Raw genomic sequence first — 72,089 nt, forward strand, 5'->3', positions numbered from 1 at the left:
ACCACAGCTTTCAGCCAATCAGAAAAATCTGAATTCAGGGCTTGAATGATTCGGTTTATAATTCTAGTTCTAGTATACCAGGGAAGTAATTACGTTATCAGAGTGCATGAAGTCAATGGCACACTTTATCCATTTTCATCCAAGGTGTGGAAAGTGAATGATACTCCGGTTACTTTCAGAAGTAATATGTGACGTAATTTCTGCTGGCAATTGTTACCATAGTACTTAAAAATTTGTTGGGCCATGGTGATTTCTGTTTTGTGAAATCTTTATCTAAAACCAAACGCTGGATGTCGCAAGTTCCGGGCCATATCAAACTGGTATTCATCCTTTCTTCACTGGCGCATTTGTTGAAGGGGAGAATGTGTGTACTCAATTCATGACAAGGAATGAGGCAGAAATGCAAAAATAATATACTTAATTTAAACCATGGTAGAAAGAATACAAAGGGTAAAAGGGCAAGGTGCTTAAAAATAGGAGCATATGTTTCGGCTTCTAAGCCTTCATCAGTGCTGTATCAGTGCTGTTAATAGAGTTTGGAAATTATTGTGTATGCAGCAGTGTCTACTTTTTCAGACCCACTTATTGAAATTGTGGAATTGGTCACATACAGTATCTCTATCTACTATTATCTAATCATGCATATGAGCAAGTGCTAAATACAGTTAATCTGGGAGGTATTCAGACCCCTTCCCTTTTTCAACATTTTGTTATGTTACAGCCTTATTCTAAAATGGATTAAATACAATTTATTTCTCAGGAATCTACACACAATACACCATAATGACGAAGTGAAAACAGGTTTTTAGAATATTTGGCAAATGTATTAAAAATAAAAAAACAGAAACATTTTATTTAAATAAGTATTCAGACCCTTTGCTATGAGACTCGAAATTGAGCTCAGGTGCATCCTGTTTCCACTGATCATCCTTGAGATGTTTCTACAACTTGATTGGAGTCCACCTAGTAAATTCAATTGATTGGACACTATTTGAAAGGCACACACCTGTCTATATAAGGTCCCACAGTTGACCGTGCATGTCAGAACAAAAACCAAGCCAGGTGGTCGAAGGAATTGTCCGTACAGCTCCGAGACAGGATTGTGTCGAGGCACAGATCTGGGGAAGGGTACCAAAACATTTCTGCAGCATTGAAGGTCCCCAAGAACACAGTGGCCTCCATCATTCTTAAATTGAAGAAGTTTGGAACCACCAAGACTTCGTAGAGCTGGCTACCCAGCCAAACTGAGCAATCGGGGGAGAAGGGCCTTGTTCAGGGAGGTGACCAAGAATCCAATGGTCACTCTGACAGAGCTCCAGAGTTCCTCTGGAGCTGGAGATGGGAGAACCTTCCAGAAGGGCAACCATCTCTGCAGCACTCCACCAATCAGGCCTTTATGGTAAACTGGCCAGACGGAAGCCACTCCTCAGTAAAGGCACATGACAGCCCGCTTGGAGTTTGTCAAAAGGCACCTAAAGGACTCTCAGACCATGAGAAACAAGATTCTCTGGTCTGAATGCCAAGCATCACGTCTGGAGGAAACCTGGCACCATCCCTACAGTGAAGCATGGAGACTAGTCAGGATTGAGGCAAAGATGAACGGAGCAAAGTACAGAGAGCTCCTTGATGAAAACCTGCTCCAGAGCATTCAGGACCTCAGACTGGGGTAAAGCTTCACCTTCTAACAGACAACGACCCTAAGCACACAGCCAAGATAATGCAGGAGTGGCTTTGGGACAAGTCTTTGAATGTCCTCGAGTGGCCCAGCCAGAGCCCGGACTTGAACCTGATCGAACATCTCTGGAGAAACCTGAAAATAGCTGTACAGCAATGCTCCCCATCCAACCAGACAGAGCTTGAAAGGATCTGCAGAGAGGAATGGGAAACACTCGCCAAATACTGGTGTGACAAGCTTGTAGCATCACATCCAAGAAGATTTGAGACTGTAATCACTGCCAAAGGTGCTTCAACAAAGAACTGAGTAAAGGGTCTGAATACTTATGTAAATGTGATATTCGTAAGTCGCTCTGGATAAGAGCGTCTGCTAAATGACTTAAATGTAAATGTAAATGATATTTCTGTTTTTTAATTTGTATAAATTAGCATTTTTTTGTTGTTGCTGTTTTTACTTTGTCATTATGGGTTATTATTGTGTGTAGATTGATTAGGGGGAAAAAACAATTTAATCAATTTTAGAATAAGGCTGTAACAAAGCAAAATGTGGAAAAAGTCAAGGGGTCTGAATATATTCCGAATGCACTGTATATTTTACATGTGTAGATCATACTGTACATGCTTGTACACGTATGTCTCTATTTTACTGTCATGACAGTTATTCAGCAAAGCTTAATGCAGGCCCTGCCTCCTCTCCAATCTGAGCTGCTATTCCTCGCGCACCTGGAACCAAATGCTTTAATTGAACTTTTAGCATGTATTACCTTTTATGTGGCATAAACACAACCCCTCACAATGTTTTAATCTGACTAGACTACTTCAAAAGTCTCCTGTAGGCATGTGCATGTTCATCCAGAATATAATTCCAGCATCTCTAAAAATGTCTTGACATTATTAATTAACTACAATACAAAATACGTGAGACAAAATGTGATCTTTTTGTGTCTGGAAAATGAATGTGAGAAATGGAGGTGAAAACACTTTTATGTGCAAATATTGACCTAATAACCGTCATATCAAAGTAAACTTGAATCACGAGATGATATGGTGTGTGGTCCTCCCACTACGACTCGGGAGAGCACACAGTTTATTAGGCTACAGATTAAATAAGTTATGATGAACTTCATAGGGTGGTGAAAGTGAACGGTGATGAGCTTGATGCTCCTTTGAATAAATATCAAGGGTCTTATTCTGGTGACATGATGATAGATGCTTGGCTGCTGTTTGACAAATAAAAATAACCTCATACTTTTATCATAATAATAGCATCATATCGGCAGTGGTGGAAAAAGTACTCAATTGTCATACTTGAGTAAAAGTAAAGATACCTTAACAGAAAATGACTCAAGTAAAAGTGAAAGTTACCCAGTAAAATACTACTTGAGTAAAAGTCTAAAAGTATCTGGTTTTAAATGTACTTAATTAAGTACAGTGGTAGAAAAAGTACTTAATTGTCATACTAGAGTAAAAGTACAAAGTAAAAGTAAATGCTATACATCAAATTCCTTATATTAAGCAAACTAGACGGCACTATTTCCGTATTATTTTTAATTACGGACAGAAAGGGGCACACCAACACTCAGACATAATTTACAAACACAGTAGGTGTGTTTTGTGAGTCCGTCAGATCAGAGGCAGTAGGGATGACTAAGCATTATATTGATAGTTGCCATAATTCTGTCCTGCTTGAGCATTCTAAATGTAACTCGTTATTTTTGTGTGTCAGGGAAAATGTAAGGAGTAAAAACTACATTATTTTCTTTAGGAATGTAGTGGAGTAAAAGTAGTCAAAAATATAAATAGTAAATTAAAGTACAGATACCCCCCAAAAAACTACTTAAGTAGTACTTAAAAGTATTTTTATTTAAGTACATTTAAGTACACCACTGCATATACCCGCACTGTATCTGCAAGCTGTTGGCTAGAGCACACATGCCAATACCAGAGTGGACCCATTCGCTATACCCACCCAACATTTTTTGTGGCAAAACCATCAATAGGGTTACAGTTGAAAATATGATGGAAAGCCATTTCATTTGTATTTTTTATTTGGTACATGGGAATTGCTGTAGTTTGAAAGGTAATATCTGCCAATTCTACATATTTTTCCCATGTGTTGGTAAGAACCTTTGGCAGTTTTAAAGCTAATTTCCTGCAATTCTACACATTTTGCCATGACTTATGCCAGGTTCGTGATATCTGAATGAGTGTGACTAGCAAAATCAATGACTGCCCGCTGGAGGTCAAGGACCCTGGGCACATGCCCTACTGTACGTGTCTGGTTGTTGATGATTAGGACAACTTCAAGGTTTAGATCTGAGTGACTATCAGTGACTGACATAACAAGTGGAAAACTGATGATGCATTACCAAATGTCGAAATTGCACCTTGTTTATTCTACCTTTCTAACACTCAACAGTAAATTGAGTACCCCCTCCAACAAAAAAAGTCGGTATTCTGCATATAGGCAGAGGCGCTTCGGTCATGACGTCAAGGTTAAATGCACGAATGAGAACTGGAATTTATCTGTGGAAAAACAGTGCCCTCTTGCGTGTAGAATGAATCTACACAAAGGAGGAGGCCGTGGTTAGTGACTCAGTGAGACCATTGTGCACTAGTGCATTTTTGCATTTGCCTAAGATCCTACAGACACACTGTTAGTTTGGTGCTGCTACTGAAACGGCTATTTCTGGCACATTTCATCATTTCATCATTTCTCAACAGGCGCTTATCGAGCGCCGTGCGCTCCTCACGTTACCACGCAACAACCATCCATGGTCATGCAAGACCGCGCGCGTTGCGTAATGGGAGAATCTCGGTGATGCTGATTCAGAGGAGTAGAGGCGTATAACGGGGAGAATGGAGAATGGTGCAACGATAACCGACACATATGTCATAAATACGACCTCGCACAAGGACTGATGCACCTCTCAAATGCCTCGCGAACCGAGGCCCTACAACGACGTCAGAAGATCAGGTCTGGATACAATGTTTTGCTCTTTGTTGAATTGATGTAGATGATCTTGCGGACATAAAGCACATCCAAGACATTGGCACTTTGTCAATAATGATGCTGAATACAAGGTCGCTCGCTTTGCTATGATAACTTGGGCAACGCCACTTCGATGCGCTGTTTCTAGAGAATAAAGCAATCTGGAATCACGTTGTCACTCCACAACACAGTTATTGGCAATGATGCCAGATGACGTCAGGAGCTTGAACATGACAATTAGTATATTTTACATCTATATAACAAGAAACATGAATAATTTAGAAAGAGTCATCATAATGCAGACTTACGTCAGTGATTTGAGTCGCTCACAACAAGAGGTGTAGTCTTTTACAAGCATCTAGTCGGGTCCCTTTGCATCGGTTTTCCCGACTATAAACGACATTTCCCAAAGTGCAACTCGCGGCTTACCATGCAGTGGAACGTTGCATGGCGGCTGATTGACTGATATTGATCCAATGGGTGATTCCTGAAATATGTTTTAGGGGCGGAGAAAAGGTACATAACCTGTCCATTGGGCCAGGGGCGCAGGACGATGGTGAATGTTGATACTTGGAAAACGTCAAACCTAGAATTAGAACTCTGTATGGGCTGTGCGCATCGCCTGCCGCTTGGATGGTAACCCTCCCTACCCGTTGAGAGAGCGCCGAAACTGCAGTGCGGAGAAATGTAACAGAAGGAGGAGAATGATAGTAGAGCTTATGGGCCTGGGGACTGCTGTTAGTTGCGATGGAGGAGAGGTTGTGTCTTATGGAATGATATCTAAGGAAAGCCTATTGGAAACAGTTCGGGTCCCACCCTGTGATTCTAGCAGTAAGGTGAGAGCGCAAATTACAAGTAATTCATAGGCCCAACATTAGACAGTGCAGTGGCCTACTAAAATGTTACACCCTTTTCCTAATTCTAAATATAAATGTAGCTGTAAAATGTAGCCTAGTTACATACTTGAAAATGATCACTGGGTTTTCTTAGTAGCTACTATGATAATGGCTTTTGGGTGTTGCAATTGACCAGTCTATTTTTTGTGATGAGGTTCGTTATAGATTTGGAAAAATATAAAGACATGGTTTAAATGTTGGCCTACTAAAACTGTTTTGCCAACACTGGGTGTGTGGTATTGGAGTCGTTCAATCCAAAGTCCCCTATGCAGGTGTACTTTACTTTAATCAACCAAGTGTACATTGACATTATTTAACCACGAGGTAATTGCATGACAGAGTTAATTAACTTGAACATTGCTTTATTACTTTGCATTGTTGCATTGAGTGTACCGTTAGCACATTAACTGTCTAGGGCAGTGGGAAGCTTCCACGCCAGTATAAGGCTCAGGATGTTCTCTCCTGCTTCTGCATTTGATTTGGGAATGCTTTTAGCCCAGCCGTTCTAATACAGGTAACTGCCAAAATAAACATTCTATCATGCTTAGGGTAATGTATAAAAATGCCCAGTTGTCCATTATTTTGGCTACCATGGCTAGAAGAGATCTCAGTGACTTTGAAAGAGGGGTCTCAAAGGAGCATAGGGAGTTTAAAGGGTGTGTGTGTGTGTTTGTCTCAGTCACCAGATCTCAACCCAATTGAACACTTGTGGGAGATTCTGGAGCAGTGCCTGATACAGCATTATCCACCACCATCAACAAAGCAACAAATTATGTAATTTCTTGTGGAAAAATTGTCGCATCTCTCCAATAGAGTTTCAGACACTTTTAGAATCTATGCCAAGGCGCATTGAAGCTTTTCTGGTGATTCGTGGTGGCGCAACACCCTATTAAAACACTTTATGTTGGTGTTTCCTTTATTTAGGCAGTTACCTGTAGGTATGCTGTCTGGCAGGCAGCGCAAGCCTAAAGCAGTGTTTCCCAACTACAGTCCTCTAGTACCCCAAACAGCACACATTTTTGTAGTTGCCCTGGACAGACCCACTTGATTCAACTCATTGAGGGCTTGATGATTAGTGGAATCAGGTGTGTCTGTCTGGGGCTACAACAAAAAAGTGTATTTGAGGACTGGAGTGGGGAAACACTGGCCTAGAGAATGCCAGCAAGTGTGTTAAATGAGGGGTGCTGCGGCGCTGTCCTTGGCCAGCACGGTGCTGTAATGAGTGGTGCTGTCCAATGTGCTGAAAAGACAGCTTCAGTCACACCTATGCCTATGGATTCCATTTGTAGCGAAATTGCATGCAATCTATCAAATATTTTTGCGCTTACTGTCGCTGTCCCTAGTGCTGAATCTGTAAACAACACATTTGTTTTAAACGCGTGTCCCAGTGCTTTCTGTGGTGCTGAATTGTTGTTAAGCGAGGATAGCGGTGCTGTCTGTGGTGCTGAAGTTTTGTTAAGCACGGATAGCGGTGCTGTCCATGGTGCCAAATTGTTTACTTATGACCACATAGACATATTTGGGGTTCAGAGGTGTTAGTGACATGTTGACAGTTTACCAGGAGGCTAAGGCTAAATCTGTAGGCCGAGGCTAAGTCTGCTGCTCTTCCTGACAGATTGGTTTTGTGGCCTCATTGTATTGTCAAGCTTGTACCCTGTTGTTTTAAAATTAGTTACGGTAGTCAGTTTAGATGATACTTTTTCATTGATAATGTATGTGTTGTATACTGTATTTGTGTATGTTGTAGCTTACATTACTGTGTTCTTCTTCACAGGTAAATGGCTGAATCAAGTTGGGAGCTGCTGTGTCTCTGTCTGGCCGGCCAATGCAGTGCGTAGGGACGGCCGCCCAGCCCGACGAAAACATGAACGGAGCGGGGGAGCAGGTGGACATCCTGCCCCCAAACTGCTTGGTAAAGGACCGATGGAAAGTGGTGAGTTTGGTTTTATCTTCAGAGACATTTTGACCATGTAATTGACTCTCAGCTGAGCGACTGGTGGAATAATTAAACAATTGATGAATGAAACACATGATGCAAGAGTTGAGAATCCCTGATTTAGAATGTTCCTTAACCTGATGAGAACTAGCCGGGTCACAGATCTGTTGGTGCTGTCTTGCCAAATTATATGGTCATTGTTAGGCGTGACAGTGACCATAAAAGTTGTCAAGACAGCGCCAACAAATCTGGGACCAGGTTAGTGGAGAATTAGCATTTTCTAAATGTTCACATCAAAGAACAGGCAGCAAACAGTAAGAAGCAGGCATCCACAATCCTCACTTTTCTACTGTGTTTATTCCACCCTTGCCTCTCCTCTGCCACCATTCCCAGCTGAAGAAAATCGGCGGGGGAGGTTTCGGGGAGATCTACGAGGCGTTAGACCTGCTGACCAGGGAGAATGTGGCTCTCAAGGTAGAGTCAGCCCAGCAGCCTAAACAGGTCCTCAAGATGGAGGTGGCTGTCCTCAAAAAACTGCAAGGTAAGGGCCTATGTGTTTGAGCAGTAACACACGATCACACGTACAGCTGTGTGTTTGTGTGGTTAAGTGGTAACGCCACTAATACAAGCATGTGTTAGAACCTCAAAGGTTGTGGGTTCAATCCTTGTGACCTTTGCCACTTTCTCTTCTCCTGCACTATATATCACCCTTTGTGATGAAATTCCACTCTCCTGTTATGAAAAAGAAACTGCAAGGGTAAGGGCAGGCAGATACCAGGGATGGATAGGGTTCACTAAGGACATGATCAATCAATGACAACATCACCTTGTACATGAATAAGCATGGCACGGTTAATTAAGTTGTCTGGCTATGGTCTGATGTGATGTGAGGTAAACATCTGTCTGTCTAGCCATTTGATTAGTGTGATTGGCAAGGTTGTAGGTGTGGTGATTGTTCTGTTCTGGGGTTTGATGAGTTAGGTGGTCAATCAGTTGACATGCCTGCTGCACTGGGGTTTATACTGCTTTGTGCAAAATTATATTTTGGCAGTGAGTGTTTCACATCGTCGATCTCTTAGGCAGTATTTATTTGGGGGGATTTCTGTGTCTGCCAGCTTTGCTTGTTCTGGTCTGTTGCCCCAAAAACAGATACAAAAAGAAAGTAATCTTAATCTTAAACCTCCAACTGAATCAGTTGTTTAACTGTGATGGTACAAGTAGATTCGTAGCTAGCTCATTTTATAATGACTGTATAATAACATTCACACTAACCTCTCACTTCTTTCACAGGAAGAAATCATGTATGTAAGTTCATCGGATGTGGAAGGAACGAGAAGTTTAACTATGTGGTCATGCAACTTCAGGTAACCATTTATCAGAACACTGATACAATTGCTTTAGGTTGAGAGAATTGTAGCCAAGGCTACAACTAAGTCGAAAAAAATGAATGAAAAATATTTCTCTCCCTCTATCTCCCCGCTCTCCCTCTCTCCGTCCCCCCTCTCCCTCCCCCTGTTTTCTTTCATTTCTCCCTACCCTCCCTCCCTCTGACCCCTCTATCTCCCTCTCTCCCCCCACCTTCCCCCTCTTTCCCTCCCCCTTCTCTCCACCCCAGCAGGGGAGAAACCTAGCGGACCTGAGGAGGAGTCAGCCCCGCGGCACCTTCACCATGAGCACCACGCTACGCCTGGGCAAACAGATCCTGGAGTCCATAGAGGCCATCCACTCTGTGGGCTTCCTGCACAGAGACATCAAGCCTGTAGGTGGCCCTCTCTGTAGCACTTTACCTAAAGCCTGCAGGTATAAGGCATTATGATGTGTGGTTATAATGCATTGTAAGACTAATTAATCTATTCTAGAGTCCATAGAGGTCATTGACTCTGTGGGATTCCTGCACTGACATCAAGCCTGTAGGGGGCACTGTACATGTCAGAGATAGAGAGAGGTGGGTGAGAGAAAGAGCAAAGATGTGTGATTTAGAGAGAGTGGTGTGTGTGTGTGAGAGAGATTGTGAGAGAGAGATAGGGTGTGAGCTAGGGTCATGTCTATACAATGACAGAGAGAAACACTGCTTTGGGCTTCACCTGTTGATATGCCTGTGATGTCCTCGACTCAACTCTGTTTCTCTGTTGTTTTTTCCCAGTCAAACTTTGCCATGGGTCGACTCCCCTCCACCTATAGAAAGTGCTTTATGTTAGACTTTGGCCTGGCTCGCCAGTACACTAACACTACCGGAGAGGTCCGACCGGTAAGTAGCCGTGGAAGGATTCTGTTCATTTCATTTATTATGTTATGTAAATATGTAAACCTGTTGAATCATTCTAGCAAGAATATAGGACATGGGGTATAAGGTTTGCTATTTTGGTGTTGAGTTAGGAGGGGTAGTTCACACAACCTGGGGGTAGTGGCAATGGGTTTTTCGCACAGGAAATGCTTGGTCCTCAGGGCACTGTGGGTAGGAGAATAGGAAAGCACAGGGCATGTGCCTTTTTGTGATGTGATTAATAGTTGGCTAGCCTGATACAGACGGATCTAGAGTTGGCTAGCCTGATACAGACGGATCTAGAGTTGACTAGCCTGATACAGACGGATCTAGAGTTGGCTAGCCTGATACAGACGGATCTAGAGTTGGCTAGCCTGATACAGACGGATCTAGAGTTGGCTAGCCTGATACAGACGGATCTAGAGTTGGCTAGCCTGATACAGACGGATCTAGAGTTGGCTAGCCTGATACAGACGGATCTAGAGTTGACTAGCCTGATACAGACGGATCTAGAGTTGGCTAGCCTGATACAGACGGATCTAGAGTTGGCTAGCCTGATACAGACGGATCTAGAGTTGGCTAGCCTGATACAGACGGATCTAGAGTTGGCTAGCCTGATACAGACGGATCTAGAGTTGGCTAGCCTGATACAGACGGATCTAGAGTTGACTAGCCTGATACAGACGGATCTAGAGTTGGCTAGCCTGATACAGACGGATCTAGAGTTGGCTAGCCTGATACAGACGGATCTAGAGTTGGCTAGCCTGATACAGACGGATCTAGAGTTGGCTAGCCTGATACAGACGGATCTAGAGTTGGCTAGCCTGATACAGACGCATCTAGAGTTGGCTAGCCTGATACAGACGGATCTAGAGTTGGCTAGCCTGATACAGACGGATCTAGAGTTGGCTAGCCTGATACAGACGGATCTAGAGTTGGCTAGCCTGATATAGGTTGATGTGGAGTTGGCTAGCCTGATACAGACGGATCTAGAGTTGGCTAGCCTGATACAGACGGATCTAGAGTTGGCTAGCCTGATATAGGTTGATGTGGAGTTGGCTAGCCTGATACAGGCTGATGGAGAGTTGGCTAGCCTGATACAGACGGATCTAGAGTTGGCTAGCCTGATACAGACGGATCTAGAGTTGGCTAGCCTGATACAGGCTGATGGAGAGTTGGCTAGCCTGATATAGGTTGATGTGGAGTTGGCTAGGCTGATATAGGTTGATGGGGCGTTGGCTAGCCTGATACTGGCTGATATAGAGTTAGCTAGCCTGATACAGGTTAATGTAGCCTGATATAGGTTGATGTAGTTGGCTGGCTGATGGAGAGTTGGCTAGCCTGATACAGGCTGATGGAGAGTTGGCTAGCCTGATATAGGCTGATGTATAGCCTGGGCCACAGGGGAGATTCTTTCTGCTTTTCTTTTTGCTGACTCAGCCTCCACTCATCGATTAGAAGGGCAGGTCTGTACTGCAGATTTAGAACAGCAGCTAGACCACATACACACACACACACACACACACACACACACACACACACACACACACACACACACACACACACACACACACACACACACACACACACACATATACAGTATACATATACACACACACACACTGTTGTAAATTCTAACATGCCGTTTCTAAGGTAATATCCCTAGACTACCTGGCAAATGGAATGGGTGTTATTATCAAGGTCAAAACTGTCATCCTCCACTCTTGAGGCAAAATGGTGATGCAGATTCCAGTTATTGTGTCAGAGATGCCAATGACCATAAGAAACTACAAATATTAGGAAGATATCACAGGAAAATGATACATTTAAATGATGCGAAGGGCTTTGTAAATGCATTAGTTCATAGTTTGTTACTGTAAATTACTGCAACATTGCTTCAAATATTATGTTCACAAAGTGTTGATGTTAAAGCTTTTACAGTTGTTTTGCTGCAATGTGATGCTGTCCTTTTTTCACCTGTGTGATTTTATGTTTTGCAGTTTTGCTGTTCCTTTTTGGCCTTTTCTGTTCGAAGCGCATGCTTGTGATCCGTCTCATCAGTAAGGTGCTTGATCCCATTTCAGTTTTTATTACCTCTCCCTGCCTGAGATATTTTCCATATCCTTCCTTGTCTCTTTTGAGGTTTTAATTTAAATACTTTATTTCCATCAATCTTTTTCTTTCTAGTTGTCCGTGTGAAATTCTTTTAGGTTTCGTGCTGAAAAGAGAATTTACCTAATTTTATTTTTCCAGCCCAGAACTGTGGCGGGATTTCGGGGCACTGTTCGTTATGCTTCAGTAAATGCTCATAAAAACAAAGTAAGTGTCTTTTTGGGTTCGAAAAATGCAATGCACTACAAATTAATTTAGACCTGAGGGTTTTGTGTAACATCAGTTTGTCAGGAAATCCAAAATAACTGTTGCAGATGTACTTCAGGAATTCTAATAAGTCATGAAAATAATTAATTGATTAATTAATTCTTTAACTTCTCAGGAAATGGGTCGCCATGACGATCTATGGTCGCTATTTTACATGTTGGTAGAATTTGCAGTCGGTCAGCTACCATGGCGAAAAATAAAAGATAAGGTGAGCTACTGTCTACTGCAGTTTCAGTTATTTCCAATATTTCTTTATCCTGGTCCAGTGGACCCAAAGGGGTGCACATTGTTATTTTTGCCCTAACACTACACACCTGGTTAGACTAAACAACTCATCATCAAACCTTTGATTAGTGGAATCATGTGTGTAGTGCTAGGGCAAGAACAAAAATCCCTCCTTTGGGTCCCCAGGAACAGGATTAAGAAACTACAGTAGAGAATGGTTACTGGTGTCTACTGGTGTCTTGCTGGGCTCAACTGATTTCTAATGGTTTCTACTGTATCTCTTGTGTGTCACCAGGAGCAAGTGGGTCAGATTAAGGAGCGCTACGACCACAGAATGCTCCTCAAACACATGCCTTCTGAGTTTCATATTTTCCTGGATCATGTTTTAGGCCTTGACTACTTTACCAAACCAGATTACCAGGTACGTACTGTTCACTTGAAATAGAAAAGGAGAGCCGCACACTCTAGGAGCTCAGATGAAATAATTTAATAACCAACGTTTCAACAGACACTGTCTTCATCAGGGTATAATGACAAACACTGCGGGTCACTAGTTTATATAGTGGCAAAGGACACACATAGGTGTCTGTAATCATGGCCGGGTGTGGCCTGATATCATTGGTTAATTGTTAGACATAAATACGTACTGTTCACTCCCTGCAAGTGGATTCACCTTGTTTATCCCCACTGAACCTCGCTTTTCCTGCGTTCACTTCAATAGCAGAGTGAACAAGACCTGGAAGTGTGGCAATGTGAGACTAACTCCCATACCATACACACTCTCTCAAGTTAAAGTAATAAAACTACAGTATGTAGAAACTAAACAAAAGTAAATCACTTTTAGTACTTAAAGTAAAGCCTATTATTTTATAGCATTGTAGGTTTGATTGAATTCCACCTTTATACCTTACTTTTTACACTTCTCTGTGATCCTCTTTGCAGTTGCTGATGTCGGTCTTTGAGAACAGTATGAAGGAACGCATCATCACAGAGAACGAGTCTTTTGATTGGGAGAAGGGAGGGACGGATGGAGTTCCTCTGTCCACCTGCACGTCAACGCCCCCTCAACAGAACACACGACAGACCCCCGCTGTGGTCGGGTAAGGGAATCAAAATGAGCTATTTAGCTTTATTACAAACGCATCAAAATAAAGATGAAGGCTGACGTTTTACATATCTCTAACCGATTGTGTTTTTTTGTTTGTTTCTTTGCGTTGCATGTAACTTATTTTTGAACTTATTTTGTACATAATGTTGCTACTGCCGTCTCTTATGACCGAAAAGATATTCTGGACATCAGAACTGCGATTACTCACCACGAACTGGCAGAATCCTTTTTTCCCTTTAACGAGTCCGACGAGCCCGACGTGAATGACATACTGCTTTCCCAGGAACAGGCCCAGATGCCCGACATTTGCGTAAAGAGAAGGCAGAGAAAAAGGGGCCGGAGGGCGGGCTGCCTTTTGAGAATTTGTAGGCGATCGAATAAACCCCCACTGCCTTCCATTCTGCTAGCAAACGTGCAATCTTTGGAAAATAAAATCGATGACCTACGCGGAAGATTAAACTACCAACGGGACATTCAAAACTGTAATATCTTATGCTTCACAGAGTCATGGCTGAACGACGACATTATCAACATACAGCTGGCTGGTTATTCGCTGTATCAGTAGTCTGTAATAGTCTGTAATTGCAATTGTAATTGTAGTCTGTAATTGCACACAATTACAGACTACAAGGGGAGGCATAGCCGAGAGCTGCCCAGTGACACGAGCCTACCAGACGAGCTAAACTACTGATATGCTCGCTTCGAGGCAAATAACACTGAAACATGCATGAAAGCACCAGCTGTTCAGCAAGACTGTATGATCACGCTCTCCGCAGCCGATGTGAGTAAGACCTTTAAACAGGTCAACATTCACAAGGCCACAGCGCCAGACGGATTACCAGGATGTGTACTGCGAGCATGCACTGACCAACTGGCAAGTGTCTTCACTAACATTTTCAACCTCTCCCTGTCCGAGTCTGTAATACCAACATGTTTTAAGCAGACCACCATAGTCCCTGTGCCGAAGAACACTAAGGCAACCTGCCTAAATGACTACCGACCCGTAGCACTCACATCTGTAGCCATGAAGTGCTTTGAAAGGTTGGTCATTGCTCACATCAACACCATTATCCCAGAAACCCTGGACCCAATCCAATTTGCATACCGCCCAAACAAATCCACAGATGATGCTATCTCTATTGCACTCCACACTGCCCTTTCCCTCCTGGACAAAAGGAACACCTATGTGAGAATGCTATTCATTGACTACAGCTCAGCATTCAACACAATAGTGCCCTCAAAGCTCACCAATAAGCTAAGGACCCTGGGACAAAACACCTCCCTCTGCAACTGGATTCTGGACTTCCTGATGGGCCGCCCCCAGGTGGTAAGGGTAGGTAACAACACATCCGCCACACTGATCCTCAACACAGGGGCCCCTCAGGGGTGCGTGCTCAGTCCCCTCCTGTACTCCCTGTTCACACATGACTGCACGGCCAGGCACGATTCCAACACCATCATTAAGTTTGCCGATGACACAACAGTGTTAGGCCTGATCACCGACAATGACGAGACAGCCTATAGGGAGGAGGTCAGAGACCTGGCTGTGTGGTGCCAGGACAACAACCTCTCCCTCAACGTGATCAAGACAAAAAAGATGATTGTGGACTACAGGAAAAAGAGGACCAAATGGAGCAGGTTGAGAGCTTCAAATTCCTTGGTGTCCACATCACCAACAAACTAACATGGTCCAAGCACACCAAGACAGTCATGAAGAGGGCACGACAAAACCTATTCCCCCTCAGGAGACTGAAAATATTTGGCATGTGTCCTCAGATCCTCAAAAGGTTCTACAGCTGCACCATCGAGAGCATCCTAACTGGTTGCATCACTGCCTGGAATGGCAACTGCTCAGCCTCCGACCGCAAGGCACTACAGAGGGTAGTGCGTACGGCCCAGTACACCACTGGGGCCAAGCTTCCTGCCATCACAGGACCTCAATACCAGGTGGTGTCAGAGGAAGGCCCTAAAAATTGTCAAAGACTCCAGCCACCCAAGTCATAGACTGTTCTCTCTGCTACCGCATGGCAAGCGGTACCAGAGCGCCAAGTTTAGGTCCAAGAGGCTTCTAAACAGCTTCTACCCCCAAGCCATAAGACTCCTGAACATCTAATCAAATGGCTACCCAGACTATTTGCATTGCCCCCCCCCCCCCCATTTTACACCGCTGCTACTCTCTGTTGTTATCATCTATGCATAGTCAGTTTAATAACTCTACCTACATGTACATATTACCTCAATTACCTCAACTAACCAGTGCCCCCACACATTGACTCTGTACCGGTACCCCCACTGTATATAGTCTCACTATTGTTATTTTACTGCTGCTCTTTAGTTACTTGTTACTTTTTATTTCTTATTCTTATTCATATTTTACATTTTTTTACACTGTATTGTTGGTTAGTGGCTCGAAAGTAAGCATTTCACTGTAAGGTCTACACCTGTTGAATTAAAATTTGATTTGATTTGAACAGTGTATCCACTACTTATCAACAAGATTAAACAGCAGAAAGGAATTCAAATGGGACCACACTTAAGAACATTTTGGACACATTAATATTAAAACATCCAGCTAGCCAAGAGATTGTACAATTCCCATTACCTGTAGCCTAATTTACATAAAAAATCCGGAACAAATAGTCCAAAGCTGGGTTGTGATAATTCATTCAGGATTAGAATGCAACTATGAGAATTTGTAGCACACTGTTTGCATTTGAAATGGTACAGGATATTTTCGACAACACAAATGTATTTAATCGCCTGGTCGTTTTGTAAAAGAGAATGTGTTCTCAATAACTTACCTGGTTAAATAAAGGCAATCAATAAATAAATAGTAAAAACATCAGTGTATGTTCTGTGCTTTCCCAGGGTGGTGAACGTGACTCTGATTCCTGGGGAGCTGCCGAGGGAGAACACAGATGACGTTCTACAAGATGAGCACCTGAGTGACCAGGAGAACGCTCCACCTGCAGTACCCAGCAGGCCTTGCGAGGGGACACGACCCCAGGCGGAAGGCGAGGCGTGGAACGACACCGACTTCAACCGCAACCAACTCAGGATCAGCATCAGCAAGGTACAGGAGGGAACATCTAATACATCCTCTGTGTATCTCGCTTTGGTGATGGCAGCACTGTAAAACATGGCCTTACGTTCTTTAAATATACTCAAACGTTAGAAATAAATTAAAAGGGCTAGTTTACTTTCTTGTTGGTTTTCAATTGCCATCTATTACGTTCAGAGGATATAGACATACCTGGTTGTAGATAGAGCAAGACATATATTTCAGTTACTGTGTTTACCATGAATTTACAGTGCTCAAACATGGTAAAGCAAATAGTAACGCATTTACAGTACAATTCAAGCTGCTATATAGCTATAATACTTATTTGAAATTAGTCAACAGAATAGGTCTAACTCTTGACAGTGCTTTCTAGCAGTGGTAACCCTAGAAACCCTCATTCCCCCAGGGACAGTTAGCTGCGGAGGAGGAGCCTGCTAGAGGGGTGTGTCCTGAGGCCCCTGTGGGTGGAGCTCCCCCAGAAATGACTGGTGCTCAGGTCTGCGCTCTGCGGTACCGAAGGATCAACAGCCCAGAGTCAGACCGTCTGTCCGCCGCAGATGGGAGACCAGACGTCTACGATAAACGAGGGTGAGGGCTCTATACAGTGCAGACAAGTTATAATACACTTTTGTGCAGATGTATACTTTCTGTACACCATACATGCATGAAATTGATTTTATAAAGACCTTTTTGCATCAGCACCAGCCTTAAAATCAAATGAAATTGTATTAGTCACATGCGCCGAATACAACAGGTAGACCTTACATTGAAATGCTTACTTACAACAATGCATTTTTAAGAAAATACTTTTTTTTAAAGTAAGCGATAAGAGTAACAAATAATTAAAGAGCAGTAAATAACAATAGCGGAGCTATATACAGGGGGTACCGGTACAGAGTCAATGTGCGGGGGCACCGGTGTCGAGGTTATTGAGGTAATATGTACATGCATATGTAGGTAGAGTTATTAAAGTGACTATGTATATATAATAACAGAGAGTAGCAGCAGCGTAGAAGGGGGGGGGGGGGGGGGCAATGCAAATAGTCTGGGTAGGCATTTGATTAGCTGTTCAGGAGTCTTATGGCTTGGGGGTAGCTGTGTAGAAGCCTCTTGGACCTAGATTTGGCGCTCCAGTACCGCTTGCCATGCGGAAGCAGAGAGAAGAGTCTATGACTAGGGTGGTTGGAGTCTTTGACAATTTTTAGGTCCTTCCTCTGACACCGCCTGGTATAGAGGTCCTAGGTTGCAATAAGCTTGGCCCCGGTGATGTACTGGGCCGTACGCACTACCCTCAGTAGTGACTTGCGGTCGGAAGCCGAGCAGTTGCCATACCAGGTAGGGATGCTCTCGATGGTGCAGCTGTTAAACCCTTTGAAGATCCATGCCAAATATTTTCAGTCTCCTGAGTTGGAATAGGTTTTGTCATGCCTTCTTCATGACTGTCTTGGTGTGCTTGAACCATGTTAGTTTGTTGGTAATGTGGACACCAAGGAACTTGAATCTCTCAACCTGCTCCACTACAGCCCCATCCATGAGAATGGGGGCGTGCTCAGTCCTCCTTTTCCTGTAGTCCACAATCATCTCCCTTTGTCTTGATCATGTTGAGGGAGAGGTTGTTGTCCTTGCACCACACAGTCAGGTCTCTGACCGTGTTGTCCTTGCACCACACAGTCAGGTCTCTGACCTCTTCCCTATTTTTTAATTTATTTTACCTTTATTTAAATAGGCAAGTCAGTTAAGAACAAATTGTTATTTTCAATGAGAGCCTAGGAACAGTGGATTATCTGCCTTGTTCAGGGGCAGAATGACAGATTTTTACCTTGTCAGCTCGGTGATTCGATCTTGCAACCTTTCGGTTACCAGTCCAACGCTCTAACTACTAGGCTACCTGCTGCCCATGTGTCGGTGATCAGGCCTACCCCTGCTGTGTCATCAGCAAACTTAATGATGGTGTTGGAGTCATGCCTGGCCGTGCAGTCATGAGTGAATCAATCAATCAATCAATGTTTTTTAAAGCCCTTTTTACATCAGCCGATGTCACAAAGTGCTATATAGAAACTCAGCCTAAAACCTCAAACAGCAAGCAATGCAGATGTAGAAGCACTGTGGCTAGGAAAAACTCCCTAGAAAGGCAGGAACCTAGGAATAAACCTAGAGAGGAACCAGGCTCTGAGGGGTGGAGATTATAACAGTACATGGCCAAGATGTTCAAACGGTCATAGATGACCAGCAGGGTCAAATAATAATAATCACAGTGGTTGTAGAGGGTGCAACAGGTCAGCACCTCAGGAGTAAATGTCAGTTGGCTTTTCATAGCCGATCATTCAGAGTTAGAGACAGCAGGTGCGGTAGAGAGAGTTGAAAACAGCAGGTCCGGGACAAGGTAGCACGTCCGGGGAACAGGTCAGGGTTCCATAGCCGCAGGCAGAACAATTGAAACTGGAGCAGCAGCATGACCAGGTGGACTGGGGACAGCAAGGAGTCATAAGGCCAGGTAGTCCTGAGGCATGGTTCTAGGGCTCAGATCCTCTGAGAAAAGAGAGAAAGTGAGAGAGAGAATCAAAGGGAGCATACTTAAATTCACACAGGATACCGGATAAGACCGGATAAGACAGGAGAAATACTCCAGATATAACAGACTGACCCTTGCCCCCGACGCATAATTACTGGAGGCTGAGACAGGAGGGGTCTGGAGACTCTGTGGCCCCATCCTACTATACCCCCAGAACGGGCCAACCAGGCAGGATATAACCCCACCCACTTTGCCAAAGCACAGCCCCCACACCACTACAGGGATATCTTCAACCACCAACTTACTACCCTGAGACAAGGCCGAGTAGCCCCCAAAGATCGTCGCCACGGCACGAACCCGAGGGGGCGCCAACCCAGACAGGAAGATCACGTCAGAGACTCAACCCACTCAAGTGACGCACCGCTCCTAGGAACGGCAATGAAGAGCACCAGTAAGCCAGTGACTCAGTCCCCATAATAGGGTTAGAGGCAGAGAATCCCAGTGGAGAGAGGGGAACCGGCCAGGCAGAGACAGCAAAGGTGGTTCGTCGCTCCAGTGCCTTTCCGTTCACCTTCACATTCCTGGGCCAGACTACACTCAGTCATAGGACCTACTGAAGAGATGAGTCTTCAATAAAGACTTAAAGGTCGAGACAGAGTCTGTGTCTCTCACATGGATAAGCAGACCATTCCATAAAAATGTAGCTCTATAGGAGAAAGCCCTGCCTCCAGCTGTTGCTTAGAAATTCTAGGGACAATAAGGAGGCCTGCATCTTTTGACCGTAGCGTACGTGTAGGTATGTACGGCAGGACCAAATCGGAAAGATAGATAGGAACAAGCCCATGTAATACTTTGTAGGTTAGCAGTAAAACCTTGAAATCAGCCCTAGCCTTAACAGGAAGCCAGTGTAGAGAGGCTAGCACTGGAGTAATATGATCACATTTTTGCCTCTAGTCAAGATTCTAGCAGCCGTGTTTAGCACAAACTGAAGTTTATTTAGTGCTTTATCCGGGTACCCGGAGAGTAGAGCATTGCGGTAGTCTAATCTAGAAGTGACAAAAGTATGGATTAAATTTTCTGCATAATTTTCGGACAGAAAGTTTCTAATTTTTGCAATGTTACGTAGATGGAAAAAAGCTGTCCTTGAAACAGTTTTGATATGTTCGTCAAAAGAGAGATCAGGGTCCAGAGTAACGCTGAGGTCCTTTACAGTTTTATTTGAGACGACTGTACAACCATCACGATTAATTGTCAGGTTCAACAGAAGATCTCTTTGTTTCTTGGGACCAAGAACTAGCATCTCTGTTTGTCTGAGTTTAAAAGTAAAACATGTTCCGCCATCCACTTCCTTATGTCTGAAACACAGGCTTCCAAGGAGGGCAATGTTGGGTCTTCACCATGTTTCATCGAAATGTACAGCTGTGTATCGTACGCATAGCAGTCATGAGTGGACAGGGAGTACAGGAGGGGACTGAGCACGCACCCCTGAGGGGCCCCCGTGTTGAAGATCAGTGTGGTGGATGTGTTGTTACCTACCCTTACCACCTGGGGGCGGCCCGTCAGGAAGTCCAGGATCCAGTTGCAGAGGGAGGTGTTTAGTCCCAGGGTCCTTAGCTTAGTGATGAGCTTTGAGGGCACTTTGGTGTTGAACACTGAGCTGTAGTCAATGAATAGCATTCTCACATAGGTGTTCCTTTTGTCCAGGTGGGAAAGGGCAGTGTGGAGTGCAATAGAGATAGCATCATCTGTGGATATGTTGGTGTGGTATGCAAATTGGAGTGCGTTTAGGGTTTCTGGGATAATGGTGTTGATGTGAGCCATGACCAGCCTTTCAAAGCACTTCATGGCTACAGACATGAGTGCTACAGGTCGGTAGTCATTTTGGCAGGTTACCTTAGTGTTCTTGGGCACAGGGACTATGGTGGTCTGCTTGAGACATGTTGTTATTACAGACTCAGACAGGGAGAGGTTGAAAATATCAGTGAAGACACTTGCCAATTGGTCAGCGCATGCTTGGAGTACACGTCCTGGTAATCCGTATGGCCCTGCGGCCTTGTGAATGTTGACCCGTTTAAAGGTCTTACTCACATCTGCTGCGGAGAGTGTGTTCACACAGTCATCTGGAACAGCTGATGCTGTCATGCATGTTTCAGTGTTACTTGCCTCAAGGCGAGCATAGAAGTTATTTAGCTCGTCTGGTAGGCTCATGTCACTGGGCAGCTCTCGGCTGTACCTCCCTTTGTAGTCTGTAATAGTTTGCATGCCCTCCCACATCCGACGAGCGTTGGAGCCAGTGTAGTACGATTCCATCTTAGTCCTGTATTGATGCTTTGCCTGTTTGATGGTTCGTCAGAAGGAATAGCGAGATTTCTTATAAGCTTCCGGGTTAGAGTCCCGCTCCTTGAAAGCGGCAGCTCCTTGAAGCGGCAGCCCGGCGCAGCTCCTTGAAAGCGGCAGCTCCTTGAAAGCGGCAGCTCCTTGAAAGCGGCAGCTTATACCCCAAAGAGCAAGCAATGCAGAGGCAGAAACACAGTGGCTAAGACAAACTCCCTGGAACGCAGGAACCTAGGAAGAAAGCTATAGAGGAACCAGGCACAGAAGGGTGGCCTGTCCTCTTCTTGCTGTACCGGTGGAGATTTAAGAGTACGTGTGACCATTAAGGCCAGATCATTTTTTCAAGATGTTCAAACGTTCATAGACGACCAGCATGGTCAGATAGTAACCATGATGGCTATAGAGCAGCCATGCTCAACAGGCGGTCCGGATCTGGACCCAGAATGGGGTCAATTCGGACCGCAGGACCCGACACAGAAAGAAAAGAAGAGAGATAGAGGGGGATTATTGGGAGAATGCATTAGATCACAGTACACCAGATAAGACAGGCTGACCCTAGACCCCTGGCACATACAAGCTATTGCAGCATAACTACTGGGGACTGAGACACATGGGTCAGGAGACACTGTGGCCCCGTCCAATGTCACCCCTGGACGGGGCCAACCAGGAAGGAGTTAACCCCAACCACTCTTCCAAAGCTCAGCCCTCACACCACTTAAACCTAGAACCGCCTGACCTTTCAGCCTATAAGTACACGCTAGAGAATGTTGCCGGTCTTCCTCTTTAGCATATGCATCAGATGCATATAAATCTGCAAGATGCAGCAGCATTATATTTGTGTAAATACAGTGCACTTGGAAATTATTCAAACCCCTTGACTTTTTCCACATTTTGTTACGTTACAGCCTTATTCTAAAATTGATTAAATCATTTTTTCCCCCAAATCAATCTACACACAATACCCCATAATGACAAAGCAAAAACAGGTTTTTAGAATTTTTTGCAAATGTATAAAAAATAAATGGCTGAAATATCACATTTACATAACTATTCAGACACTTTACTCAATACTTTGTTGAAGCAACTTTTGCAGCGATTACAGCCTTGAGTCTTCTTGGGTATGACGCTACAAGCTTGGTTCATCTGTATTTGGGAGTTTCTCCCATTCTTCTCTGCAGATCCTCTCAAGCTCTGTCAGGTTGGATGGGGAGCGTCACTGCACAGCTATTTTCAGGAACTCTCCAGAGATGTTCGATCGGGTTCAAGTCCGGGCTCTGGCTGGGCCACTCAAGGACATTCAGAAACTTGTCCCGAAGCCACTCCTGCATTGTCTTGGCTGTGTGCTTAGGGTCGTTGTCCTGTTGGAAGGCGAACCTTCACCCCAGTCTGAGGTCCTGAGTGCTCTGGAGCAGGTTTTCCTTAAGGATCTCTCTTTGCTTTGCTCCGTTCATCTTTCCCTCAATCCTAACTAGATTCCCAGACCCTGCCGCTGTAAAACATCCCCACAGCATGATGCTGCCACCACCATGCTTCACCGTAGGGATGGTACCTGGTTTCTTTCAGACGTGACGCTTGGCATTCAGGCCAAAGAGTTCAAACTTGGTTTCATCAGACCAGAGAATCTTGTTTCTCATGGTCTGACAGTCCTTTAGGTACCATTTTGGCAAACTCCAAGCGGGCTTTCATGTGCCTTTTACTGAGGAGTGGCTTCCGTCTGGCTGCTCTACCATAAAGGCCGAAAAACCTGTTTTCGCTTTGTGATTATGGGGTATTGTGTGTAGATTGAAGATATTTTTTTTTTAATAAGTCAAGGGGTCTGAATACTTTTCAAATGCACTGTTTATAAAAAATATATATATAATTCTTTTATTTTATTTGATAAAGTGATGCTCCTTTGCATGCATCTGTAAATTACAAGATGCGCCCATCTCTTCATGTACAATGTAACAACTGATAGGCCTAATATTGTCACTCATCAGATTATTGTCCATTTAATATTGTCTATAGGCTAAGTCTTATTATGTGTGAAATTAGTTTTGGTATAGTTTAGGTGTAGTTTCGGTATAGTTTCGGTATAGTTTAGGTGTAGTTTCGGTATAGTTTTGGTATAGTTTAGGTGTAGTTTCGGTATAGTTTAGGTGTAGTTTCGGTATAGTTTTGGTATAGTTTTGGTATAGTTTAGGTATAGTTTTGGTATAGTTTAGGTGTAGTTTTGGTATAGTTTAGGTGTAGTTTTGGTATAGTTTTGGTATAGTTTCGGTATAGTTTCGGTATAGTTTAGGTGTAGTTTCGGTATAGTTTTGGTATAGTTTAGGTATAGTTTAGGTATAGTTTAGGTATAGTTTCGGTATAGTTTCGGTATAGTTTTGGTATAGTTTTGGTATAGTTTAGGTGTAGTTTAGGTATAGTTTTGGTATAGTTTCGGTATAGTTTCGCTATAGTTTTGGTATAGTTTCGGTATAGTTTCGGTATAGTTTTGGTATAGTTTTGGTATAGTTTAGGTGTAGTTTAGGTGTAGTTTAGGTATAGTTTTGGTATAGTTTAGGTGTAGTTTAGGTATAGTTTAGGTATAGTTTAGGTATAGTTTTGGTATAGTTTCGGTATAGTTTAGGTATAGTTTAGGTATAGTTTTGGTATAGTTTAGGTATAGTTTTGATGGGCCGGCTGTGCAGACTGACTGGCATTGTTTGTTTCCCGCTCATCAAGTTGGATGCAGTCAAAGATATGTTTTGCATTATTCTAAAGTTCCACTGCAACACACAGCATGTTTTGGTTTCCCTTACAATACATTTGATTAGTAATAGTTTAGGTGTAGTTTAGGTGTAGTTTAGGTGTAGTTTAGGTGTATTTTAGGTATAGTTTTGGTATAGTTTTGGTATAGTTTAGGTATAGTTTAGGTATAGTTTTGGTATAGTTTAGGTGTAGTTTAGGTGTAGTTTAGGTATAGTTTTGGTATAGTTTTGGTATAGTTTAGGTATAGTTTAGGTATAGTTTTGGTATAGTTTAGGTGTAGTTTAGGTATAGTTTCGGTATAGTTTCGGTATAGTTTTGGTATAGTTTTGGTATAGTTTTGGTGTAGTTTAGGTGTAGTTTAGGTGTAGTTTAGGTGTAGTTTAGGTATAGTTTAGGTATAGTTTAGGTGTAGTTTAGGTGTAGTTTAAGTATAGTTTAGGTGTAGTTTAGGTGTAGTTTAGGTATAGTTTAGGTATAGTTTTGGTATAGTTTCGGTATAGTTTCGGTATAGTTTTGGTATAGTTTTGGTATAGTTTAGGTGTAGTTTTGATGGGCCGGCTGTGCAGACTGACTGGCATTGTTTGTTTCCCGCTCATCAAGTTGGATGCAGTCAAAGATATGTTTTGCATTATTCTAAAGTTCCACTGCAACACACAGCATGTTTTGGTTTCCCTTACAATACATTTGATTAGTAATAGAGTTACAGTAAATAAAACAGTCCTGTAACGGCTTCCTTTTACAAAAGAACGTGTAAAAGACAATGGTATCAACCTGCAAGGCGTTCAGTCAAATTATTAACTTGAGCGCCAACGTTAATGAATAGGCATAACACAAACTCATCATTACGCTATTGTTGTTTTAAATTAAATCAACCTCTTCACCCTCCTTATCATTCAGTTAGGTCTAATTTAAATTACATTATAAAGTAAGGTGCTCAAGTTTCGCCCATTCATCCATTTGTCATTCATTCAGTGAGGAGAGAGAGAAGCATTAGCGCCTGGCTGGGTACCAGTGTCCTACAGCACATTATCTTGGCTGATTGAGTTAGGAATAGGTGTGAAAAAAACAGGTAAAAATGCTCCAAATACTTTTCTGTTTGTGATTAAAAAGGTCTGAAAATTAGCAATGTAAAATACAAACATTTAGGAAGTCAGGGAAGGAGCAGGACATAGGTTTTTTTTTGGTTGATTCTTTTATTTATTTACAAAATTAAATTAAAATTAAAAGGCGGTTCTAGTGTTAAGGGATGTGAACAGACCACTAACTTACTACCCTGAGACAAGGTTGAGTATAACCCAGGAAGATCTCCCCCCACACATGTATTCACACACACACACACACACACACACACACACACACACACACACACACACACGTGCGCACACATGCGCACATACACACACACACACACTGAAAATGCATTAAAACACAACACACATACATACACACAGTCAAATTACCAAGGTTTTGGACAGTGATTGTTTGGTCTCCCCACCAGTTCTCGTATGGACATCCTGGGATCCCCGTCCCGCTACGTGCACTCCTCCCAGCCGGCCCAGATGCACTCCCTGGAGGGAGGAGGTGGGGACCGGCAGGGTGGCGGTGGGAGACCAGGCCAGGAGGTCTCCGCTGCCTCCGCAGCTGACCCCGAGGCCCACAGTAACGCCTTCATCCGGTCTGTACCACTCGCCGAGGAGGAAGACTTTGACAGCAAGGAGTGGGTGATCATTGACAAGGAGACTGAGCTCCAGGACTTCCTGGGTCTCCTGGGCCCGGGTGCCGAGCCCACCACCTCGGGGCCCACCACCGATGAGGAGCCCGAGGAGCTGAAGCCCCTGGATGAACTGGAGGAACGGATGAGGTTACGGGGAGCTGTAGGTGGAGAGGTGGTGGTGAGGCCTAAGATGCGAGCAGGAGGCATAGTGGCACTTCCGGAAGGGGAGGGGTCTAATGGGGCTAGTCCTGGACACTCGGGTTATCACACTCTGCCTCATAGCCGTGGACACAGACCACGGCCACAGTCGGAGCACTTTGGAGCTCAAGGACAGGTAAGATCAAGGGACTGCGGGGTGGAGAATTGGTGTGTGTCTTGGTGTGTGAGTGTGTTTGTATGGGTTGGGGTCCATTTGAACTGAATTGAAATTCTAATTAAATTGAAATGTACTTGGCCACCTGTCTGTCTTCGTCTGCATCTGTGTTTGTCTTTCTGCGGGTATATGTCTATGTTATCTTGGGCCGTGGGCCATTTCCTGTTATTTCCTGTGTCGACAATGTAACTGGACACAATTTGAATGAATGGTATACTTATTCTTAATCTTCTAAGCCATTGGTAGTTACTTTCTGAAGGTCAATTTATGTACACCCAGTGTTAATTTCACCAGTTACAGTGCAGTACATAGCTTACTGTATATTTGGTTCATCTATCCACTGACTAAAGCCTATAATTACCAAGCTGTCATAAAGTCAATGGATAATGTTTTATTTATACCGGTAGTATTGTATTTAATAAGTCATCCAGTGTGTGCAAGAGGACTGCAGATTCCTATCTCCTATGAAGAATGAATTCCCTCCGTCCGGGATACACAGCTGTGCAAGTGAAACACACTTCATGAAGCACAGCAGTGTGGAGGAACAGTTATCTGCAATGGTTGAATTCTAGCCATAGTTTTAATAACATTCATTTTGGCAGCTACTGAAATGGGTGGAGCAAAAGTTCCTTGTAGTTTGCGTTTTTTATTGATTTAACCATGATTGTCTCATTGATACAAAGAGTTATTTTGCAAGAGAGACCTGTTCAAGATAGCAGCCATTTCAACCATTTTGTGCTGATGATGCAGGATAATGCTGTTGTGTGAATACATGTTCTGATAGAAGATATGTTATGGGATAAGATGGTAAACTGCTCCAGACAGCACACAAAAACTGTTTCACAAAACAAGTAGGGATATGTTTCTCCTCTCTCCTCTCTCTCAGCGCCAAGTCAATCTCAGCCCCTCGGAAACCCCATTAAATATCTTGCCAGAACAACTTTGGCCCTGTGCCTGCATATCCATATCCAGTAACAGTCGGCAAACACTGAAATGCTCCAACATCTTTTTTTATCCATTCAAAATAAAACCCAACCCAAACCATTGTGCGTCGGTCTCGTTTATCCCTCCCTAAAAAAAGAGATTGAAAAAAGAGATCCCTCCCCTTATATTTCTGCTGTATGTGCGTGTGTGTGTGGTGTGCTCACTACAACATGCACACAGACACACAGAGACCCAGACATTCCCCTGCCAGCAGAGATAGAGAAGAGACGGAGTCTTCTTGGCCACACCCCCGCCTGATGCCTTTCTCCTCCACTCTTATTGGTCTTTTTCAGTTGGAGGAGGACAGGCCCCACCCCCACCACTCTTTCCCGAGGCCCAACCAATTGAGGAGATTGGCGTCGTACGTGTTCTCGTCCTCTACCCTGGAGACGGAGCAGTATCCCCATGGTAATTCGGAAGCTGGGGCGTTGATCCAGAGAAGCCGCTCCGCCGAGAGCAGCCCCGCCCGTCTCCCCTCGCGGCGTCACATACCCCTGGTACCCGGCAGCCCCGGGGGGTCGCGACCCAGACACTCTGTCCTCAACCTGTCCCGACTCCAGATACAACAGATGCTGGCCAAACTAATGAATAAAACTAATGGATAAAAAAACCCAGTAAGGGTTGTAGCTAGCGTTTTGTGTAACCACATGCAGCGCTTTTTCCCGAACCACAACAACAACAATACATTCTGCTCCCTCCTCCACCTCGTCACAGAAATAAACACAATCCTGGCTATGTCTAAGTGGACTGGAGGGTTTGACAAAAGGGAATATTACAACAAATATTACTTTTTTATTTATTGTGCAATAAACTGGGGCCCGGCCTGTACCCTGTGCTCCGGATAAGCCTGTAGGATCGGGTTTCGTCCTTCTGGAGGAAATGCAGGCAAGGTCACTGGATACGAACCCCAGGCTCCTAAAATGGCCACTCCACGAGGCATACGGCTCAGTGGATATTGTGGATGTGGAGGGAGAGAATAGAGCTGGGAAGATAAACCGAAGATTATCAACACCGACCGATATTGTTCATTACGATAAGTAGCCTATACTAGAGAAATGTGAAGTTTGAAATGAAATAAGTTTACTAATATGGGTGATTGTATGGAGCGATTTTAGTGCCAACAGAGCCAAATTCATAGTTAGAAAATGTATGTAACATGCAACATTGGCTTCAGAAACCGCCAGAAGTTTCTGTTTACCACAGAGAGAGTTTGATTCTGTCTGTTCTCCTCTACCTCTTCGATTCCCACGGGGGGCCAGTACAAAAAAAATAAAAATGCATGAAATGTATGTATTCACTACTGTAAGTCGCTCTGGATAAGAGCGTCTGCTAAATGACTCAAATGTAAATGTAAATGTACCTGTCCTGGCTGGCAAAGTACCAGGATGTTGTCTCTGGTTTTGAATCTGAATTTAGAGAACTGAATTTGAAAATTGAATCTGAACGCATCTGAGAAGTTGAATATATGAAACTTTGATCAACTTGAAATGATAGTTTGTAAACTTCATACACAGACAATGAATGCAATATCGGAATATCTAAATATTAAATTTGAATATTCAATTAAATTGAAAATGAATTTTAAATATTCATTCAATTCAGTTTCAAATCATGAAAAACAAGTTCAATTTATGAATTAAATTATTAAATTTGTGCATTACAAATTCAAAAATATTCAATTCAAATGCAATATCCTAATACAAATAAAAAATTATGGAATTCAAATACAATTTCTGTTGGCACTGAAATCACTCCATGTGATCGTTAATGGCTACAACCAAGTTAGTAGTACTAGTAGTTTAAAGGAGAATAAAACAACTGTGGTGCAATTTTTAATAAACGTATCGTTCTTTTTATAGTTTTTGCATCAATTTAGGCAATTTATCGCGATATGGATTTTTGTCTATATCACCCAGCTTTAAAAGAGAGACAGAGGGAGAGATAGGTATTGTGAGAAAAGAGAAAGAGGAGAGAGAGAGAACGATCCACATGTTTCAAAAACTTGTACACCACAGACACTGTACACTCCAATTTACTGTACACTCCACTTTACTGTACACTCCACTTTACTGTACATTCCACTTTACTGTACACACCACTTTAATGTACATTCCACTTTACTGTACACTCCACTTTACTGTACACTCCACTTTATTGTACATTCCACTTTACTGTACACACCACTTTACTGTACACACCACTTTACTGTACACAACACTTTACTGTACACAACACTTTACTGTACACTGACATTTTGTTTTTTGAAAGATGCTGGTTTTATTCAAGCGCTGAGTATTGTAGCTTTGTTAGAGGTAGACTTTTAGGCAAAGAGTTTTCTGCTCATTTCTGCTCTGCCCAGGCTTTCATCTGCACATGCTTAAAGTGCTTTAGGACTGGCTTTTGTGTGTGTGTGTGTGTATTACCATCATCACCACAAACACTATTACCCTCTTCATCCTCACGTATTGTTCTTGTTTGATCAAGTTTAAGGTTTTGTTATTTAAAATAACAAAGCATAGCAAAATGTTGAATGGCTATTCCGGATGCTGCTTTATCATAGTCAATGTGCCAGGATGTTGAGATGAACAGAGATTCATTCTATATGATTGTTTACTGTCTGAGGGTCAATTATGGGTCAGTACAGGCAATAGATTGATAGGCAATAGATTGATAAGCAATAGATTGATAGGTAATAGATTCCATCATTTTAGTGGAATGCTGCTTTGTCTTACCGCATATAAATGTTTATAACATGTATGTAGAATGCCTATAACATGTCTATAATATTGTATTATTCATATGCACACAAACAATTGCATCTGGTTTTTTCATGTCAGTTTTGACAGTTTTACCAGTGTTACCAGCAATAATGATTCATTTTTCATAATTTTATAGTTTATAATGTTTATTGTTGTCAATCGTTTAATTTCTCTTGCCTTTGATACTGCTGTTTGGACTCTGGATAGAAGACACAGATCTTGTTGCTTCAAGAACATGCCTTCATTTTGCTGCACCAGTCACAACTATAGATTGTGTGAAATGTCCATATTGTCAATATTTGTTGCTCACTTATGTAATTGTTTAAAAGGAGGGGATTAAGGATGAAATTCAATTGAACCTGTCCTTGCAATGTTTATGCAATGTTTGTTTACAAACGTATCTACTTGTGAGAGGAGTCTACCTGGTAATAGTAGTAGATTTGACTTTTTTAGAAAGGAGAACAGAATTTCCAAACTCCTTTAGTAATAATTGTGTCATGACAGGATAGGAGCAGAAGAACGGAGACAGAGTAGAGGGAGCAGAAGAACGGAGACAGAGTAGAGGGAGCAGAAGAAGGGAGACAGAGTAGAGAGAGCAGAAGAAGGGAGACAGTGTAGAGGGAGCAGAAGAAGGGAGACAGTGTAGAGGGAGCAGAAGAAGGGAAACAGTGTAGAGGGAGCAGAAGAAGGGAGACAGAGTAGAGAGAGCAGAAGAAGGGAGACAGAGTAGAGGGAGCAGAAGAAGGAAGACAGAGTAGAGAGAGCAGAAGAAGGGAGACAGAGTAGAGGGAGCAGAAGAAGGAAGACAGAGTAGAGAGAGCAGAAGAAGGGAGACAGAGTAGAGGGAGCAGAAGAAGGGAGACAGAGTAGAGAGAGCAGAAGAAGGAAGACAGAGTAGAGGGAGCAGAAGAAGGAAGACAGAGTAGAGGGAGCAGAAATAGCTCATGCGAGGATCAAACTGGGATCCATTCTGCAGGGGAATGAAGGCCTTCAGTGCATTCGGAAAGTATTCAGACCCCTTGACTTTTTCCACAATCTGTTACATTACAGCCTTATTCTAAAATGTATTAAATAGTTTTTTCCCCCTCATCAGTCGACACACAATACCCCATAATGACAAAGAAAAAACAGTTTTTTAGAATCTTTTGCAAATGTATTTAAAAGAAAAAATGAAATATCACATTTACAATAGTATTCAGACCCTTTACGCAGTACTTTGTTGAAGCACCTTTGGCAGCGATTACAGTCTTCTTGGGTATGACACTACAAGCTTGGCACACCTGTATTGGAGGAGTTTCTCCCATTCTTCTCTGCAGATCCTATCAAGCTCTGTCAGGTTAGATGGGGAGCGTCGCTGCACAGCTATTTTCAGGTCTCTCCAGAGATGTTTGATTGAGTTCAAGTACGGGCTCTGGCTGGGCCACTCAAGGACATTCAGAGACTTGTCCCGAAGCCACTCCTGCATTGCCTTGGTTGTGTGATTAGGGTCGTTGTCCTGTTGGAAGGTGAACCTTTGCCCCAGTTTGAGGTCCTGAGCGCTCTGGAGCAGGTTTTCATCAAGGTTCTCTCTTTAGTTTGCTCTGTTCATCTTTCCCTCGATCCTGACTAGTCTCCCAGTCCCTGCCGCTGAAAAATATCTCCACAGCATGATGCTGTCACTATCATGCTTCACCGTAGCGATGGTGCCAGGTTTCCTCCAGAAGTGACACATGGCATTCAGGCCAAAGAGTTCAATCTTGGTTACATCACACCAGAGAATATTGTTTCTCATGGTCTGAGAGTCCTTTAGGAGCCTTTTGGCAAACTGCAAGAGGGCTGTCATGTGCCTTTACTGAGTGGCTTCTGTCTGGCCACTCTAGAAATAAAGGCCTGATTGGTGGAGTGCTGCAGAGATGGTTGTCCTTCTGGAAGGTTCTTCCATCTACACAGAGGAACTCTGGAGCTCTGTCAGAGTGACCATCGGGTTCTTGGTCACTTCCCTGACCAAGGCCCTTCTCCCCTGATTTCTCAGTTTGGCCGGGCGGCCAGCTCTAGGAAGAGTCTCTTGGTGGTTCCAAACTTCTTCCATTGAAGAATGATGGAGGTCACTGTGTTCTTGCGGACCTTCAATGCTGCAGACATTGTTTGGTACCCTTCCCCAGATCTGTGCCTCGACACAATCCTGTCTCGGAGCTCTATGGACAATTCCTTCAACCTCATGGCTTGGTTTCTGCTCTGACATGCACTGTAAACTCTGGGACCTTATATAGACAGGTGTGTGCCTTTCCAAATCATGTCAAATCAATTGGATTTACCACAGGTGGACTCCAATCAAATTGTAGAAACATCTCAAGGATTATCAATGGAAACAGGATGGACCTGAGCTCAATTTCAAGTCTCATTGCAAAGGGTCTGAATACTTCTGTAAATAACGTTTATTTTTGTATTTTTTTACATTTGCAAACAAATCTCAAAACCTGTTTTTGCTTTGTCATTATGGGGGTATTGTGTGTAGATTGATGAGGGTTTTTATTTATTTAATCCATTTTAGAATAAGGCTGTAACGTAACAAAGTATGGAAAAAGCGAAGGGGTCTGAATACTTTCCGAATGCACTGTATATGGTTCCAGAGGCGAGAGTATCATCCGCTTGCTTTAGGCCAGTGATAGTAGGATTTAACCATAGAGATCCAATAAACATTGATTGATGCTCAATGTTAAATTCAAGTCTTCCTTCCATCAAATCTAAGCCAATATGACACCCATGTCGATGAAACTTTGTAAGTAAACTTGATTGGAGGTACACAACATATTCCCTCCCTCTCATCATGATCCATTTGTATTCTAATTCCTAATTCTATGGATTTAACAGTACCCAACACCGCTCTGTCATTTCATTTGACCGTGGGAAAGGAAGAGCTATGCTGCGTAAACACCACAATGCAGGTTTAATTGAATTGAGACCATGTATAGATTGTATAATGAGCAGAAAATATCTTATAATACACTTGCCTTTTTGGTCTTCCATCAATTTCACTTTTTCAGAGATCTAATAATGAAACTCACTGAATGTATTTCTCAACCTCTGATTAAGCTCAGTTCTGAGGCTGTATGTATCCAGCATCTCAGAATACAAGTGCTGATCTAAGGTCAGGTACCCCCTGTCCATGTAATCTTATTAATTAGGATTTAAAATGAAAAATGTATCCTAGATCAGCACTCTTTATCTGAGACGCTTTGTGAATAGGGGCCCTGATCTCAGTCCAGTTCTCACAATAAACAATAATGGTTGCCACTTTGCTTGAACTATATTTTGTCAAGTCTGATTTGTATGTGATATGTCCTTGTGTACGTTGGTCTAGAGTTTATCTTCTGCACTTTGGTTTATTTCCAAACCAAAAAAGGATACTCATGGATCAGTGATTACCTTAGTGGGCTTGGTAACCATGTGTTAAAAACATGCATGTCAAACATTTTGTTTGGCTGGTAACGTTGAAATGCGTTTTGGGAGTTTTCCTGCCGAAGCATTTTCATGTAAAATTACATGCAATCATATACTGTAATGATGCTGCTTTAGCCTGTATTATGTTGCCCCAGTCTTGTGTGTACGTCAGAGGAGGCTGGTGGGGGGAGCTACAGGAGGACGGGCTCATTGTAATGACTGGAATGGAATCGGTGGAATGGTATCAAATATCAAACACTTGGAAACAATGTTTTTGACTCCGTTTCATTGAGGACTTTTCTATGAAAGTCCTTCCTGACGCAAATTCTTCCTAGGATGTATAATGATTCGCAGTACTTACATACCTGTGCTTATTATCTCCTGCAGTTCATTGCAGATAATGTATGTGTGCGGTGGGGTGGGTTGGCATGGGAATGTGTAAGATAATACAGTACCAATCATTATCTTCTAACACTTTGGAGTGAATGTAAAAGATGTCATCCATTATTTGAACAACATCGTGATCTGTGAGTGTCTTTCTCAGTAAAGGAGGACGGGACAGTCCCTATCGCCTTTTGTGAATATATTATAAGCATTTGTTTTTGTATCGCAATAACCCTGTAGAGTCATGTATTACATCATGTATTTAAAAGCATGTATATCAAGCAATTTTTTTCAATAAATGTTTAAAAACATGTATATTAGTACATTGCTGGATCAACAACATTGCAACACTTTGATGTCAGCATGTCATGTGATCTTGTATATCTGCTTCACACCTGTACATACATTTGGCAACACACTGTTTTTAATCATGGCTACACCTTGGCCACACTTGAAATCAAACCTGGTTTGAGCAATTTAAAAGAAAACAGAGAACATAACATGTACATACAGACAGTATGGACTTCCTGTGCCTTTTCTATCCATGGATGTAAACTATACTAGACAATCCTCAGAGGCTTGTATACAACCAAAATATGATTAAAGGATTTGGGGAAGTACTTTGCGGAAATGTTGTCTTTGCGTGAGCTGTTTTGATGCTATGATAGTAATTTTAAGCATATCTGAATTTTTCTAATAGATTCATATTTTTAAGGTCATACACTGGTTCTGCTCTGCAACTGTTTACAGGTGTCTGCGTTTATTGACGTGTACTAAAGTCTTTGTGACGGTGTTCTTCAAATATGTTTGTTCTGTTTGATTTCAGTAACACATTGTTAGATAATACATATGATATTTCATTATTATATACTGTATGTATTATGTCTTAGGCTTCAGGGAAAGTGTTTCCTGTTCTTTGATACTCATGTACTACAGCCAGCCTCTCTCTTTGTCATATGTTATAGGCCCAGGAGCAGATCAACACATACCAGGGTGGCAGTGTGGAGGACCAGAGAGAGAGACCTGACCTTACCATGCTGGCCCAGCATCGCATACATCGGGTGGACTTCCTCTCTGCCATGCTCACCGCCACCCTTCCGCCTCTCCAAACCGCTTTTGAGGTTGGTTCCGGAACCCTTGTTGAGCAGGATCGTGATGGGGATATGAATGGGGCCGGGGTTGGGTACAGCGGTGTCGGGAGCCCCAAAAGCAGCGAGCACAGCCAGGAGGGTGATGATGGAGCGCCCTCTACTCTCCTTGCAGACGAGCCTCCTCTGGACTACCCTCACCGGGTCTCTGCGGGAGTGGGGTTGGGGGGTGATCCGGACCTGGAGCTGGAGGAAGGCTCCAAGACCCTGGTGCTCTTCTCCCCTGGAGACATGAGGAAGTCCCTTGCCGTGGTGGGTGATCTGCCCCCGGACGATACCGGGAGCCACCAGGGGACCCTGGCAGCCGTCACACCCCAGTGTGAGAGAGCCCTGGGAGCTCTGGGAAGCCTGCTGGACGTGTCTGAGCCAGGTACTCTGTCCTCCCAGCTGAAGTCCGAGCCCAAATCGTCTTTGACAGCCGTCACTGCCATCCTGGTCAATATGGCGTCCAATGTGGTTGCTCCCACTAGCACCTCCCCTCCTTTCACCAAAGTGGAGCGAACATTTCTCCACATTGCCGAGACCACCCACCATAATGTGATGAGCTCCTCGGGGACCCTGCAACCCAGGCTGCTGCTCCCCGGGCTGGTTGAGGAGCCCACAGCTGAACAGGAGGACTGCTTGGAGGGAGAGAAAGAGAAGGATGTCTCCGATGGAGAGAAAGAGAAAGGTAGGGAGAGCAGATCCGATGGGGACCTTTCAGAAAACGTTGTTGAGAAGGGGACGGAGAGGGAGTCTGAAGGTGAGGTCCCAAAGACATACAACGTACACAGGAGGGAGAGTGGGTCAGAAGGCGACGTCTATGAGAAAGTCGAGGAAGGGGACGAAGAGAGCAGGTTTGAGGAGAACATTCCAGAGAGCGACGAGGAGGATGAGAAAGATGAGGATGAGGAGAAGAGAGATGGTAGGTCCAAGGAGGACGTTCCAGAGAGAGAAACCCCAGGTTCCCCAGATGGAGACATGGCTAAGGACGAGGATGAGGAAGAGGATGTTGCAAAGAAAGAGAATGAGGAGTTAATCCCTCTAGAAAAAGAGAAGGAAGAAGAGACGGAACTTGGGGCGGAGGCTCCGCCAGAGATACAGTCAAACCTCTCCTCTCCCATTCTCTGTCCCTCCGAAGAACCTGAAGCCCAGGATGTCCTGGTCGTTTCCACAGAAACCAAGTTATACTCTGAACAAGAGGATACCCCTATTGCCATTTCCCCTGAGAAGGCGCCTGCCCAAGACGTGATGTTGGCAGAGATGGAGAACCAGGTCCAGCTCAAACAAAACATTGAGGCTTCTCTACAAGAAGAACCTAAGGACTCTGGTGATGCAGAAACATTGGCAGTGCACCAGGTGGAGAGCAAAGAAGTGGCAGAGACTAGCAAACAAACCAGGCCTCGCAAACTGAGCCGAATCCCGGTTCTCTCCCGGTCTGAGGAGGACACTGGCTCGGACCAGGACCAGTCGGCAGCATCCCAGTCACTCAAGGCTCGTCAGAAGGCCAAGCGACCTCACCTAGCCCGGCTGGTCATGGAAAGGACACAAGGTCGTATGCTAAGACTGGCTTCTGTTTCTTCAGCTTCGTCTGCGGATGATGGCTGTAAAGCAGCAGCAGAGACTCAGTCAGAGGAAGACACCCATGATGAGGACGACTCTCTGCCCAGGAAGGAGAGGGGTGTTGGGGGGGAAAGGGAGAGGCGTGGGGGGCGTCAAAGAAGCAGGATACCCCGTCCTGTCACGCCTGTTAAGCTGCAGGGTCCCTCTGTTACTGCATCTGATGCCATCTCCCAAACTGGCACCAATGCTGGTGTCCACAAGCCACAACTTTCAACTGTATATACTAGGTGGGTTCAATTATAACATATCTGACAGGAAACACATGCTCTTATCAATTCTCAATCTATAGGGGCTCAAGCAAAGGCTGCCTTCTGTCGACTGTGTTGTTCACCCTGTCCTTTGAATAATATTCTGAATGGATAATAATATTCATATTATTTGAAAGACTCCATATTATAAACTCAAAGCATCATTCTAGAACAGAATTGAGGATTCAAAGCATCATTCTAGATCTCTGACTATTTCTGTGTTATGTCTCTGTCTTTCAGGCATCAATCTCACAAACCCAGGACCCCAAGCATGAATGTTCCACTGCACCAGAGGTCCCAGACTCTGCAATCCCGACCTGGACCCGGGGCTGACTCCTCCCTATTCTCCACCTCTCGAACCCCCCTGCGTGGGGTCATCTTCCGAGCCCCTCATTCTGCATTCCCCTCCCCCCGTAGCCTCAGCACCTCCCCCCGCAGCTACTCCACCTCCCGGACCGACAGCCCCTCCCCTCAGCGCCCACGGCGGGGGGCTGCAGTCACAGAGGTCCGTAGGCAGCTCATATCTGTGCGGGCACAGACTGCACTTCCGCTAAAACCCAGACCGCCTCAGACCGAGGACTCCTCCGCCACTGGGATGCCCAGAAGGCAAGGCAAATTTTACCCGTCGTCATCTACATCCACACCCACTAAGGGGAAGTCAGATGCTTCTGAGAGCAAGACAGCCACCAGATAATATAGGCTAGCCCAGGGCAATCTATCTATCAGTCTATCCAAACTGCACTTCACACACCCCTTTATCTACTGTATGTCAGAGTAACTCCACAACCACAAATGTGTTTGTCGCAAATTGTGCAAAAACGCTTTGTTTTAACTCTCAGCTTAAGAATACAAAGAGGGGTCTGCTTCAAATTACAATTAAGCCCAAGAACAAAAGAAGTAATAGGGAGCACTAGGCAGCGGTGTGACCCCCAATGCCGCACAGACTAGGGAAGTAGGTGTTACTAACCTCCTGCAGCTGAGGCCTCCCTGCTCCAGTCTAGGAACATGTTCCTTAGCAGGGTTCGAATTACACATTGACTCTTGACGGCTCTGCACGACAATGGTGCCCAACGTCCATGTCGTTGACAAATGTGGGGTCCCTGATTTGTTATGGGGGGTCCCCCCTGTAATTAAATCCTGATCCTGGAGGAATCTAATGGAGTCTGACTCAGTACAGCAGCCCTCAAAAGCCTTAATAAGACCTGTTCTAAGACCTGTTCTTATCTGCTCCTCCCATCACAAACGCTTCCAGGGACAAAACAAGAACTGTAACAGGAGAGCAGCAGCCTCATCTGATCTTACTGACTAGTTTGCTTAAAGAAGTGCTTCAAATTAGAATGATCATGTGTGATATGAACATAATATATAGCTAAATTATAGGATTCACTTTATATAGGTCAGACCTCAGAAGTAATTTAGGTGGCACTTTATTTGACGCTCCTTCTTATGAAGGGTTATCAACTGTTGTATTGCTTTACAAGCATTCATAGCAGCTTAAAGATTAAGTCAAATAAACTGTACAATAAAGCAATAAGGTGCCAGAGACTGTTATATATCATTAATATCTCTCTCATGCCTTATTACCTGTATTGTAAAGTTTCACAATGCTCAATGACTGCATCTATGAGCTGCATTCATGTTTTTAAAGCGTTATAACACAAAAGGGGGATCAAGTAAAGTTTTACCTTCATGTACATAAGAGTCAGATCTGAAATGGTGTTTGATTATAAAAAGGCAATATGCAGTTTACACTTGGAGTTATTATTTCTCTCTCACACCCAATCAGGGACTATCACAGCTGGTAAGTCTGCATTTGGAGTGAAAAAGTGTGCCGTATCTATGATAACTATTATAGAGTATTTATTATACAGTCTTATTAAGCCCTACAAATGCATCTATAAAGTGCTATGAATGTGCTTATTACAGAGTATAACACTTCACGAGGAACTGCTTCAAGTGTTACTAAATGTTCCCTACAGTAGACCTATATCGCCATTTGAAATAACGGTAATACTACATTAAGTAAAGTATTACAGAAATAAGTGTTATTATTACTCTTTCTTTGTTCATTGAGATAGAACAGGATTTTGGGGGGAATCGAAATGAATGCGTTTTGCAAGATAAAGTCGATGTATCTACATGTGGCTTTGTAATGGTCCGCATGTGTTCTTGTCTACCTCGGGAGATGGTTTCACACAAGGGGCTTTTCTTTAGGGGAATTCACTGGATGTACCCAGAGATTAACATTATGTCCCAATGGCACCTTATTCCTTATATAGTGCACTATTTTTGACTAAAAGTACTGCACTAAATAGGGAGTTGAGTGCTATTTGGTGCGCATATTAAATCAGAAACAAATTTGAAGATAGATACTGTGGAATGTGTCCAAATGAACATGATTTCTGTTAATTTTGTATTACAGCTAATACGCATGAATAGGGGGTGCTAGCTATACAGTTTCACAGAATCTGTACTTCAGGTGTAAAATCATCAGTCAATCATTCACATTTCAGAGATTTAGCTAATTTCAGTTACAAAGAACTATTATTCTGAACATATGTGTCCCCTTACTACATGCTGCATATTAAAAACGTCACTGTAGAATATTATTTATTTTGCACTTTAAGTGTCACTGTTTATTTGTCTTTTCTCATTGTTAGTCTGCACTTCACATAAAACGTGTTACCATTTAACTTATGGAAATCATAATTTCTCTCAACAAATGACAAGGATAATGCAACTTACAATATAGCGATACATCTACAATAGTACAATGCAACGTTTTAAAATTAATTTATTTTGGTTCGTACAATACCCCAACAACTTTCTGACATCACCCCAAAATGTCTTGAGCAATTTAGTAAGACATGCAATCAGGTAGAGCTGCTATGTGATGTGTCAATCATTCACAGTTTAATAAGAAGCCATTTCATTGGCTCACACCAATAAAAGTTTGCTTTTAATTGGTCCGTCTGTAGTGTGCACCAATCAGCACTTCTAAGAAATGTGCCATGCATTTACCATGCCTTGCCATTGAAATATACTGGTGTTCCATAATAATTTACCCATAGTGTATTGTACATAATATAGTTACTTCTTGAGACAAAAAGTTGTCTTTATTTTTGTTTGATAAATCAAGTATTTAGAAAAAAAATAGTAATTGCATTTGTTTCATTTACTTTTATTTTCAGAAGTGTCAAATTGTTGGATGAGACCTCAAGCTTTAACAATACTGCTTCATTCAAACTAACAAGTCAAAATGTGTTTAACATTTGTGTGGTGTTAAATATACAGCATTTGTTTAGTTTGACATTATTCAAAATAATGTTTGGTGAGAGAGAGAACTTATGGAAAGTTATCAGAACAAATACATGCAGCAATGGCAAACTACAACATTCATAATTAAATATGGTATGTAAATTGAAGTGCAACGAAATGCTAACCAATCAAGGGTATTACGGACTACATGTACCTACATTTTAAAGGACATCAAGATAAAGTATCTGATGTAAACAGTAAACTATTGTACATGTACATGTACTTAATCTTTAACTTTGATTAAAGATCTATCTAAAAACAAAAGTAATGAATCGATGAATACATAAAATGATGGTAGGAAGAGGGAGAAATTATATTATTCTGTTATGGGTACATTCAAGACGTTTTCTGTCCTCAATCCACGTTTACTTATCTGGACTATTGATCTTCCCAATCTAGGACGGGTTTTGCATGAATGTGTTTCATGAATTAAATCATTATCAAATAAACTGCTTATTATATGAACTAGCTTGCTGACAAGTTATCCATTTCATCAATGATGACCGACAATAAAGACCTGCTTCGTTCATGTTGGTATTGACCATTGTCTTGGTTTGACTTTTTTTAATCTAATTGTCTATTTGAATGTATTATCATACTTTTACTATTTATTCACTGTCAGGTGATGTTGTTTAGCTCACCAACATGGATACCCTCCATGTAGATGTTTTGCATTATGGTGGCATATTCATTTCATATTGGTTTTCCAAACTGGTATTACACCTTTTATATATGTAACATGCACAACATTCTAACAATTGTTGCAGTGAAATCAAACAAATGGCTAATATTCTATGTTTAGATGTTCTATGATTTTATTAACATGAAAAGGAAAGAGTGGCACCTATTGAAAAAGATGCACCTTTGCTTTTGTTCTGTTCACATCATAGTCAAGTACAGTCACGTCTAATATTATTGGCACCCTTGATAAAAATGAGCTAAAAAGACTGTATTAAATAAATAATCAAAATACTGAGCTATATTGTAAACTAAAAAAATGGGGAAATTATCTTATTTTATACTAACACAGTTGCTCAGAGACAGACATTTTCTTTAACAAGTCATTTTAAAAAAGGTTAAAAAAAAAGATATGGCATAAAATGATTGGCACCCCTGTTTTCAATACTCTGCCACCCTCCCCTTGCGAGGATAACGGGACTGAGCCTTTTTCTAAAATATTTGATGAGATTAGATAACACATTGGGAAGGATCTTAGACCATTCCTCCACACAGAATCTTTCCAGATCCTTGATATCCTTCATCTGCACTTATGGACTCCACTCATCAATTCAAACCACAGGTTTTCAATGGGGTTCAAATCCGGAGACTGAGATGGCCATTGCAAAATTGTGATTTTGTGGTCAATTAACCATTTCTTTGTGGATTTTGATGTGTGCTATGGGTTATTGAGTCAACCAGGTTTTTGTCTAAAATGTCCTGGTACTTGGAAATTGAATATCATGATGCCGTTGCTCTTTAAACCCTTTCAAACTCTGAGTGGTTGTTTTGGATATATCATTTGAAAGCTAATGTCCTTGTCTTTTTGAAAATTGAACTTAGGTCTTACTGCTGGCAATGTCATAAGAATCTTCCCCCACCGCCCCCCTCCTCATGAAGGCCATAAATCATGTGCTATGGTCATATTCATAGTATATGCAATGTAGGTCAAGTCACCAAAAGTGCAAACATTTAGTATGCTTGGAAAGGGTACATCCTGATGGTCATTGTAAAGCGATGCATTTCCTTCTCCATCCACATTACTTTGTGTGCATCCTCCACATGCGCCGTTGTTCTAGCTCATTGTTTACAATAGGAAAAGTAAATAGGAAAATAAGTTTGACGTTTCCTCACCTGTCTGTGTCTTCTTTTTTTCAACAAACTCCAAAAATGAAAAGCCCTGATGACTATGGTCATTTTAAGATATCAGGCTTGAAAATCCATTTGGCCATTTTGGCACAGTCACTCAAATCAAATCAAATCAAATGTTATTGGTCACATGCACATGGTTAGCAGATGTTAATGCGAGTGTAGTGAAATGCTTGTGCTTCTAGGTCCGACCAAGCAGTAAAATCTAACAAGTAATCTAACAATTTCACAACAACTACCTTATACACACAAGTGTAAAGGAATGAATAAGAATATGTACATATAAATATATGAATGAGCGATGGCCGTGCTGCATAGGCAAGAAGCAGTAGATGGTATAGAGTACAGTATATATAGTTGAAGTCGGAAGTTTACATACACATAGGAAGGAGTCATTAAAACTCGTTTTTCAACTACTCCACAAATTTCTTGTTAACAAACTATAGTTTTGGAAAGTTGGTTAGGACATCTACTTCGTGCATGACACAAGTAATTTTTCCAACAATTGTTTACACACAGATTATTTCACTTATAATTCACTGTATCACAATTCCAGTGGGTCAGAAGTTTACATACACTAAATTGACTGTACCTTTAAACAGCTTGGAAAATTCCAGAAAATTATGTCATGGCTTTAGAAGCTTCTAATATGCTAATTGACATCATTTGAGTCAATTGGAGGTGTACCTGTGGCTGTATTTCAAGGCCAACCTTCAAACTCAGTGCCTCTTTGCTTGACATCATGGGAAAATCAAAAGAAATCAACCAAGATGAAATGAAACAAAAATAGATCTGTTTGGCCATAATGACCATCGTTATGTTTGGAGGAAAAAGGGGAACGCTTGCAAGCCAAAGAACACCATCCCAACCGTGAAGAACAGGGTTGGCAGCATCATGTGGTGGGGGTGCTTTACTGTAGGAGGGACTGGTGCACTTCACAAAATAGATGGCATCATGAGGGAGGAAAATTATGTGGATATATTAAAGCTTGGTCGCAAATGGGTCTTCCAAATGGACAATTACCCCAAGCATACTTCCAAAGTTGTGGCAAAATGGCTTAAGGACAACAAAGTCAAGGTATTGGAGTGGCCATCACAAAGCCCTGACCTCAATCCCATAGAACATTTGTGGGCAGAACTGAAAAAGTGTGTGCGAGCAAGGAGATCTACAAACCTGACTCAGTTACACCAGCTCTGTCAGGAGGAATGGGCCAAAATTCACCAAACTTATTGTGGGAAGCTTGTGGAAGACTACCCGAAATGTTTGACCCAAGTTAAACAATTCAAAATCAATGCTACCAAATACTAATTGAGTGTATGTAAACTTCTGACCCACTGGGAATGTGATGAAAGAAATAAAAGCTGAAATAAATCATTCTCTCTACTATTATTCTGACATTTCACATTCTTAAAATAAAGTGGTGATCCTAACTGACCTAAAACAAGGATTTTTTTACTAGGATTAAATGTCAGGAATTGTGAAAAACTGAATTTAAATGTATTTGGCTAAGGTGTATGTAAACTTCCAACTTCAACTGTACACATGAGATGAGTAATGTAGGGTATGTAAACATTATATAAAGTGGCATTGTTTAAAATGACTAGTGATACATTTATTTCAACAAATGTTTTTATTATTAAAGTGGATAAAGATTTGAGTCAGTATGTTGGCAGCAGCCACTCAATGTTAGTGATGGCTGTTTAACAGTCTGATGGCCTTGAGATAGAAGCTGCTTTTCAGTCTCTCGGTCCCAGCTTTGATGCACCTGTACTGACCTCGCCTTCTGGATGTTAGCGGGGTGAACAGGCAGTGGCTCGGGTGGTTGTTGTCCTTGATGATCTTTTTGGCCTTCCTGTGACATCGGGTGGTGTAGGTGTCCTGGAGGGCAGGTAGTTTGTCCCCAGTGATGCATTGTGCAGACCTCACTACCATCTGGAGAGCCTTACGGTTGTGGGCGGAGCAGTTGCCGTACCAGGCGGTGATACAGCCCGACAGGATGCTCTCAATTGTGCATCTGTAAACGTTAGTGAGTGTTTTCGGTGACAAGCCAAATTTCTTCAGCCTCCTGAGGTTGAAGAGGCGATGTTGCGCCTTCTTCACCACACTTCTGTGTGGGTGGACCATTTCAGTTTGTCCGTGATGTGTACGCCGAGGAACTTAAAACTTTCTACCTTCTCCACTACTGTCCCATCGATGTGGATAGGGGGGTGCTCCCTCTGCTGTTTCCTGAAGTCCACGATCATCTCCTTTTTTTTGTTGACGTTGAGTGTGAGGTTCTTTTCCTGACACCACACTCACCTCCTCCCTGTAGGCCGCCTCATTGTTGTTGGTAATCAAGTCTACCACTGTAGTGTCGTCTGCAAACTTGATGATTGAGTTAGAGGCGTGCATGGCCTCGCAGTCATGGGTGAACAGGGAGTACAGGAGAGGGCTGATAACACACCCTTGTGGGGCCCCAGTGTAGGGGATCAGCGGGGTGGAGATGTTGTTTCCTACCCCCACCACCTGGGGGCGGCCCGTCAGAAAGTCCACGATCCAGTTGCACAGGGCGTGGTCAAGACCCGGGGTCTGAAGCATAATGACGAGTTTGGAGGGTACTATGGTGTTAAATTCTGACCTGTTGTTTGCCTGCCCCCTGTTTTGTAAATAGACTTCTGTAACTGGAACTGTCTGCATCTGGGTCTTATCCTGAGTTCTGATATCGAGTGCTGATCATTGTAGTGTATACTTACCCCTGGGCTCCATGGTGTGTGTTGTTACCTCTGGTGCCCAGAAAAATCAAGGCCTTTATACAATTTTGAAAACATTATAATACATTCACAACAGAATATCTACAACACAAAATCCACGTGTATGTGTGTGCATAGTGTGTATGTTATCGTGTGTTTGTATGCATGTGTATGTTTGTGTTGCTTCACAGTCCCCGCTGTTCCATGAGGTGTATTTTTATATTTTTTTATTGAATTTTACTGCTTGCATGAGGTACTTGGTGTGGAATAGAGTTCCATGTAGTCATGGCTTTAAGTAGTACTGTGCGCCTCCCATAGTCTGTTCTGGACTTGTGGACTATGAAGAGAACTCTGGTGGCATGGTATGCATGGGTGTCTGGGCTGTGTGCCAGTAGTTCAAACAGACAGCTTGGTGCATAGTAACAATGGACAGTGATACTCCCTTCTTCTACTCCAGTCACCTCATTTTGGTCCACATGGAGTTTTGGAGTACCTGAACACAGAGGTATAGACAAAAAGGAGGTTCGGAGCAGGCCTCTATTAGTTCTGAGTGATCAAGTGTGTTTTTGGTAACAACCGACCACTTCCAAAATGGATAGAGAACATAAAGTACAGTATACCAACATTCCTCAGGTCAACGACTTGAACAATAATGGTGATACCATTACCAGGAAATGTAATTTGTGAAAACAGGCTATTGCTGATTGCGTCATCATTACTGAGAACTACCTATTCTGCTTTACTGAGTTGTAAGGAATCTTACCTGGAGTGACAGGTCGAACCATCCTGTCCAGACAACTGATCATAACGATATGGGATGATGGTGGACCACCCTGTCTTCACATACACAGACTCAGCACCTGAAGATAAAACAGCAGAAAAACACATTAAGATTGGATTCAAGCCCATCAGCACACAGCAGAAAAATCACATGACATCTGCACCATAGGAAACATTGCTAATAGAGGTATTGTTATTGATAAGACAATGTTTGCTGGTCCATCTGGTGATCCTGTCTTCAGCGTTTCAGCATGTACCCTGTCCCTGACGTCACAGAGCAGTGCAATGAACCATGAGACTTCATCACTTCATAGAAACATATCACCCTTTTTCAGAGTCTGAAAATATGAGGAGGTAGGGGGAGAGAGAGAGGGACAGGGAGAGATGGGGATCCATGTGTGGGTATGAGTGTAAATGTGTCAAGGACCAAGACACCAAAGATAATGACTGTCCTTCGCATTGCTGGCTGCCTATTATCTACTTAGACATCACTGTTTCTATGTCTCTTACTGCTGCTGTTGGTGAACACATGCCTCCTTCAGTGTTAGACATTGACTATTTACATATATGGACTTGTTTAATCCAAGGCTCTCAGTCACTGATGTGCTTCTCCCCTCTGCTGGATCATAGTAAGCATTACACAAAGATAAATAGCTGCAGAGGTGCCAAATGTGATAGCTGGGTCCATTCTGCACGGACACACGAGGAGGCATAAAAGCCCATGCAGACACAACAGCAAAACACATTAAGGCTAAGAATCAAAATATGCCCACCACAGAAAAGTCACCATGAAATAAAAAAAAATGATATCTAAACTTTATTCAAAAAGACAATGTTCACTTTGAGAGATGAAACATGTATTTTTTTATGTTATCTCTCTCAGAACTGAAACATTTTCTTCCACAGTGACATTTGAACCGTTCAGCTGAACCGTATATGCCTTTTTTCATTTTCAGGTGTTTCTTGATTTTGTATATTATTATAAGTTCACTGTGATGTCCAGAGTTCTCAACTGACATGTGAATGTATTGTTCATGTTGTCCATGTATAGTCTACGTGTAATTTCAGGACTGAGTGGTCATATCAGCTATGAACCCATGAACATAACCAACTGAGCATGTTTCAAACTATCGTTCTACAACAAAGAGGTGCTAAAGCCCAATGAAAATCCTTATTCAAATGAAAGGTGCGTCGTAAAGAACAGGTGTAGGTTAACAGTGAAATGCTTACCGTAAATTCCGGACTATAAGCCGCAACTTTTTTCCCAGCTTTGAACCTTTCGGCTTAAACAATGACGCGGCTAATATATGGATTTTTCCCGCTTTCAATTTTTTTTTTTCAAAAAAACACATTCTGTGACGTGCTCTGTTTTTTGGCAGCATGAAGCTTTCATTAGACCAATGAAATTGCCGAACGGGTTAAGGTCAAACAACTTTTTTGTTTACTGTTTAAACTTCCCATCATTCTGATTACGGTAGTCATTTTGTCACCCTCATCAAAGACACGGAGAAATGCATATGATGCAGCTTTCAAGTTGAAGGCGATTGATCTGGCTGTTGGAAAAGGAAATAGAGCTGCTGCACGGGAGCTTGGTCTTAATGAGTCGATGATAAGACGTTGGAAACAGCAGCATGAGGAATTGACTCAGTGCAAAAAGACAACTAAAGCTTACTGCTAATTTTTTATTTTTTGTTACAAGCCGTGTTTCGTTAAAGCCTATTTATTTTTGTTACAAGCCGTGTTTCGTTAAAGCCTGTGTAAAGTTCATTTGTTTCAATGTACCAGTAGGCACCTGCGGCTTATAGACATGTGCAGCTTATTTATGTTCAAAATATAAAAAATAATAATAATTCAGTGGGTGCGGCTTATATTCAGGTGCACTTAATAGTCCGGAAATTACGGTACTTACTTCCCAACAATGCAGAGAGAAAGACAATAGAGAAATAATACAAAAGTAAAACACATAATAATAAATACACAATGAGTAACAATAGCTTGGCTATACACGAGGTACCAGTACCGAGTCGCTGTGCAGGGGAACAAGGTCATTGAGTGACAGATAATAAACAGTAGCAGCAGCATATGTGATGAGACAAAAAAAGTTAATGCAAAAGGGTCAATGCAGATAGTTAAATAGTTCACCAAATAGCTCCTCGAACGAACAAACTATTTAGGAGGCTTGGGGGTAGAAGCTGTTCAGGATCCTGTTGGTTCCAGACTTGGTGCATTGATACCTCTAGCCTTGCGGTAGCAGCGAGAACTGTCTATGACTTGGGTGACTGGAGACTTCAACAATTAGGGCCTTCCTCTGACACCGCCTGATATAGAGGTCCTGGATGGCAGGGAGCTCGTCCCCAGTGACGTACTGGGCTGTACGCACTATCCTCTGTAGCGCCATGCGGTCGGATGCCAAGCAGTTGCCATACCAAGCGGTGAGGCAGCCAGTCAAGATGCTCTCAGTGGTGCAGCTGTAGAACCTTTTGAGGATCTGGGGCCCATGCCAAATCTTTTCAGCTTCATGAGGGGAAGAGGCATGGTCATGCCCTCTTAACCACTGTGTTGGTGTGTTTGGACCATGATAGATCCTTTGTGATGTGGACACCCGCTCCACTACAGCCCCATCAATGTGAATGGAGGCGTGCTCAGCTCTCCGTTTCCTGTAGTCCACGATCAGCTCCTTTGTCTTGCTGACGTTGAGGGAGAGGTTGTTGTTCTGGCAGGTCTCTGACCTCCTCCCTATAGGCTGTTTCATTGTTGTCGGTGATCAGGCCTACAGTACCACGATCGTGTCGTCGGCAATCTTAATGATGGTGTTGGAGTCGTGCGCGGCCACGCAGTCGTGGATAAACAGGGAGTACAGGAGGGGGCTAAGCACGCACCTCTGAGGGGTCCCGTGTTGAGGGTAAGCGTGGCTGATGTGTTGTTACCTACCCTCACCACCGGGGGCGGCCCGTCAGGAAGTCAAAGATCCAGTGGCAGAAGATAGTGTTCAGTCCCAGGGTCCTTAGCTTAGTGATGAGCTTGGAGGGCATTATGGTGTTGAATGCTGAGCTGTAGTCGATGAACAGCATTCTCACATATAGTTCTTTCAGAAAGTATTTATAACATTTCAAAAAATATCATTCCACTTTGACAGTATGGGGTATTGTGTGACAAAAAATCATAATTTAATCCATTTTAAATTCAGGCTGTAACACAACAAAATGTGGAAAAAGTAAAGGGGTGTGAATTTCTATTTATTTATTTTTTATTTGAAAGTGAATACTTTCTGAAGTCCCTGAAGTGTTCTTCTTTTCCAAGTGGGAACAGGCATTGTGGGAGTGCAATAGAGATTGCGTTATCTATGTTGTTGGGGCGATATGGGAATTGGAGTGGGTCCAGGGTGTCTGGGATGATGGTGTTGATGTGAGCCATGACCAGCCTTTCAAAGCATTTCATGGCTACAGATGTGAATGCTTTGGGGCGATATACATTTAGACAGGTTACCTTGGCGTTCTTGGGCACAGGGACTCTGGTGGTCTGCTTGAAACATGTTGGTATTACAGACTGGGTCAGGGAGAGGTTGAAAATATCAGTGAAGACACTTGCCAGTTGGTCAGCGCATGCTCTGAGTAAGCGTCCTGATAATCCGTCTGGCCCTGCGGCCTTGTGATTGTTAGCCTGTTTAAAGTTCTTACTCACATCGGCTACGTACAGAGTGTTCTCACATTCCTCTGAAGCAAACATAGGCATTTAGTTTGTCTGGTAGGCTCGTGTCAGTAGGCAGCTCATGGCTGGTTCTTCCTTTGCGTGCCGTGATCATTTGCAAGCCCTGCCAGAACCAATGAGTGTCAGAGCCGGTGTATTAGGATTTGATCTTAGTCCGGTATTTTATAAATGTTTTAATTTATTTCATTTGTATTTCATTTTAAAACATGTAATCTACCTGTAGTGAAGCTGTTCAACATTTACATTCCATTTTAGTAATTTAGCAGACAGGGTCAAGTGCCCCACTCAAGGGCGCATCGACAGACCCTTCCCCCAGTCGACACAGGGACCCGAACCAGCAATCTCTCGGCCACTGGCCCAACACTCCTAACTGCCAGGTTACCGGCTGCCTCCAACCATCCAAGACCCCCCCACAGTATGTTTCTCCGTACATTATATGGTACGTACTGTATCCACAGTGTGTGTGTCAAGGACCAAGGCACCAAAAAAAACGACTGCACTTCCTATTATATACTCAGACCTAGCTGTCTATAACTCGTCCTGCTTCTGTTTGAGTGTATATGCCCCACTCAGTGGCAAAAGCAGCTATTACATTCCAATGGACTGGTTGTAACACAAGGTTCAAATGTGCTACAATTGATTGATTCTTTTTTTATTAGCCAATTTTTCTAAGTTATATGAAATAAAACCAAATATAGTGTTACTATAGAGGAGCCGGAAGCCTATTTAGTTGGTGTGGAGCAGCAAAAGTTGAGATGAGTCAGAGGTTCAGGTACAAAGATGACAAAAATGATGAAAGATATTTGACAAAATAATAAACTGACTTGAGGACTAATGCAAAATGCTTCAAACAATTGGCAAAATCCATAAACTTACACATTTAAGTATGCCTATGGCAGAGCTAAAGTTATAGCATGTTACCTAGACAAGCAGTTGTCACCTGGCATAGGCCTACTTCACATCACACCTTTAAACAGGGTACATTCATAAATAGTGAAAATATGCAATCTGCAATGGCTACATCCATTTTTTTACTTATAAATTCATTATATGTACTCAACTGATCCTTGTGAGCTTAGTTCAACTGTCATACCCCATCAGAACCCAAAATGTAAGCTTATTATACTCCAATGTTTGTAAACAAAGTAAATGTAAACAAACACTGTATAGCCTCAAAACATTGTTAAACTATGAATTTGAGAGTGGTAACATTTCTCCAGCCCCATTCCTCAGCTTTTCACAGAAACAGTGGCGGGGAAAACACTTTATTGTTTCAACTGCGGATTGCCCATTTAATGGCAATACTATTGCACAATAAAAGTGCAATGGCCAAATACTTAACTCGTTAATGAAAACAAAGCTAATATTTGCATTTGCACTGATTTGGCCTCGTTTTTTGGCTTGCTGATCAAGAAATGTTGGCGGCCATGACAGAAGCCAAATGTCAGTTGGCTAGAGGGTGTGGTTTGATCTGGGTGTTTCTTTGATGTGTCCTTGCCACCACCAAGACACACCCACCTGTCAGAACCTTGTCCGCCGCTTTCCCCCGACTCAATCACAACAAACAAACCTGCAGGTTGAGTTCAAGACTACAGGCAAATGTATGGTAAGATGCTGGAAGAAGCTTTGAAAAGGTCAGTAGCCTACAGAGTAATATGAGAAGAATGCAATTGCTAAATGTATGTAGATATTCTAAACTAAGTGTCTTGATAACTTTCAAATGGAGTAACAGGTCCGTGTGGAATAAACAACCCTTTACATAATACCATATAAACAGTGTTCTGCATCCAATATTTATTTGTGCCCTAGACACGGGTTACACCTCGGAGGCTAATGTGAATGTTGTCTAAATTACACAAGACAAAAGATCCCGACAACACGGAACCCCCCACGGGTTCCCGCACAGGCGGATGATCTCCGGGAATCAGGGTTGTCTGGGCCAACGGGGAGCCACCAAAATCAACAACAGACCCTCCTGATGGACCCTCTCCACGGTGGGTGATGAGGACGGTGACGAGGGAGGCTACAGGCGCTATTGTGCAAGAAATGCAGTATATAATCTAGATCAGTAGCGTAAACAAAACAAAAAACGTTACCCAATAAAATACTACTTGAGTAAAAGTCTACAAGTATTTGGTTTTAATATACGTAAGTAGCAAAAGTAAATGGAATTGCTCAAATATACATAAGTATCAAAAGTAAAAGTAAAAGTGTTTTATAATTTCAAATTCCTTGTATTAAGCAAACCAGACGGCACCATTTAAAAAAAACATTTGTGTTTAGTGAGTCCACCAGATCAGAGTCAGTAGGGATGACCAGGGATGTTCTCTTGATAAGTGCGTGAATTGGACCATTTTCCTGTCAAAATGTAACAAGTACTTTTGGGTGTCATGGAAAATGTACGGAGTTAAAAGTACATTCTTTTTTTAGGAATGCAGTAAAAGTAAAAGTTGGCAAAAATATAAATAGTAAAGTAATGTACAAATACTCAAAAAAACTACTTCAGTAGTACTTTACTTAAGTACTTTGCACCACTGAAAGGGATGCAATGCACTGTATCCCCACGAGGAAGTAGACCCAGTCTGTATGACACTTCAATATATTGTCCATTGTTCATTCATTGGCGTGGTGTCATCATTGTCTAAATGTCCTGGACCATAGGCAATATAATAATAACGAAGTACAATGTTGTTGTCAGGAGGTCTATGTGTAGCTGGTGTATAGGAGGCAGGCGCAGGACAGCAGACATGAGTAAATAAATGTATTTTACTCAACAATATATAAATGCAATACAAAAACAAAGCCCACAATAACGGACCTTCCTACATAGAAACAATCACTGACAAACAAACATGGGGGAACAGAGGGTTAAATAATGAACAGGTAATTGGGGGATTGAATCCAGGTGTGTAAGACAAAGACAAAACAAATGGAAAATGAAAAGTGGATCGGCGATGGCTAGAAGGCCGGTGACGTCGACCGCCGAACGCCGCCCGAACAAGGAGAGGGACCGACTTCGGCGGAAGTCGTGACATTTATGTTCCTTTTACCCAATTGAGGCTGCATGATTGTGCATGGATAGGATATCTCAATATTGAGCCAGTCAAATTGGGGCTAGCCTAGATCTCTCGGCTTGTCCCATTGTGTGTTGTGCTTGATGTGTTCTCCAAGAAGTCTTGAGCCTCCTCGGGAGTGGGAAACGTGTGTGTTGTGTTCTGGAAGGGCCAGATGTAGGTTGACCTCTGTTTCAGCAGCTCGGCACTCAGATCTGGGTAGATGCTGATCCTCTTCTCAGCATAGGTCAGGGCCTCCGATTCGTCCAGACTACACTAGGTTTTTCAAAGAAGAGGGCTAGATTGGATGGAGATATTTGGAGCGTTGTGTCGACGAAGAGAAACTGGGCAACTGCTGAATCCAAGAAGGGATGATGTGAGTCGCATGACTACAGGGAGGAAACAAACTGTCACACAAAACAAACAGAAGATGCAAAAAAGGTTGCTGACAGACAATGGAGAATCTACACAGGAAGTTTCTCTCAGAAAGTCAAGACTCTATCTCCTACTGTTCTGCACCTATAGGCCATTTTGGGTTGTTGTACCAATGGAAGCTGATTGTGAGACGTGCCAATGTAAAACCCACGAGAATCTCAAATTCATGGCTAACAGCCTTTACAGCCGTGGGCTTTTATCATCCAAAAACTCCAGTGAAAGGCACAATGAAGATGCATCAGGTGATGAGTGTGTTGCCAGGTCACATCAAGTACAGAGACATAACCTGTCTCTGCCAAAGAGATGAGGGGGTCATGGCCTGTCCCTGCTTTGAGTTAAAAGAAGAAACTCTAGAAGCTGCTGAGGCTTCAAGATCAACTCTAGAAGCTGCTCATACTCCAAAATCTGTGTGCATCATTGAAACCCCGTGGCGACCAGAGGCCATTCACTCTCAACATATTGTTCAGTGGTGTGTGGTGTCCTACGACAATGAGCCATACCCAGGAATCATAACAGATGTGGAGGAGGAGAACTTCCAGGTCAAGTGCATGCACCATAATGAAATAAACAAATTCTTCTGGCCAAGCCCACGTGACATGGTACCTGCTGACTACCAGGTAGTATGCCTGATCCCAGAGCTTGGAGGAACACAAAAGGTACATAAAAGGCCACTTTGGAAACCATTGAGCTACAACTGGAGCAAAGGGACTTGCAGTATGTGGAGGGGGGATGGAGTGGAATGGAGAAGGGGTTGAGGGGGAAGGCTTTTGGAAGGGAGTGAAGTGGAGGAGAGGTGAGGAGGTGAGAGGGAAGAAGGGGAGGAGGGTACTTTGGGAGGGGGGAGGACTTTTTAAAGGTTCATGTATGCTTATATGTATGACATATTTTATAAATGTTGTTAAAAACTTTTTGAATAACCATTTTATTTAGCTTGAACCGTGAGCCCAGAATTGTTAGGAGAAAAATGAGTAGGGCTGTTAATCATAAAATTGGCTGTTTATCATAAAATACCTGATTAGTGTTATTAAATTTGAACTAACAGTGATTTTCAAACACAATCCAATTGTTTTACATGTAGCTATGTTGTTCTAACATTGTGTTTTAATAATCTGTTTGCAGGTCTGTGGAGATTTTCACATTTGCTGTAGTAATCTGCGCAGCATCTCAAAAGTCATTGAACAGTAGCATCATGTATTTTAATGTAATCTAAACTGCAATCCAGGTCATTTGGTTCTGCTATGAGATGAAGGGCAGTGATAAGTAACCCATTCATTTAAATAAACAAAATATCTGACACTGTATTCCCATTTGAACCTTGTTGTGCTTTTAAATGGTTTAAAGGGCAGAGATAGACATTTGGGTGACAACTAAACCAGAAATCAGACATATTTTCTTCAATGGAATTTGGTTGTGCTTTTAGATGGTTTAAAGCATAGTGATAACACATTGGTAATTCAACTAACTTTTGTCTGTCTTTTTGAGTGAGTGAATATAGGCTGTAAAGTTTAAGGACTCTTGAAAGATTAGTCGAAATGAGGACTAAAAGAGATCCTAATAAAATCAAAATCAAATCTCATTGATCAACATCTCTACCAAATATTATCCAATTATCCACATTGAAATTATATGGTGTGCCCAGTGGGTAATGTTTGAGTGATAGCATAGGCATAGTATGCCTAAGGTTAGCAATAAATCAGTCCGTTTGTGTGGGGAGAAATTGTGGGAGCTCACAGGCACATCGTCACATAGGCAAATAAAAAAAAGTAAGACATTTATTTAATGGATGAATCAATTTACAGTTTGAGCATGATGGTTTGTATGGTGTGATTGCATCTAAACGTACTCTCTGAATCCTTGATTGGTTTATTTCCCATCTTTAATACAGATTAATTAAAGAGATTCTCCGGTACTTTTGCATACTTTTTAGCCAGTAGTTCTCAAAGTAGCACTCACAAGCCAAAAGTGGTCCCCGAAAATTGCATACTATGTCACCTATGTGCAGTTATGTGCACCACATCATTGCTCTCTGTCTCTCGCTCTGCTGTGTGTGCATGATGTGCTTCTTGCTAACTGTCACTCAAATGGCGAGGTGCTGAAGATCATTGGTTGAACTCTTTGTATCATTGTCGTGCTGCACCCCGCTCCGCAGGTAATATTACATCTCATTACATTACAACGGTTTGATTTGTTTGATCTGAGCAATTTTTTAGCTAGCTGCTTAGCTGTCTTTGTATCAAAGATAATTGTGTAATTATCGAGGTTAGCTAGCCAGCTATTTTCATCCGCCGCGCCGCGCCACCGTTCTCCTACTTAGTCAACAACTGCTAGCTAGCTAGCCAACTTCTTCCGACTAGCAGCACTGTAGAAACTAATACATTACAACGGAACGATTTGATTAGTGTAGTGTTAGCTAGCTACATAGTTGTCTTTGCTGTCTTTGAATCTAAGATAATTGTGTAGTTTAGAGTAATTATCGAGGTTAGCTAGCCAGGTTAGCTAGTGTTAGCTAGCTACATAGTTGCCTCTGTATCATGATAAGGTGTAGCACTGAAACTATCGAGGTTACCTAGCCAGCTACACTTTCAAACAAAGTCAACAACGCCGCCACTGCTAGCTAGCCTACTTCACCAGCCAGCAGTACTGTATCATTTTAGTCATTTTAGTCAATAAGTTGTCTTTGTCATAGTTTGATAATTGTGTAGTTTAGAGTAATTATCGAGGTTAGCTGGCCAGCTATTTTCGTCCCCCGCGACGTCATTTCCAAACCTAGCCAACTATTACCGACGAGCAGCATTGTAGAAACTAAATACATTACAAAGGAACGTCTTGATTAGTGTTATGCTAGCTAGCTACATAGTTGCCTTTGTATCATGATAATGGTGTAGTACTGAAACTATCGAGGTTACCTAGCCAGCTACACTTTCAAACAAAGTCAACAACGCAGCCACTGCTAGCTAGCCTACTTCACCAGCCAGCAGTACTGTATCATTTTAGTCATTTTAGTCAATAAAATTTTTGCAACGTAAGCTTAACTTTCTGAACATTCGAGACGTGTAGTCCACTTGTCATTCCAATCTCCTTTGCATTAGCGTAGCCTCTTCTGTAGCCTGTCAACTATGTGTCTGTCTATCCCTGTTCTCTCCCCTCTGCACAGGCCATACAAACGCTTCACACCGCGTGGCCGCTGCCACTCTAACCTGGTGGTCCCAGCGCGCACGACCCACGTGGAGTTCCAGGTCTCCGGCAGCCTCTGGAACTGCCGGTCTGCGGCCAACAAGGCAGAGTTCATCTCAGCCTATGCTACCCTCCAGTCCCCCGACTTCTTGGCGCTGACGGAAACATGGATTACCACAGATAACACTGCTACTCCTACTGCTCTCTCCTCGTCTGCCCACGTGTTCTCGCACACCCCGAGAGCTTCTGGTCAGCGGGGTGGTGGCACTGGGATCCTCATCTCTCCCAAGTGGACATTCTCTCTTTCTCCCCTGACCCATCTGTCTATCGCCTCCTTTGAATTCCATGCTGTCACAGTTACCAGCCCTTTCAAGCTTAACACTCCTTATCATTTATCGCCCTCCAGGTTCCCTTGGAGAGTTCATCAATGAGCTTGACGCCTTGATAAGTTCCTTTCCTGAGGATGGCTCACCTCTCACAGTTCTGGGTGACTTTAACCTCCCCACGTCTACCTTTGACTCATTCCTCTCTGCCTCCTTCTTTCCACTCCTCTCCTCTTTTGACCTCACCCTCTCACCTCCCCCCCCACTCACAAGGCAGGCAATACGCTTGACCTCATCTTTACTAGATGCTGTTCTTCCACTAATCTCATTGCAACTCCCCTCCAAGTCTCCGACCACTACCTTGTATCCTTTTCCCTCTCGCTCTCATCCAACACTTCTCACTCTGCCCCTACTCGGATGGTTTGCGCCGTCCCAACCTTCGCTCTCTCTCCCCCGCTACTCTCTCCTCTTCCATCCTATCATCTCTTCCCTCTTCTCAAACCTTCTCCAACCTATCTCCTGATTCTGCCTCCTCAACCCTCCTCTCCTCCCTTTCTGCATCCTTTGACTCTCTATGTCCCCTATCCTCCAGGCCGGCTCGGTCCTCCCCTCCTGCTCCGTGGCTCGACGACTCATTGCGAGCTCACAGAACAGGGCTCCGGGCAGCCGAGCGGAAATGGAGGAAAACTCGCCTCCCTGCGGACCTGGCATTCTTTCACTCCCTCCTCTCTACATTTTCCTCTTCTGTCTCTGCTGCTAAAGCCACTTTCTACCACTCTAAATTCCAAGCATCTGCCTCTAACCCTAGGAAGCTCTTTGCCACCTTCTCCTCCCTCCTGAATCCTCCTCCCCCCCCCCCTCTCCTCCCTCTCTGGGGATGACTTCGTCAACCATTTTGAAAAGAAGGTCGACGACATCCGATCCTCGTTTGCTAAGTCAAACGACACCGCTGGTCCTGCTCACACAGCCCTACCCTGTGCTTTGACCTCCTTCTCCCCTCTCTCTCCAGATGAAATCTCACGTTTTGTGACGGCCGGCCGCCCAACAACCTGCCCGCTTGACCCTATCCCCTCCTCTCTTCTCCAGACCATTTCCGGAGACCTTCTCCCTTACCTCACCTCGCTCATCAACTCATCCTTGACCGCTGGCTACGTCCCTTCCGTCTTCAAGAGAGCGAGAGTTGCACCCCTTCTGAAAAAACCTACACTCGATCCCTCCGATATCAACAACTACAGACCAGTATCCCTTTTTCTTTTCTCTCTAAAACTTTTGAACGAGCCGTCCTTTGCCAGCTCTCCTGCTATCTCTCTCAGAATGACCTTCTTGATCCAAATCAGTCAGGTTTCAAGACTGGTCATTCAACTGAGACTGCTCTTCTCTGTGTCACGGAGGCGCTCCGCACTGCTAAATCTAACACTCTCTCCTCTGCTCTCATCCTTCTAGACCTATCGGCTGCCTTTGATACTGTGAACCATCAGATCCTCCTCTCCACCCTCTCCGAGTTGGGCATCTCCGGCGCGGCCCACGCTTGGATTGCGTCCTACCTGACAGGTCGCTCCTACCAGGTGGCGTGGCGAGAATCTGTCTCCGCACCACGTGCTCTCACCACTGGTGTCCCCCAGGGCTCAGTTCTAGGCCCTCTCCTATTCTCGCTATACACCAAGTCACTTGGCTCTGTCATGTCCTCACATGGTCTCTCCTATCATTGCTATGCAGACGACACACAATTAATCTTCTCCTTTCCCCCTTCTGATAACCAGGTGGCGAATCGCATCTCTGCATGTCTGGCAGACATATCAGTGTGGATGACGGATCACCACCTCAAGCTGAACCTCGGCAAGACGGAGCTGCTCTTCCTCCCGGGGAAGGACTGCCCGTTCCATGATCTCGCCATCACGGTTGACAACTCCATTGTGTCCTCCTCCCAGAGTGCTAAGAACCTCGGCGTGACCCTGGACAACACCCTGTCGTTCTCCACTAACATCAAGGCGGTGACCCGATCCTGTAGGTTCATGCTCTACAACATTCGCAGAGTACGACCCTGCCTCACACAGGAAGCGGCGCAGGTCCTAATCCAGGCACTTGTCATCTCCCGTCTGGATTACTGCAACTCGCTGTTGGCTGGGCTCCCTGCCTGTGCCATTAAACCCCTACAACTCATCCAGAACGCCGCAGCCCGTCTGGTGTTCAACCTTCCCAAGTTCTCTCACGTCACCCCGCTCCTCCGCTCTCTCCACTGGCTTCCAGTTGAAGCTCGCATCCGCTACAAGACCATGGTGATTGCCTACGGAGCTGTGAGGGGAACGGCACCTCCGTACCTTCAGGCTCTGATCAGGCCCTACACCCAAACAAGGGCACTGCGTTCATCCACCTCTGGCCTGCTCGCCTCCCTACCTCTGAGGAAGCACAGTTCCCGCTCAGCCCAGTCAAAACTGTTCGCTGCTCTGGCACCCCAATGGTGGAACAAGCTCCCTCACGACGCCAGGACAGCGGAGTCAATCACCACCTTCCGGAGACACCTGAAACCCCACCTCTTTAAGGAATACCTAGGATAGGATAAAGTAATCCTTCTAACCCCCCCCCCCCCCCCCCCCTTAAAAGATTTAGATGCACTATTGTAAAGTGGTTGTTCCACTGGATATCATAAGGTGAATGCACCAATTTGTAAGTCGCTCTGGATAAGAGCGTCCGCTAAATGACGTAAATGTAAATGAATTGCTAGGGGGCTGGCCCACATGGGGGAAAATGGTGCAGCACAGCCTCCAGAAAAACAGTCGCTTTCAAACTAGGGATTTTGAGGCTAATTGCGGTAAGACAGTAATTCTGCTCATAGAGCCTAGTTCCGGAGAATATCCTTAAAAAATATTAAGATTATTCCATCCAATTTTAACTTCAAATTATCGATATTATACAATAAAACACTGAAGGTATGTGGGATAGACCTAAAAATATATATATATATATATATTATTGTCTATACTAAGATCCTCCAGTATTTTCCCTTTCAGCTCCTCTAACCTTCAAGAATAAGGGCAAATAGGGGTTAGGTCTACCTGGAGATGCAGTTTATCACAAGCTCTTTGTCATTAGAGCTCTTTGTCATGCAAGCTCTTTGTCATTAGAGCAGTGTGTATCGATTGGTTTTCCTTGAACTATTTTGGCTATTAATTCATCACAATTGATTTTATCAAATGTGCTCAGGATATATTTTGTTGTCACTTATCTTCATCATCATTTGTTATTATACATATAACCTGTAAGTGCCACTGTTGTCGCACAGTAGGCCTATCAGTAGGCAGATCATTTCTTCAAATTATACTATATTTGTTATCACAGATATTCCCTCTAGCCTCTTATGCCTTAGATGAACAGTCAACCAGGGTAATTGCCAGCCAGTAAAAAGCAACAAAAATCCTGCCACACAAAGTTGTATGCCTATACCCACTGGGCACAGACATCAATTCAATGTCTATTCCACGTTGGTTCAATGTAATTTCATTGAAATTTTGTGGAAACAACACTGATTCAACCAGTATGTGCCCAGTGGGTATGGTGTAGAATACTGGTTCAGAACACTATTGTGTTTAGAACTGCTTGGAGTGGAACTCTCTAGCTCAGAACACTTGACTGGAGGGCTCCAAGTTTATGGTTCCAAGGCAGGAACACAAGCATGGGCGGATAGAGAGAGCAAGTTGTTGTCAGAAGCCTGGGATTCTCACCTCTATCTACTGCTGAATAAACACAACTGTTGGTTTATCCCATCTCCCTACGATTAGACCTAATTGGGTGAGTGTGATCGGAGTGACACAACACCAAGCATCAGTTTTTAATTACAGCCCAATGTTTATCTGTCACAGTTTGGTGCCGGTTTCTAGATAATGTCATTTTATTTTTGACCTCAGGTAATCCAGGCGTGTAAACGGGAGAGGTAATGTATATGGTTGTTGGGGTGAACTTTCCCAGATGTAGACCTCTCATTAAATATTGAATTAATTAATAAGACGAGGTCTAATCGCATTCCATAGGGAACGCGTTCTGAATAACTCACACTGAAATGACTGTTTAGCAGCACGTGTTCGACGTCGTAAGGTACGGTATATCCATAAACGGTAGACCGTTCTTATTAAAAAAAGGTCTCCCTTACGCCACATGCCCATTGCACACAGTCATACATATTCACAATATTTACAATTCCAACGCAATAAAAACAATATTTACAAGCAATTTAATAAAAGTAACTTACAAAACATGATCATGAAAACAAACACATTCCTCAGTAAAAAACAAAAAGGTAATAAACCAGCGGTCTAACTGACCTAGCCGCACCAAAACGTCCAACTTAAGAGAGTTCTGGAGATCATTCCACAAGTAAGGTGCAAGAAACCTAAATGCAGATCTACCTAACTCAGTGGCAAACGAAGGGATCTCCAGAGTTAGCCATCTCTGAGACAGGGTCTGGTAGCTCGTACTTTACATCTGTAGGTTAACAATGAAGTAAAGTACGGTGGAAATTTGTGCAAGAGGGCTTTATAAACAAAAAAAGTGCAATGCCTCGATCTACGAGACTTCCACAAGAGCCAACCTACTTTCTGATACAGAAAGAAGTGATGTGTACGGAACCTGTCGCCCGTAATAAAGCGCAGTGCGCTATGATAAACTGCGACCAATGGTTTTAATATAGCGGCAGCCGCATCATTCAGATGATATCACCATAATCTATAGCCGGTAATATCGTCGGAATTATTTGTTTTCTGCTTTTTAACGAAAGGCATGCACTTTTCCTATAAAGGAAGCCCATTCTAATTATTTACTTTTTAACTAACTCATCAATATGCTTTTTGAAATACAAAACTTTTCGTCAATCCAGATAACCAGATATTTATAAACGGGGACATGATTAATGTGGGAACCATCCAATCCTACATATGCATAATTCATCAGATACATTTTGAAGCTTTTTGGAAAATAAAATGTAATTAGTTTTACCTGCATTAAGTACCAATTTCAGTTCAACAAAGGCGATCTGCAAAGCAAAACAGGCAGATTGTAGTTCTGAAAGAGCCTTGTCAACAGAAGGGGAAACAGAATACACAACAGTAGGGTAGTATTTCCAATTGTTTTATTTAACCTTTATTTAACTAGGCAAGCCAGTTAACAACAAATTCTTATTTACAATGGAATATCTACATAGGCGTACAGAGGCCCATTATCAGCAACCATCACTCCTGTGTTCCAATGGCAGGTTGTGCTAGCTAATCCAAGTTTATCATTTTAAAAGCTAATTGATCATTAGAAAACCCTTTTACAATTATGTTAGCACAGGTGAAAACTGTTGTTCTGATTAAAGAAGCAGTAAAACTGGCCTTTAGACTAGTTGAGTATCTGGAGCATCAGCATTTGTGGGTTCGATTACAGGCTCAAAATGGCCAGAAACAAAGAACTTTCTTCTGAAATTCCTCAGTCTATTATTGTTCTAAAAAATTTGAGAAATTGCCAAGAAACTGAAGACCTCCTACAGCTCTGTGTACTACTCCCTTCACTGAGCGCAAACTGGCTCTAACCAGAATAGAAAGAGGAGTGGGAAGCCCCGGTGCACAACTGAGCAAGAGGACAAGTACATTAGAGTGTCTAGTTTGAGAAACAGGCGCCTCACAAGTCCTCAACTGGCAGCTTCATTAAATAGTACCCGCAAAACATCAGTCTCAATGTCAACAGTGAAGAGGCGACTCCGGGATGCTGGTCAACAACATACCATCTCAGCAACACATGAAACACAGCATGGTAGCAACACAACATGACAACAACATGGTAGCAACACAACATGGCAGCAGCACAACATGGTAGGAGCACAAAACATGTTACAATCATTATTGGGCACAGACAACAGCACAAAGGGCAAGAAGGTAGAAACAACAATACACGAGTCTTTGAATGAAGAGATGGAGATAAAACGGTCCAGTTTGAGTGTTTTTTTTTTCAAATCGTTGCAGTCGCTAGCTGCAGCGAACTGAAAAGAGGAGCAACCCAGGGATGTGTGTGCTTGGAGACCTTTAACAGAATGTGACTGGAGAAAACGGGTGTTGTATGTAGGGATGAGGGCTGCAGTAGGTATCTCAGATAGCGGGGAGTGAGGCCTAAGAGGGTTTCATAAATAAGGATCAACCAGTGGGTCTTGCGACGGGTATACAGAGATGACCAGTTTACAGAGGAGTATAGAGTGCAGTGATGTGTCCTAACGGAGCATTGGTGGCAAATCTGTTGGCAGAATGGTAAAGTACATCTACCCGCTCGAGAGCACCCTTACCTGCCGATCTATAAATTACATCTCCGTAATCTAGCATGGGTATGTAATCTAGCATGAGTAGGATGGTCATCTGAATCAGGGTTAGTTTGGCAACTGTGGTGAAAGCGATTTCGATAGAGGAAACCAAGTCTAGACTTAACCTTAGCCTGCAGCGTTGATATGTGCTGAGAGAAGGACAGTGTGCTGACTAGCCATACTCCCAAGTACTTGTATGAGGTGACTACCCCCTGTAATTCAGATAAAGACCACAAGATGTCTCAATTATTTTCCCAACACTTCCCTTGGCTGTCACTGTTCTTGGTGAACAAAACTTTTCTTCTGTGTCATCACAACTTTTGGAGATATTTCAACAAAATGATTTTGTGTTAAGTTGATCTAATTTATTGAACATTTGAAAAAGTTGTAGATATATTCTAATGAAGTTAGATCTATAATATATATTTTTAAATATACAGTAGGAAAGCCTTAATATAAATAATCAAATTGTTTAGAGAGAGAAATGTAGCTACTTTCTTAGTAAAGTAATACTATATTATGTTGGATAAGTGTGTTGGGTGTACTAGGGGGTAACTGGCCCCTGGGGGCTAGTTACCTCTTTATGTTAATGAATGTGTTTCGACCTGTCATTTAGACAATGACTCACCCAGTTAGCGCTTGTTTATGCTAACTTGCTAGTTAGCAACTTCACTAGCAGTAGATGCTAACCAGCTAGCTAGTTAGCATAAGCTGCTAGGAGTACTAGCTAGCAACCTTACTACCAGATCGTCTGAAGTAAAATACATTAAAAAAGATAACGTAACTTAATTTCAGTTGTAAATGTTTCCACTAGTGACTGATAGCTTTACAGTTAATGCAACTGTATAGCCTTTTAGCTATTTTATGCAGCATTTTATGTCATATACAGTTGAAGTCGGAAGTTTACATACACCTTAGCCAAATACATTTAAGCAGTTTTCCTATTTTAGGTCAGTTAGGATCACCACTTTATTTTAAGAATGTGAAATGTCCAAATAATAGTAGAGAGAATAATTTATTTCAGCTTTTATTTCCTTCATCACATTCACAGTGAGTCAGAAGTTTACATACACTCAATTAGTATTTGGTAGCATTGCCTTTAAATTGTTTAACTTGGGTCAAACGTTTTTGGTAGCCTTCCACAAGTTTTTGGTAGCCTTCCACAAGCGTTTTTGGTAGCCTTCCACAAGCTCCCACAGTAAGTTGGGTGAATTTTGGCCCATTCCTCCTGACAGAGCTGGTGTAACTGAGTCAGGTTTGTACGCCTCCTTGCTCACGCACGCTTTTTCAGTTCTGCCCACACATTTTCTATAGGATTGAGGTCAGGGCTTTGTGATGACCACTCCAATACCTTGACTTTGTTGTCCTTAAGCCATTTTGCCACAACTATGGAAGTATTCTTGGGGTCATTATCCATTTGAAAGACCCATTTGCAACCAAGCTTTAACTTCCTGACTGATGTCTTGAGATGTTGCTTCAATATATCCACATCATTCTCCTGCCTCATGATTCCATCTATTTTGTGAAGTGCACCGGTCCCTCCTGCAGAAAAGCACCCCCACAACATGATGCTGCCACCCCCGTGCTTCATGGTTGGGATGGTGTTCTTCGGCTTGCAAGCCTACACCTTTTTCCTCCAAACATAACGATGGTCATTATGGCCAAACAGTTCTATTTTTGTTTCATCAGACCAGAGGACATTTCTCCAAAAAGTACCATCTTTGTCCCCATGGGCAGCAGGCAACCTAGTGGTTAGAGCGTTGGACTAGTAACCGAAAGGTTGCAAGATAAAATCCATGAGCTGACAAGGTAAAAATATGTCGCTCTGCCCCTGAACAAGGCACTGTTCCTAGGCTGTCATTGAAAGTAAGATTTTATTTTTAACTGACATGCCTAGTAAAATAAAAAATAAAAAAATGTGCAGTTGCAAACCGTAGACTGGGTTTTTTTATGGCGGTTTTGGAGCAGTGGCTTCTTCCTTGCTGAGTGGTCTTTCAGGTTATGTCGATATAGGACTCGTTTTACTGTGGATATAAATACTTTCGCATCCGTTTCCTCCTGCATCTTCACAAGGTCCTTTGCTGTTGTTCGGGGATTGATTTGCACTTTTCGCACCAAAGTATGTTCATCTCTAGGAGACAGAACGAGTCTCCTTCCTGAGCAGTATGATGGCTGCGTAGTCCCATGGTGTTTATACTTGCGTACTATTGTTTGTACAGATGAACGTGGAACCTTCAGGTGTTTGGAAATTGCTCCCAATGATGAACCAGACTTGTGGAGGTCTACAATTCATTTTCTGAGGTCTTGGCTGATTTCTTTTGATTTTCCCACGATGTCAAGCAAAGTGGCACTGAGTTTGAAGGTAGGCCTTGAAATACATCCACAGGTACACCTCCAATTGACTCAAATGATGTCAATTAGCCTATCAGAAAGCCATGACATCATAAAGCCATGACATAATTTATTTGAATTTTCCAAGCTGTTTAAAGGCACAGTATACTTAATGTATGGAAACTTCTGACCGACTGGAATTGTGATACAGGGAATTGTTGGAAGAATTACTTGTATCATGCACAAAGTAGATGTCCTAACCGACTTGCCAAAACTATAGTTTGTTAACAAGAAATTTGTGGAGTGGTTGAAAAACGAGTTTTAATGACTCCAACCTAAGTGTATGTAAATTTCCGACTTCAACTGTAGCTACATTTTACATTTTAGTCATTTAGCAGATGCTCTTATCCAGAGCGACTGTCAGTAGCGAATGCATAATTTTATTTTCTTCCATACTGGTCCCTCGTGGGAATCGAACCCACAACCCTGGCATTGCAAACACCATGCTCTACCAAACTGAGCCACACGGGACCTAAGTGTATGTAAATTTCCGACTTCAACTGTAGCTAAATTTTACATTTACATTTTAGTCATTTAGCAGACGCTACATAGCTATCTACATTTTTAAGAGAGAACTTTTCAATTGGCATCTCCCCCTGTTTTCAGTCACAGGTGGGGACTGGATTAGGTGTGAGCAGTGCAGGAGGTGGGCTCATGAGTTGTGCTCCAGCAGTGCAGGAGGTGGGCTCATGAGTTGTGCTCCAGCAGTGCAGGTGGTGGGCTCATGAGTTGTGCTCCAGCAGTGCAGGAGGTGGGCTCATGAGTTGTGCTCCAGCAGTGCAGGAGGTGGGCTCATGAGTTGTGCTCCAGCAGTGCAGGAGGTGGGCTCATGAGTTGTGCTCCAGCAGTGCAGGAGGTGGGCTCATGAGTTGTGCTCCAGCAGTGCAGGTGGTGGGCTCATGAGTTGTGCTCCAGCAGTGCAGGAGGTGGGCTCATGAGTTGTGCTCCAGCAGTGCAGGAGGTGGGCTCATGAGTTGTGCTCCAGCAGTGTAGGAGGTGGGCTCATGAGTTGTGCTCCAGCAGTGCAGGAGGTGGGCTCATGAGTTGTGCTCCAATTTGACTGGGGATAGCTTTGTTTGTGACATACAGGTACAAATTAGAATTGTGCAGTAGCAGAGCATAAGAGAGTTGCCACATCAACGTTACACTAAGTTAATTAGTTAAGTTATTGTTATTTACTGTTATATTCCAATGTTATTTTGATGTTATTATTTATATTCCATTCCAATATTATATTCAAAATAATATTTTTTTAATGAATTAGAAACAACTATTGAAAACCTTTTGCTCCTGAATATAATTTTTAAAGACTGCTGGGATTTAAAATCTTGCATTATTCAAATAATATTTTGTGCAATTGTACATAATGGGTTGTATGGAAAAGGAACAACAAAGAAAGAACAAATAAAATTAATGTGCAGATGAGTTAATTAAAAAGAGGGACTTTACATCAAATCTCCTCATAAAGAATTTCGAAATAAAACTGATTAAATGGATTTGAACACACTTGTGTGAAGCCCTATGCCATAGTTACCCCGGTACTTTAAAAAATATCCCCTTTTCTAAAAACCACATTTCATGAAATAACCAAAAAAAGTGTAAACTGTAGACATTTATTTCCCTTTATAGCTTATTCGCCTAAGTATGACCTTCATCCACATAGCAATTTTTCCCCAAACGTTGCTTTTTTGTGTCAATAATTAGACATTGTTCTTGGGGGGGGGGGGGGGGGGGGGGGGGGGGCTAGTTACCCCCTTGTACCCTATCTATGTCTGCAAGTGGAGGTTATCATTTCTTACAGACAAACCCATATTGTTTATATAGATAGTAAAAAGAGTAGAGCCCAAAATCGACCTTTGGGGTGGACACCTTTAGACAGTAATATCAAGGAAACCTGACTTAACACCATAGGAAGAAAGACATTGTGTCCGGTCTGTCTGTTAGTTTTCAAACCAATTGCAGGCTGCCTGACCCAGACCAATTTCAGAAAGTCTACAATTAATAATGAATGGTCAACAGAGTGGAAAGCCTTCAACAGGTCTGTGAAAAGGGCAGCACAATGTTGCCTTTGTCCATACAATTTACAATGTCATTTACCACCAAAGAAGCAGCAGATATAGTGCTACAGTATGATCTGGCCTGAAGCCAGACTGATGGACACTTAAACCTTTTGAAGCTAGAAAATATCTAAGCTAATAGGCCTAGGCTACGTACAAAATCACAGCAACTCATTTGCGTCATTAATATGAATCATTATAAACCAATGAAATTCCTGGTTAAAGATCCAATAACTAACCAGGTAACAAAGCATCTAAAGGAAAAGTAAAATGCGTTTTAACATAAATTAAAACTCTAACTTTTTTATTTTGATACAAAATATTTTATTTCACAATATCAAAAGTCAACAGTGAACCCTACAGAGATTCCAAAGGCATCATGTAAACAAGGTAGAGAGCGAGAGAAAAAACGGTTTTGTACGTAGTGAATTAAAACCCTCATTCGCTTGCGTGCGTCATGACGCACCCCAGTGTGCGTTGCATATCCAATGAGACTCCGGGTGGTTGTCCCACTGCAAATAAAGGGAGATAACGGGCTCTTAGTAGCGGCTGAAAACTTTTTATACTGACATGTTAGAGCAATGACTTTTGCGTAACGGTAAAAACTGGGACTTGGCTCCCAGCATGATATAGGGTCCTTACGGGAAGAGGAATAAGGAACGATTGCCACGGCCTGGTGGGGGTAAAGAAAGCAGTGAATCCGTTGAAGTTTAGAAAGCGAGAAAGAGCGAGCAAGATTTCCGAAAGTTGAGAGTAATCCAGAAACACAGCGGCGGTGGAAGAGTTTGTGTACCCATTTGAAAGATGAGCTTGATGTCTGCCATAGACACCAGTGCCTCCGTGTACCAGCCCTGCACAGCTACTGAATTGGGTCTATCTCTCTTTGCAAGACACCCACCAAACCAGTGCTTTTGACGCCTTTAGACCCGAACCCAACTCGTCCCACCCGGAGTTGAACTACTGCAAGACTCCCGCCGCGGACTTGAGCTCGTCCCTCAACTCCAATTATCTCAACAACTTTTTTCAGCTCCAGCGGAATGAGGTTAGAGACTGAACCGTCTGTTTGTTAAATGTTTAGTCTATAGTTCTTAGCCTACGATCTGTTTTTATTTGCATACCTCCCATCCTATGTCGAACGCTGTTTTGCAAAATGTTTGAGGGTTTGCAACATTGACAATTCTGATAGCCTACACAAAACCGCCATTTATATTACGAATATAGACAGAAATACGTGCTCATCAACTTTTCATGGGTCGATGGAAACCTAGCTACCCACATAAAAATACTACAGTTTACTATAGAATACTACACTAATTACCATAGAATTCTGTAGTAAACTGTAGAATACTATACTACACATTGTAATATCCTGTAACGGCTGTCTTCTGTAGAAATGGACCAAGGCGCAGCGAGACTGTGAATACTCATACTTTAATAGACTCAAGTAAGGCATCCACAGGAAAACAATAACACGACAGCAGCAACAGTTTGCAGGCTAACAAACGCAGTGCAAAACAACCACCCACAACCCCAAAGAAAAACACACACACCTATATAGGACTTCCAATCAAAGGCAACTCAACACACCTGCCTTCAATTGGAAGTCCCAATCAACAATACAAACATACCCAACACAAACATGCCACGTCCTGACCAAAACTAAAACACTAGCTCCATCTGCTGGTCAGGACGTGACATATCCCTCGATAATGTGTAGTACTTAGTATAGCATTTTGTAGTATACTGTAGAATACTATAATAAATACTATTTATTATGCACAAATAAAAACACTGTAGTAAATACTACTGAAATGTCAGCAAAAAACACTACAGTACGCAAAACACTACATTATTTAAAATATAGTAAATACTACAGCATTTCATTTGCAAATACCCTGCCCATTCCCCTTCCCCATATCCCAATTTGTGCCACCAGTAAGTGAGAAACCTACATGCCAAGTATAGACCATATATTGTGTTCCCTACAGGTTATAGAAAATAGCAGAAGCTCTGAACTCTCCGTTCAGAACCGAATCCTACCTACCCACAGGTTATGGAAAATGTGCTCTTTTAGTATTTCTCCAGTAAAGTTTCTTAAGGAGAAAGCACCCCACTTCTATTTCAAAGGTAATAAACAAAATCACTTTAGTAAATACTACAGTAATGTCCCCAAAAAGTAAATACTACAGTATAATACAAGTCTGCAAAAACACTGCAGTAAATAATACAGTATACTGTACTACTGTCCTCAAAAACACTACAGTAAATATTACAGTGCACTATTGTCCTCAAAAACACTACAGTAAATATAACAGTGCACTACTGTCCTCAAAAACACTACAGTAAATACTACAGTATACCGTACTACAGTCTGAAAAAACACTACAGTAAATACTACAGTACGCAAAAACACTACAGTAAATATTACAGTGAACTACTGTCATCAAAAACACTACAGTAAATATTACAGTACACTACTGTCCTCAAAAACACTACAGTAATTGCAACAGTATTTATACTATAGTCAACTGTAAATACTACAGTATACTACTGTAAATACTACAGTGAATACTACATTAATACTACTATTCCTATCATTGTATACTTTTTATAGAGGCTTTTCAGCCATTTAACATAAACCAGGCCTATGAAACATGGGTGTGGTTTTCATACATTAAAACCCATTGTGTAATGTCATACGATCCTACGATCTCCCTTGAGTAATGTGTTGCAAAAACACACACACACACACATACACCTATGTCACTGACTTAAATGTTTTTTTTTTTTAAATCAGGTTTCTATCCAACCTTTTTAAAAGTACATGTGACATCAAAAATGTCACGGCAGGCCTGATGGAAACTTGTCTGTAAACTTTCCAAATGTCGACAACACCAAATACTGTGACATTCGTCGTTAAAGGTAGACCAAGGCGCAGCGTGGTTTGGGTTCATCATATTTATTTCTCAATGTGAACCAGTAAAAAACAATAAACAATACAACGAACGAAAAGCTAGGCGTGCAAACACATGCAACACCAAGCCAAGATCCCACAACTGACTGTGGCGAAAAAGGGCTGCCTAAGTATGATTCCCAATCAGAGACAACGAATGACAGCTGCCTCTGATTGGAAACCATACTCGGCCAATCAAAGAAAAAACAACATAGACATATGGTCAAAGCGCTGTATCTGGGGGGGGGGGGGGGGGGGGGGTGGTACTGTCACACCCTGACCTAACCAAACAGAGAAAAACGGCTCTCTCAGGTCAGGGCGTGACAGTACCCCCCCCCCAAAGGTGCAGACTTCCGGCCGCAAACCTAAACCTATAGGGGAGGGTCTGGGTGGGCATCTACTCATGGTGGCGGCTCCGGTCCGGGGCGTAGCCCCCACTCCGACCGCTGATCCCACCGCTTTTGTGTCGCCGGAGGAACCAGACCGTGATCATCGCCAGAAGCTTTGAACCGTGGATCTTCGCTGGATGAGCCGGACCGTAGATCATCGCCAGAAGCTCTGAACCGTGGATCTTCGCTGGATGAGCCGAACCGTAGATCATCGCCAGAAGCTCTGAACCGTGGATCTTTGCTGGATGAGCTGGACCGTACATCATCGCCAGAAGCTCTGAACCGTGGATCTTCGCTGGATGAGCCGGACCGTAGATCATCGCCAGAAGCTCTGAACCGTGGATCTTCGCTGGATGAGCCGGACCGTAGATCATCACCGGCGACTCCGGACTGCAGACCGTCGCTGAAGACTCCAGGCTGCAGGCCGTCGCTGAAGACTCCGGGCTGCAGGCCGTCTCAGGAGGCTCCGGACTGCAGGCATTCCTCAGTCCGGAACAGGTCTCACCGGACTGGGGAACGTCGCTGGAGGCTGGGTGCGCAGAGCAGGCACAGGGTATACTGGGCCTTGGAGGTGCACTGGAGGTCTGGAGCTCAGGGCTGGCACAACCCGTCCTGGCTGGATGCTTGTTTTAGCCCGGCAAGTGCGAGGCGCGGGCACAGGACGAACTGGGCTGTGCAGGCGCACTGACGACACAGTGCGTAGAGCTGGCGCAGGATATCCTGGACCGAAAAGACGCACCGGAGACCAGGAACGCTGAGCCGGCACAATCCTTCCTGGCTGAATGCTCAGTTTAGCCCGGCAAATGCGGGGCGTAGGCACAGAGCGCACCGGGCTATGAATGCGCACAGGAGATACGGTGCGCATTACCGCATAACATGGTGACTGACTGTTCACCTTTTCCCCACGGTAAGCACGGGGAGTTGGCTCAGGTCTCCACCCTGACTCTGCCAATCTCCCCGTGTGCCCCCCCCCCAAAAAAAAATTCTGTGGGGGGCTGCCTCTTGTGCTTGCCTCGTTGCCGGGCTAGTTCCTCTTCTCGTCGCCGCTCTGCTCTCACTGCCTCCACCTGTTCCCATGGGAGGCAATCCCATCCAGCCTGGATCTTCTCCCACGTCCAGGATCCCTTGCCGTTCAAACAATAAACAATACAACGAACGAAAAGCTAGGCGTGCAAACACATGCAACAACAAGACAAGATCCCACAACTGACTGTGGGGAAAAAGGGCTGCCTAAGGATGATTCCCAATCAGAGACAACGAATGACAGCTGCCTCTGATTGGAAACCATACTCGGCCAATCAAAGAAAAAACAACATAGACATACACCACATAGAATGCCCACCCCATGTCACACCCTGACCTAACCAAACAGAGAAAAACGGCTCTCTCAGGTCAGGGCGTGACAAATACGCTAGACAAGGTGGGATCTTTTTGTGTCTATAAAATGTAATATGCGAGAAATGTCGGTAGAAACACCTTTATGGACAAATATTGATATAATAACCATCATATTGAAGTAAACTTGAATCACAAGATGATATGGTGTGTGGTCCTCCCACTACGACTCGGGAGAGCACACAGTTTATTAGGCTACAGATTAAATAAGTTATGATGAACTTCACAGGGTGGTGAAAGTGCACAGGGAAATGATATTCAATGTTCTGATCCAGAGCAAATAGGGTAAAGCCTTGCTCAAGGGCACATTGGCAGATTTCTTTCACCTAGTCCACCCAGGGATTTGAACCAGCAACTTTTTGGTTACTGGCCCAATGCTCTCAACCGCTTGGCTACGTGCCACGCTATAAATCAGAAATGTTTCTGACAAAACCATCAGTAGATTTGAAAATGA

At 43.0% G+C, this 72,089-nt stretch overlaps 2 protein-coding genes across 5 annotated transcripts in view; both read left to right on the forward strand.

Annotated features, from left to right (window-relative positions):
• The first annotated feature begins 4,244 nt into the window (after positions 1–4,244).
• On the forward strand, positions 4,245–40,605 carry LOC106608363 (tau-tubulin kinase 1). Of its 4 annotated transcripts, none has more exons than XM_014206275.3 (15): positions 4,245–5,502; positions 7,337–7,495; positions 7,892–8,039; positions 8,789–8,862; positions 9,114–9,257; positions 9,642–9,746; positions 12,015–12,080; positions 12,256–12,348; positions 12,661–12,786; positions 13,308–13,465; positions 16,342–16,546; positions 16,941–17,122; positions 25,612–26,161; positions 34,713–36,724; positions 36,986–40,605. In XM_014206275.3, exons 2-15 carry the CDS (start codon positions 7,388–7,390, stop codon positions 37,437–37,439), a joined length of 4,425 nt encoding a protein of 1,474 aa, XP_014061750.2. In that variant the 5' UTR covers positions 4,245–5,502; positions 7,337–7,387; the 3' UTR covers positions 37,440–40,605. The 4 variants fall into 4 exon arrangements, with proteins under 4 accessions (XP_014061750.2, XP_014061745.2, XP_014061758.2 ...); XM_014206270.3 differs by having other exon boundaries at positions 4,245–4,651; XM_014206283.3 differs by having other exon boundaries at positions 4,245–4,651; positions 9,117–9,257.
• Positions 40,606–67,385: 26,780 nt separating this feature from the next.
• Positions 67,386–72,089, forward strand: part of LOC106608383 (zinc finger CCHC domain-containing protein 24) — a 62,453-nt gene continuing 57,749 nt past the window's right edge. Inside the window, 2 exon segments of the mRNA XM_014206298.3 lie at positions 67,386–67,747; positions 67,749–67,940. Of these exon segments, the coding sequence (XP_014061773.1) occupies positions 67,703–67,747; positions 67,749–67,940 (237 nt within the window). The 5' untranslated portion in view covers positions 67,386–67,702.

The sequence above is a fragment of the Salmo salar genome, chromosome 01 (assembly GCF_965601325.2).
Source record: "Salmo salar chromosome 01, fSalSal1, whole genome shotgun sequence".
NCBI lineage: Eukaryota > Metazoa > Chordata > Actinopteri > Salmoniformes > Salmonidae > Salmo > Salmo salar.

Coding starts and splice junctions, on each gene's coding strand:
- LOC106608363 (XM_014206275.3), top strand. CDS start 7,388: ATGCAGTGCGTAGGGACGGCCGCCCAGCCCGACGAAAACATGAACGGA. Junction 7,496..7,891: donor TAAAGGACCGATGGAAAGTG/GTGAGTTTGGTT, acceptor CACCATTCCCAG/CTGAAGAAAATCGGCGGGGG. Junction 9,258..9,641: donor TGCACAGAGACATCAAGCCT/GTAGGTGGCCCT, acceptor GTTTTTTCCCAG/TCAAACTTTGCCATGGGTCG.